Below are 68,589 nucleotides of genomic sequence, written 5' to 3'. Positions count from 1 at the left end.
AGAGAAACTCGGAAGGGAGGACAATTCCCAGACTTCCCAGATGGCTACAAAGGCCGGTCCTGTTCAGAGTGTGACTCCAGAAAGCCCAGGAGGTCACCTCTGTCAGCGAGATCCTCCAGTGTTGGTGCTGGCATCCTTTCGGTTCGTGTCAGAATTCATCCAAAAACTTCAAAAAGTAGCCAACACGCCGTAGAAACCAAGCTCCCCTCTCTCCTCCATCGACCTGGGGAACGGCTTCGAGCAGGCACACTCAGGATGGCATTGCTGCACTTGTGACAGGGACTGTACTCATGCTGGCTGATGTAGGAGAAGTGTTTTGCCTATTAAATTTGTGCCAGACAATATCCTCCACAGGAAACATCCTAGAGCACTGAGTGGAGCAAAAGTATTGTCTGAGGCATGTGAGTCTATCACGGTTATTTTTGTTGCTGCTCTTACAGTCTGTCTCTCTTGATGGAAAGCAGACTAGTTATTTAAAGTGATTTTTTTCATTTTTTTTAAACAAGAAATTGGCACCAGCTGCCTCTTTTATGCCAAATGTCAGTCTGAAGTGAATTAAAATAGGCAGCTTATAGCTCTTCCCATTAAACCAGGGGCTGATTAAGGAAATAATGACTGAGCCAAAGCGTCGGAAAGCACTGAGTGATGACTAATCCCCATCAAGGACAAATATCCTATCTTTGATTCATTTCTTACTGAAGTGAAAGGGATATTCATAACTTACAAACCCCGTTTCCTCCCTCCACAGGCACACACCTCCAAAATTTTGCTCCTGTTTCAAGTAATGTCAGAATGTGCCATCATGTGAGGAGAGGGGAAAAAAATCGTTTTGCTCAGCTCTTTTTATTCTGTGCATTTTCTGGCATGCGTCCAGTCAGCTCCCAAGTCCTTTGCCAGCAAAAGGGAAGAAGAGTTTACAAATTGCCTTTTCGATAAGCTTCAGACATTGTTAACTCACAGAAGCAGATGCAGAAGCCAAATCTGCTTTGAGTTTTTCTCCTGCTTTGGCCCGTCAGCCAGGTTTGGGATAATTTCCATCACTTTTACTGGACTTGTTAAGGTACCGATGGGTCCCTGCCCTCCACGCTGGGAAGGTGTGAAGGGCAAGGTCCTGCTGGTCTAAGCAGGGGAGGGAAATAGGTGCGTGTGCCTGCGGGTGCGGGTGGGCGAGAGTGCATGTGACTTCATGTGTATGTTATTTAGTGTCTCCTAGTAGAGAAGCTTTTATGAGACATAGATGTGCATGTTAAAATAGGAGAATTAGGCATAAATGACATAAAATGAGATTTTTAGCCAGTGTCGTGTTTGCTTTGTGTGTAAGTTTGACTAGTAGTAAGAGACGTAAAACTCTGCTAGGCTTCCAGTTACCCATAAGAGCACATGTATCAAACTGAACTGAACGTTCACCGATAGACACAAAACCAAAATGTTTACAGCATTCAGAGCAATAGCAAAGCATACCTCATGCCAGTCCTGGAGTGCCTCTCGCCCATCAGTGCAAGCTCTCCCCTCCCTGGGTGCCTCTCGCTTCTCCCTCCCAACCCCTCTCCTCCTCAGTCCTGTCCTCGGGGTCTTCCCTCCTCCTCCTCCTCCTTATGGTTTCCTCCCTGAAGCACTCCTCTCCATGCCAACCTTCCTCTCCACCAGCACTGTTTGTCCCCATGTATCTGAGCCTGGGTCTCACACAACCTCCTCCCATGCCCTCCTGTTTGCATACCCTCCATCCCAACTATTCCTCCTCTCTTCGTTGCCTTTTACTTCCCCAGACTCTCGCCTCTGGTCTTGCCGTCTCTCTCCTACGTACCTCCTACTGTCACTATAAACATCCTAGCAGCTATTCCTTGCCCATTATATAAGAAGAAAATGCTTCACATAATTTCTGCATTATCTTTCATTCCTGGGGCTGCTGCACTTTTCTTCCTTGGTACTGTGTTTTCTCCGGCATCAAAGCGTTATATCACAGGACTGGAATTAAAGTACATTTTGCTGCTAGACCAGAATGCTTTTCTCTACCACGCACCCCTTGGGCTTTGCAGAGGTTTGTCTTGTCCCCAGTATCGTGTCGTCTTCTTCCATCTACGCTCCACGTGCTGCGCTTGTGGCAAGGGCTGGCCAGCTGAGAGGGCGGCTGTGCTGCGCGGAGGCAGGGTCACAGCTCTGCTTCCTCTTGGCTTTCTGGTATAAAAAAGAAAAGAGCGTAAATAAAGGTGTGTGTGTTGTATTTGCTGAGTAAAGTCAGTCATTCTGCTCTGTGCCTCCTCTTGGTTTTACTGGAGGGATGTGTCTCTAATGTGAGACTGCAGTAAACTCAACTGGAGTTCAGGGAACGGGGGGCACGGGAGGGAGGTGGCAAAAGGAGGTGAGCTTATTACTGAAAAACCCCAACATTTCTGGCAAAAAGGCACAGAAGAAAAGGCAGTGCCTGCTTCTGGAGGCACCTGGTATACCAGGGAGGTATGGGGACCAGCCGCGGTGTGAATCGCTTGTCTCCAGTAGCCCCACAACTCCCAGTTTGCATCATGTGCCAGATGCCCCAGGCTGGATCTAAAACATGACGGATGAGGAGCTGCTTGGCTTTGCATTTACAGCGTAGATAACAGCGTTATCCGAAGAGAAATGTCTTCACGTTGCTCTGTCTATGCCTGCAGTCACCAGCTAAAAAGCAATGAGGAGAGGGAGGCATCTTATTTTGTGTTTGCTTATGCAGCCCTCTGCGGGATTATCGGTAATGAAGAGAGCAGGGTACAGGTACTCCCTGGGGTAGATCCTCCTTCCTTAAAAACCGTGATCGAAGTATCTCACTCTCCTATAACCTCTCTCCGCCCTCCTCTACAAGCGACCCAAATCAGACACGCAGAGTTCAGGTTTTTCTTTAAGCTCTCTGGCACCTCCACCTTTGGTGGGATGGCAGTGTCCCACCGGCAGGAAGGGGCCTTGAGGACCCGACTTCAAACCCAAGCACCAAGTAAGTCTGTCTTAAATAATAAAGATGTCTTGTTCCTTGGGAAACGTGCTTGTGGGTGGCTCAGAAGAGATTTAGGAGGGTGTTACTGTATGGAATGAAGTCAGAAGTGAGCCAACAGGTCACCTGGGTAGAAAGACCAGCTCTTTTAAGACCTTCCCTATGCCACGTTTTTATTTTAATTAGGTCCCAGTGCTGTAAGTGCCTCCGCAGTGTCTGGGTGCCGCTGGTGTTGGTAGGTAACTGCGGGGGCTCTTTGGGCAGGACACACTGGCTCTTCAGTCGGATTCCTTCCCATTCAGGGGAAGGCACGGGCTCGGGTTTGGTTTGACCTTCCCTCCACGTTAGCGGCTCGTTTGCTAGGCTCACCGTCTCCTGATGAGGCTGGAGCAGCTCCTCAGCCATACCAGATGTCCAGCTGGCAACGATATCCCCACTGAGTTGTGTCAGCACATTGTGAAGTGCTGCTCACCTGTACTGTATAGCGACCGTGAGGACGTAATACACCGCCTGGGACTACTTGCTCTCTGACCAGTGACTGAAAAGGCACGAGTCCGGAACATGGTTTAGCGGGCATGGTGGTGTTGGGTTGATGGTTGGACTTGATGATCTTAAAGGTCTTTTCCAACCATAATGATTCTGTGTGATTCTGAGTTGAGCATGTTTTTCTGCATGGAGAAAGAAAGTGGGAACTGCAAGCCTGGGGCTGGAGAGGTGTCTCCTAGCAGAATTGCTGAGGAGGAAAAGAACAGGAGAAGCTTGTGCCTTCTTGGGCCCTGCCATCACCCTTCTGCATGCTGGTTTCACTGGTGCAGATGTGCTGGATAGGGCAGCAAAGGGATGTGTTAACTCTAAGCAGTCAGTCTCCTCTGTTGAAGCAGTTTAGAACCAATCTCCCTGGAGGTACAGCCAGAGGAGATGAGTCAGAAATACTGTCAGTAGGATCTAGGAGACTACAAGGAAGGTAAATCTGAAGAGCTGCGGTTGGAGCCGAGCAGGAGTGCTGGCTTCAGCCCGGGGAGGCAGGCAGCAGGGAGAGCAGTGATGGCCGGTGCCGATGGGTGGCACGAGCAGCCCTTCATCGCTGACAAACCACCCGCTCCCCCGGACCGGGTACCTCGCAGAAACACATGTAAATCTGCAGGACCTTCCTGGAGGGGACGGGCTCGCCGCGCTTGCAGCCAGGGCAGCGGCAGCGGGTAACTGCTTGTTTGGGAGAACGGAGAACCGAGCACTCTGCCTGCCGGGAGTGTGGCAGGGGACACGGGGCTGCCCAGGCAGCCGGTCGTCTCTCTCCAGCCCGGCCACCTCCACACGCATCCTGCCGTCCCGCATGGAGAAGTGGTGATGGCTTCAGAGCAAATGCTCTTTATCAGCCCATTAAACCCACCGACACGCAGCCAGAAGTGGCCACGGCAGAAGTGGCACGGCGGAGGGCATCAGCTTTTCCCGTGCACCCGGTGCGGCTCCCGCCTGACCCTCTGGCAGCGTTCCCGTCACGCTGCCTTATTGCCAGGCGTGAAGGCACGCGCCGAGCCCGCTCCCCGTGCCGGGACCAGCGGTGGGGGATGCACACGCAAGGTCTCCCAGAAAAGCGAGCCGTGCGGATGGATCAAGCTTGATCAGGCCATGAAGAGCAAAGAAATGCTTTCTTCAGGCTATAAAAAGCGGCCCCGGGCTCCAGCAGGCAGCTCGCATCAAGGTCTCGGCTTGATCCATCCTTGGGGGATAAACTGGGGAGAGACAAGCAGGAACAGGCTGGTGAGTCACCGGCAAAGCCCGGGGCGAGGGCTGGCAGTGGGGATGGGGGCAAGCAAGTAAGGAATGGGAAAGGCAAGGGTCGGCTCGGCAGACAGGGAAAGCACGTCTGGAGACCAGGGTGTGCGTGAGCTAGAGATGGGCAGCAAGAGCCCCAGAAGTCAGAGCAACCTGGAGACCCAAGGGCCAGTTTAGGGAGTCTGGAAGAGGCTGGGCTTGCTGGGGAAGCACTGGGCAGCAGCTGAGGGCAATCGTGGATACAAAAGGGGGAAGGGGAGGTGTTAGTAGGGGCAGAGATCAGAGTGAGGGCAGTTTGGGAGGGGTTTTGATGTCAGCAGAAAATTGTGGGGTGGGAGATCTGCTGCTCAGTGGGGCTGGAGCAGCCCCGTGGGGGCTGGAGCTTGCCTGGAGAAAGGGCTTCAGTGGGGAAGGGCTGAGGCCAAGCAGAGCATCTCCTGAGCAGGTCTGGTAAGCGAGGGAGAGCAGTGACCTGGATGTGGCCTGGCCCTGGGTGCATCAAGGGCACTCCTCGCCCGGTGCACAGCCCGTCCTCCTGCTGAAAGGTGAGTGTTTGCTACGTGGTCTGCACAGGGTTGCTCTTGAAAACAAATGTTAAATGAGCTTGTTTTTCTCTGGGAATTGATGCAGGGGGATTTATCACTCCTCCTGTTTTCTTTCATTCCCTTTTTTTCCCCTAATTCCCTTCCCTTCTTTTATTGTTTTTCCTTTTCGTCTGCTGATTCTTCCCTCTAAGCCTGTCTCTGAGACACAACAATTTGCATGCATCCAAGGAAGGATCTGCCATTAGTGCTGCTCTGTCCCTCCTCTTATTTAGGATATATTTAGCCATTGCCTTTGGTTTTGTTTTGGTTTTTGGTGTGTTGTTTTTGGTTTTTTTTCCTTGCTGTTCAGTGTTGTTAAAGAGCAGGTGCCAGGAACAGAAAAAGAAGATTAAAAATACCTGCTGTCAGATACCTCTCCCTGCGCAGATGTGCTCCGGTGCCGTGCAAAGCGAGCACGTGAGCAGAGTGGGTAACAGCTGCCCCTTGAAAAGCTCATTTGTAATTCCAATTTTTGTTCTGTTTTGTTTTTTTCAATAATCTCTTTCTGCACTGCTACAGGCTCCTTGCGCTTCATGAGAACGCAGCGCGCGCTTTTGTCGGGAATCAATTAAACGCCCCGAGGGTTAGGGCGAGGGCCGGTTGTCGCACACAAGCCACAGAGGGACCCGCGCCGCTGCCTGTGCGGGCAGCTGCCCGTCCTGCAACGGGGTGGGGGTTTCCCTGGGTGGGAAGGCATGGATGGAGCCAGGCTCGCCTGCAACCAGACGTCCCACGGCAGCCCCCGCTGTCCCTGTCTCGGAAGCTGTGCCCGTGGCCGCGACCCAGCCGTGACGCGGCTCCTTGGGGACCCCTTGCAAGCGCCCTGCCGGGGGCTCAGCCTCGGTGGCTTCCCCGCTCCTCTCGGGCACCGTCGCCAGCCTCCGAACGATGCCGCGCTCCTGCCTGCGCGGCGGCAACCTCCCGACACGGGTGATGCCCTCCCAGCACGCCTTTCCCCGTCTCCTTCGCCTGCATCTGTCCTTCAATGCAACCAGAGCTTAACAGCAGCTCACTGGGGGAGGAAGGGGCTGTGCGACACCAGCAGAGCCTCTAAGTCTCTCCCTTCTACTCCTCTGCGCTCAGCGCCGGCCGGATTCCGTGCAGACAGCTCGGCGGGACTCGGCGGGCGTCCGGCAGCCTCTGCTGAAGCAACGCAGGGAGCGTGCGGTGCCGTCTTTGGGTTTTACTGCTCCTGATGGCCACCTCTGTGGTTCCCCATCAGCTTAGGAGAAACTGGCCTGCATCTTCCGCGATGCAGCGAGCCCCCAGCAGTGTGGCTCGCCCTGGTTCTTCCTCTCCTCCTCCTCCTCCCTGCCTCCCCTTCCCATCCATTTCTGTATCCTCCCCTTCTTATTCCACTCAAACCATACAAAAATACCTGGTACCAGAAACTCTCCTCAGAGCTTGGCTGTGCTGTGGGGCACACGTAACGAGGGCACTTCGGACCGAGTCAACAGTCCCTCCCTGCTACCTGCCTCATTTGTGTAGTTTCGGGGCCGAAAACTTTATTTTGCAAGGTCGCTGGCGCCTCACAAAAACTAACCCAGAAACAACAGCAGCAATACCTGGGGCTGAGAGGTTTTGCGTTTTGCTTCTGATGGGGAAGCCGGTAACTGTAACCCTGCAAACGCTGGATGCAGCTCTCCCACCGTGGTCCAGCCATCTCCCAGTCCGAGCATGCAGGGTGTCCCCGGTGGCCCCTGCCTGGGTTGCCAGGACCTCCCTGGTGGAAATGAAACCCCAAGAGGGCCGGTCCCCATGGATGGGAGGTGGGCTTCGTGCTGGCAAGGCTGCGGCACGGTTACGGGAAGGGAGCCCGGCCCCAGCCGTTGCGACACACATGAGTTTTTTTGTGTTCCAAAACAAGGACTGATAATACAGACAACCCACGGGAGGCTGCTAAGCTAAATGAGACAGGAAGCGCGTAATTAAATTAGATATAGAGCGGCATGAAGACATCTGAGTACACATACATCGCTGGGCTTGGAGGCTATTGCATAACCCTCCTGAAGAGCTCTGTATTATAAAATATTGCACCTACTGCATGGCAAGCTGCTTCTCCTTGAACAGCACCTCCCAGCCCGTCGAAGGGGAGAGTTAAAAAAGCTGCCCCAAGGGAGCAGAGCTGCCCGACGATGGCTTGTGGCGGTGGCTGCGGCAGAGCGGGCGGGGGGTCTGTCCTGGCCTTGGCGGGGAGGACGTCACCGGAACGGCCGAGCCCGTTCCTCTGCCTGGTACCGGCACCGCAGCGTGTCCTGGAGCCAAGCGCCGGTTTCAGACACCCACCCGTGGGACTCCGTCGTGAGTGTGGCGTTTCCTACGGCTCTGCGCATCTTCCGGCTGGGCGACAGTCGTGCCCAAGAAGATACAGCCTTTGACTGACTCTTTCCCTCCCACTGCGGTTTTATGAGGGTCCCTCCTTCCCATGGGGGCTTGCAGGGACCAAGCTCCCACCGCAGATGTTTCCTCATTCTGCCTCACCACCAGCCTTGCCTCAGCTGAGCCAAGCGCTTCAAAAGCTGCCTCGGAGGGGACAAGGCAAAACCACACATGCAGTCACCCAGCGCACATTATTTTGGTGGGGGGACAGGGGCTGAAGCAAAGTGAAGGTTTCAGCAGGCTGTCACACCAGGGCAAAGCTGGGCAGGGTTTCTCCGCTCCGGCTTGTGTCACCCATGCTCCTTTCCCATAGATGAAGTCCTGCTTAACGCTGGGCATGCCCCAAAATGATGAGACCAAACAACACCAGGGCATTGCTGAGCACCGCAGCTGTGCGGAAAACCGGTAAGGAGAGGGAGATGCAGGTAGTGGAGGAGAAGGGCCATAACCACCATGGCTGTCGTCGGCCAACTGCTACGGCTGGGAGGTGAGGGCAAAGGGTACGTGTGCGTGGCCAGTGCCGAAATACCCAGGTGCGATCCTCTTCTGGGGGTAGCAGGAGCCCGTACCCACGTCAGCACGGCACTGCTGCTGCGATACCAGTGCTCCCAGCATGGCAGCGAGCTGGGGTGGAGCACCATGCTGATGTGGCCAAACACCTCCAAAACCTGCCTTAGACTGAGTGCCCTTGTAACTGAGTGAGGTCTGTGCTCTTAGCACCTATACAGGAAAAAGGCAATCCTGTAGCCCTCTCACCCTTATTCTTCCCCTTCTTCCCTTAAACCCACAGCAAGGATCATGGCTCTAATCATGGTTTTGAGAAAGACAGGAGTCCCCACCACAGTTCAAGGGAGCCGAGGCGCCTAGCGCTCCTCCAAAAGCCCCGTCCTGAAATCCTCAGGCTTTGGCATCCCAGAGAAGCCTTTCTCCCTGCTCCGGCGCCCAGACGGCTGCGTGCCGCCACCTCCCCCGGCGCGGCTTGTCTCCCGCAGGCACAATGCTCCACACTGTCCCGCGTGTGGTCGATGCGGGCAGGGAGGGCAGGAGACAGCCTGAGCTCTGGAAAAACCTCTGTGTTGGCTGCGCGGCTGGGGATCGCAGGGACCGAGTGGGGAGGAAGGAAGAGCATGAGGAGAGAAGATGGCAGCTCTTGCATTTGCCCTGGGATGGCCGTGGGCCGGGGGGTTTAGGGTCGCTCCCCGCACCGTGGTGAGCTCTCGCCCAGAGCCACCGACCGGGGGATTGCGGGGGGGGCAGCTGCCCGGGACCCTGCGTGAGCCTGACCTCCGTATGGGGACCTCTTGGCTGTCGCGGACCCCTCTGCTCGTTGCACCAGACCTTGGGGTTCTCTGGTGCGCAGTGTCTGACGCTCCGTCTCTTGATCCTTCTCTTTCACCGGTTCAGTCCTTCCCCTCCAGTTCCCAACCTCTCCCCTGCTTTTAGTCTCTTCTTTCCATCTTGTGTTCTCATTAGGATCCACCTTTACCAGATGTTTTCCCATGCTTTGCTCAGCCTTTCTTTGATGTGCACCCCCTCCCCTTCCCCTCTCCCACCATAGACCCCGCAGAGGATTTGTGATGAAGTGCCCCTTCTGCCAGCACACAGGGTCAGACGTCAGTCCTTCTTCATCCTGGCTGTGGACCATGTAATGTGGGGGGATGTGGAAACGCTGCACCCTTCTGCTCTCTCTGCCATGTGAGGGGGCTGTGTTACACTGCCCTGGGGAGCGCAGACCCTTCCCCCAGGCTTTGCATCTGCCCCCGAGATGCTGCAAAACAGCCTGACTCTGCTGGGGACTGGCATCCCCCGCTTAAACCAGCCGGGGAAAAGCCCGTTGCAGCGATGCCGCCGCTCCAGCCCTGCAGCAGGGAGGATTGGAAGTCCTCGGGCAGCAGGACGGAGGTGACGAATGGCCGTGCGTTACGGCGTCGGTCCTGTCCCTCTTGCTCTCCCCATCTGCGTATGCACCCGCCGGCGGTTACTCCGCCGGCTCCACACGTCGGTGGAAACGAGCCTGTTTTTTCCTGTTATCGAGGAAGCAGTTATGACTGTGATGTTCAAGGACAAGCCTGGGCCTCCCACCCCGCCTCCCCTAACAGCACAAGAGAAACCTGCCTAAGCCGTTATCTCCGCCGGGCGATGCCAGAGCAGCTTTTGGTTGGCTGGAGGCTGGAGCGATGCCGGATCCCCCTCCCAGCCCTCCCGCCTCCCACCCGATATAAAGCACGGCTCTTTGCTGGTTTTCCAGCCGACGGCACGCAACCGTGGGCGCAGGTGGTGCCGCAGCTGCCTGTTGCACGCTCCTGCGGCCCCGTGCACGCTCCTGCGGCCCCGTGCACGCTCCTGCAGCCCCGTGCACACTCCTGCTGCCGCCGTAAGGACCCGATGAGTTGCTGGATGCCCGGGTGCCCAGCTCTCAGTGTGTGCTGGGGGTTAACCGCGCTCCCCATCACTTGCCTGGAAAGGTAAGGGGCTTCGCCACGCCGCAGTTCTGGGACGCAGAGGGGTAGCTGGAAAAGATGCACCTAACTTCAGAGCGGCCGGGCCGGCCTCTGCTGCTGCGGTCGTGATGGTTTGGTAGAAACCGGGGCGCAGACCGCAGGGAAACACGCAGCAAAGGATGGCCCGAGTGATTTGTTTTGGCTGCGTCCCCAGGAGGGGAGCACAGAGGTAAAACGTGCAGAGGGAGAGGAGGCTGGATAGGGCTGCCCTGCCTGTGTCCGGGTGGACACACACGCGAGAGTTGTTCCTCCGGCTCCGTCTGGGCAGAACTTCCTTCAGGTTGGCAGCAGCAGGACTATTTTTGTCGACACGGTTGAAATGTTCAGTGACATGTTGCTCCTCCTGCCAAACATGGCTACAGAGCCCCACGCTGCCAGCTTGACATTTGAACACTTATTTTTGTACGGGCGCCTTGGGATGCCTGAATGAGCTGCAGCACGCAAATAGCAGCGGGGCCGTGTGCTGCCTCGGGGAGACCCCGGGGAGAGGAGTCGATTTAGCAGCAGCTCCTGCCGTGTTGCCGCAGAGACCTCCCGGTAGGGAGGTGCCTCTGTGCCACCGCCGCAGAGCCGTGGTGACGGGCGGCCGCGTCCCAGGCTCTCGCAGAGCGGGCGCTGGCACGGGAGCATCGCACCGGCACCGGGCTCGCCGGGTCTCGAAGGCATGGGGTAGGTGGATGGTGCCATCCCGGAGCGCAGCCATCCCCGCGGCGTGGTGGCAGGTTCCTAGTGACTCAGGGGCACCCCCCAAAAAAAAAAAAAAGGGAGGGGAGCATCAGCTCTACTGCCGCAGCCTGACAGCAGGGAGATGCTCCCGCTCTGCCAAGCAGAAAGCAATCGCGGTGTTTTTCCAGTGTTTTGAGAGCAGTGTCGAGGGGGGCGGGGAAAGGAGCCAGGTTAGCTCCCGGCAGCTGCGGGGGCCGTGGGGGGTCCGGCTGGGCTGCCTGCCCCGGAGGAAACGCTGCCCGTGCTCTACCAACGCATGCCGCGCTCCCTGGAAAGTGAGCGGGAGGAAACGGTCCCCGGGCTTCATGCACTGCTGAGCACGGTTGCCAGGGAGCAGAAAAAGCAATTGGGGGAACATTTATTTCGTACACCAGAAGGCAGAGAAGCAGCCGAAACTGAGGAGCGAGGGCTGCCGCTGCGAGCTGTGCCGGCTCGGTGGGGTGCAGACCCTCTGAGGCGGGGCAGTGGCAGCAGCAGTCCGGCGGTCCCGCAATCCTACCTCTCCTTTCCAGAGCCAAGGATCTGAAGACCCGCTTAGGGATCCTGCTACATAAGCCAGAGCTGGGACACAGGATCGGGACCTCCAGCAAGTTGCAGCTGGGCTCCAGGTGGAGGTAAGCCAAGCAGTGCTGTGTCCCAGGCTCAGCCCGGGTCGGGTCCCAGTGGACCAGGCTAGCCTGGGGGATGCTCCTGTCCGTCTGCGCAGCAGAGAGGACAGAATGCAGCTTGCCCTCCCCACGGTCCCACCCCGGCAGGCAGGGAAGGCGGATCACTTCCCAGCTCCACCAGTTATAAAATCAGACGGGGGAACTGATGCTCTGGCATTAGGCACAAGAGAGCAGGTCGTTAGCCACAGGCAAGAAACCCAGAGGGCTCCCGCAGTTTCTGGTGTCTCAGACCAGTGCCTGGGACTCCTGGGGAATGCAGGCAGCATTAAAAACAAAATACCAAATATTGTTGCTGAAGGCAGGGTGTCTTCTTGCAGAGGAGGCTCTGCCAGGCTTGCATCAGCAGAAAAGGGCTCTTCTGAGTATCCTCTAGAGAAGCTACCTGGCCAAAGCTGCACGATGGAGCTGAGGTCTGGTGAGCCGTCGGGGACGGTAAAAGAAAGGGAGAAAGGAAAGAGAGCCCACAGGTAATGGATACTGGGGTCCCGCTTTGGTTTCCTACCGAGTGCCGCTGCCTCCCTTCTTGTCCCGTCTCCCATTAATGGGGCTGCTTGACTGAATCGCTGCCGTCCTTCGCCGCGGGGCAGGAGAAGTGTTGTCAGCGGGACAGCAGGTCTTACATCCTTTTGTCTTTTCCAGAGACTCCTCACGAGAGGTGCTCGAATGGAGGGAGTCCTTCGACCAGCTCTTGAAGAGTAAAAGTGAGTAGGATCTTGTTTTCTTCTCTTGGTGAGAGCGCGTAGGACAAGCGAGGGGGTGACTGTATGCCTGCAGCCAGTGCAGAAAGAAATCTTGTCTCCTCCTCAAATGAGACGCTTTAGGATTTAGAAAGAGGCCCCTTTCCTGCCCTGACAGAGCTGATGCACAGGGCTTATTGCCTGGCTTGTACCCTTTTCTTCTGGCTGGGTGCTTTTTGGGGGGCACAAGTGCGGTCTTGCCACACCTCGCTGCTGCCTCGGGACCCGAGCATCATTGTGGGCATCCCGTGTGCAGCAGTCGGTCAGCGGGAACATCACACCACGCCCTGACCGTCCTTTTCTCAGGAGAAGGCAGCATGTCTGCTCTTGGTGTCCTCCTTTGCACAGCAACGCAGCCACCTCCCCGCAGGCTTTTGCTGCCCAGAAAACTGCATTGCTGCCTTCTGTCTGTCCTGTGCCTCTGGGGATGGGTCTTCCACAGGGAGAAGGAATTCAGCTGCCTTACTGAGTTACACGTGGCCGTTTTCCCCCCCAATATTTGCTATACCCATGGTGATGCACAGGGCTCCCATAAGGTGCCATCTCCCTCTCCCCCATGCAGACAGTACCTCCAGACCCAGAGAGGGGACCTCTTTTAGAGTCCTACACATAATCCCTTCCTTACACTGGGCTTTACAGCAGGTACACAATGGTAGAAGTGCCAGATTTTAATACAAAAGTAATTTTCTACCTTAAAAGTTATTCCACAGCAAGAGAAAGTCCTTCCATAGCGCCAGTTTGGGGCTAAGCATATATTTTTTTCCAGCCTTCCTGACGTGCTGTGATGGCTAATAAGCATCTCCAGCTTTGTAACTTAATACATCCCCCCAAACTGGCTCTGAAATCCTTGCTGCAATTACTCTCCCATACTCCTCAGCATCTCGTTCCCCCTAGATTTCAGCTGAGAAATAAAAATAAAGCCATCGCTGTTCGGTTCCTGCAGGCGTACCGATACTTCGGTGGATTTCTCCTTAGGTAGAATTAGCTCTTTTCCGAAGCTGTAAAGAAAATACTCTGAAGCCTCATTACAGAAAGGTCAGATAAATAAAACAAGAGGATTACTTGTCTGTGGGAAAGGATTTTATTGGAGTCTAGAGGCCAATTAGTAGTGTCTCAGTGGATGGAATTTGCCTGGAGGGAAAGGAAATCTGCGGATGTCATGGTCTGAGCTCCCAGGGCAATGCTCGCAGGCAGCGCCGCGTCTGGCAGCCATCCTCCTCTTCCTCCCCCTCCTCTGCCTGTTAACTGCTCTTCTCTCCCCTCCCCAGGTGGGGTGACAGCCTTTCACACCTTCCTGAAGACAGAGTTCAGCGAGGAAAACCTCGACTTCTGGCTGGCCTGCGAGGACTTCAAAAAGACCCGGTCAAAAACTAAGCTGGCCTCCAAGGCCAACAGGATCTTTGAGGAGTTTGTCCAAAGTGAGGCGCCCAGGGAGGTGAGAGCATTTTTTGCCTCTGTCCTGTGGCATCAAATAGGGTAGGAAAAGAATAAAATACCCCAGTGGGATTTATGAAAGTGGGAAAATGTGCTCTTGTTCATGAGAGCTTTCATTTCAACCTTGCGTGGTCCGCCAACGCAAGGGGATATAAAGGCTTGCGAGCATCTTCACCCTCATTTGAAGATGGAGAAAAGAGTTTTCCTCCCCCCCGGAGGGGAGCTAATGCCGAGTTAATGTTTGTGGGTGCTTCTTCCTTGCAGGTGAATATCGACCACGAAACCAGGGAGATCACCCGGAAGAACCTCTCAGGTGCCACCTCCGCTTGCTTCAACGAAGCCCAAGCCAAGACTCGCACCTTGATGGAGAAGGACTCCTACCCCCGGTTCCTGAAGTCCGCCTCCTACCAGGACATGACCAAACAGGCCACCAGCCGCGGTGTCAGCAAGCGGTCGCATACCTGACCCGAGCCCGAATCCGCTGCGGGGGGACGAGCTGGGGGACCGGGCAGAGGCTGAGAGACAGTTTGCAAGGGCTGAGGTCTGCGCGGCGCGGTTTTGGCTGAAGTCCTGGCATTTTAGGAGGATCCCCAGGACCTCAAGCACCTCAGCTTCTCAACGAGCTGCTGGGAAGAGAGGTCCTCTCTCCCCGGAGGAGCGGAGCGTGTGGGAACCGCTCGCACGCCGGCGTGTGCCCGATGCCTCCCCTTGCGGCACGGCCAGAGACCTGCACCACCGCAGAGGCGGAAAGAAATCGGATTTGAGTTGCAAGCCGGGGCGAAGGAGACCGGATTCCCCGGAGCATCCGTAACAGGAGAGCTCCCACCTGCTCCCAGGGCCCTGCCTCTGACCTGCGGCATCAGGCAACTCCCGCCGTGCCCGGGGCGGCCGCCCCAGACCTGCCCGCAGGGCTTTTCCCGTGAGGGAACATCCAGAATAAAAGTCGAAAGACTGCGTGGCGTTTTCAGCCAGAGGGACCCCGCGCCTGCCTTCTCCTGACCCTGAGAGCCTTCTCCTGCCGTCTGCTGCGCACGCTCTGCACCAAAGCTTTGCACCTTCTTCCAGTACAGCGTATGCCTAGCAGCGACGCTCCTATCCCTCGCTTAAGCGACGTGACCTTCAGATTGCACGTAATCTTAGGTCACAGGCATCCCTTTTTATCACTATTATTTATTTTATCATTATTATAATATATATATTTATTAGAAGAGCACTGCTCAAAGCATACACACGTCCCTTGCTCCGAGGAGCTTGTAAATGAAATTATTTTAGATATTGTAGCACTTAGCATGCCTCCCACCTTTTCTGTATAATAACTTAAGAGAGGTGACCAGACAGATCTGTAACGTGACCGTGGAGCAAGGTACGCGAACAGCAGCAGCGAGAGCTGCGGTCTGGCAGGGCTGCAGGTTCCCGTGAGCTTGGCGGGCTGTTTATGGCAGTGAAAGGATGCTTTGCAGTCCATGCTGTTTGGACGTGGATGGCATCTCAGCAGGTAGACTAGCAGCTTGTCCCAGACAGAGAATAGCGATGTAAAACAGGCACCTTGGTGAGTGATCCTATTGAAAAGTTATTTTTTTACACATGGGAGAGAAAACCTGGGGCCCTGGTTTAAAACTGGGCTCGGTGTTCCCTTGGCTGGTGAAAACAGCCTGTAGCTGCAGCACTTTACCAGAAACCCGGGGAGCCAAGCGAAACAGCCGCGTGCGCTGTGAATTCAGCGTCTTGGGGGCGGCAGGACATTTCATCAGCTCAGACCTGTGGGGTAAGCTCTGCCGAAAGCCCTGCTGAGACGGGGTTTCTGGGTCCCGCAGCCGCCCCGGAAAGCCGTGGATCCCATCTGGCAGCAAAGGGTGCCAGCAGCTGCGTGGGTGGGTGATGGGGAGCCCACCAGCATCCTGTGCTGGGTCACGAGGAATGTGCCACCAGCATCGTTTCCTCCCGATACAGCCCGGGGCTGCCACATGTGCCTCCATTTATCCCTAAAGATAAGGAGGTCCTGGTCCTGCTGGTACTCACTCTTTGCTGAGGGAACCATCTTTTGCCCAGCCCAGCATTAGCCGGAGCACAGGGTTGCTCGGGCGTTTCACGACTGTTTGAGCAGAGCAAAGGCCTGAGGACCAGTTTGGGGACATTATTCTGAGTCCTCTTCCACTTTCCCCATCCCGGTTCTACCTCTGAGCCTCAGTGGGTCCCAGATGCGTTTACAGGGAGATTTTAGCTGTTTTCTTATTTATTATTTTTTTTACAACTGGAACCACCTTTGTTGTGTTACGGAAGTGAACGATTGCACAATGGTCCGTTTTCATTACTAACACAATACTGTCATTATAAAATAAAATGGAAAGAGAAAAATACTGTGACAACATGGGTTTTTTTTGGTTGTGGGCTTTCAGTTGACTTTTACATTCTAATTTTGGATGACTTGCAAAGCATACTAAAGAAAGCTGCTTGTGCTGGATGGCCCAAGGGGCATCTGCAGTCGCTCTAAAAGTTGCAATGCCAGGAGCAGAAAAGGAAGGGCAAGACTTACGAGGAATATAGCTTCATGGTATTTGGCTTGTTGAAGAGAACTGAACAGTTCACAGCAAGAATGAACGCAGAAGTTAAGTTTTTAATATATTAGTTGCCAGGGTGTTCACTACTCTTTGTGTTGCCCACCATTTTGTGGGCACTTTACAGGACCCAATACCTATTTAATATCAGTAAGGCACTGTTGTCTTAAAAGCACAGGAGGGGTCAAATTAGGGCTGCTGTTTGCAAAAGCTGCTTTTGAGTTGCTGTCATAAATAATACTTGATTGTTATCAGTAACTCAGCTGATGATTGAATTCCTTTACAAGGGGGGAGGTATCTGGCTGTAGGGGGGATATTAGAAAACATCCTACCTCTGTTGCAGCCCGTGCTGTCTCTGAGGTCGCAGCAGTCCCTGCGTCCCTGCGGGATGCTGCGGGAGGGCAGAGGCGGGGTGCGTGGTGGGCGCACCCCCAGGGACCGCGGGAGCGCCGGAGGGCTGCCGGCGGCACGAGCAAGGCGGGGAGGGGAGCTTCCACGTGTAGCGCAGAGCTGCTAACGCTCCGCGTGAAAACCAAACGAAGCGTGTCGTTACGTCGGAGTCTTTCTGTTTTGGAAGCCAACGTTAACTGGCCGGCGTCAGCGGGGGAGAGCGTGAGTGGGCTGCCAAGGAGGAGCTGGCATCACAGGCGACTAACTCCGCAGCACTTAGGTCCCAAGGTTTTACTATTAGCACGAGCCAGCCTCTGCCATTAAAAAGCCTTTCACAAGCAACTTTGTCGGCAACACCACCTTATGTCTCTTCCAACACCCCCGTGCGGGGTCCAAGGATCATCATTCTCTATAAAATACATCAACCCTTCTCCAACCCTCTTCCCTACAGTTGTCATCCACCTAACTGGCGGAAGGCAGTTGAAACTTCCCCTTACCTTTTATTCACTATTTCATTAAGTGTGGCCTTGGCTGACACGACGGGCGGTTCAGAATTGCAGCAATCTGCATGTCTACCCGGCCTTAGTGCATGTCAGAGGGAAGAAATGAGCTGAAGGGTGTCCAGGAAGTATTTAAATTATCTGCCATGAAAGACTTTGTGAGAGCAGCAAAACAGCCTAAAAGCAGATAGATGTAAAATAATGATATTTTTTTAACTGCAGTGTCTAACTTAAAAAAAAATGAATGTTTTGTCTTGCATACCTTGAAGTTAATTTAAAACTGATTCTCTGTTTAAAAAAAATATTTAAGTTGGCCAAAAAAAAAAGGGAAGAAAAATTTAGAATGAAAATGTTTTTGAGCTTTCTTCAGAAGGAAATTTGGGGCTGTGTCTACTCTTGATGTACCACAGATGGAAATGGACGGCCCAGGCTGAGCCTTAGCCTTGGTGGTAGTGCTTAGACTTCACAGCTGATACCGGAGCATCCCATTTGCAGCATAGTTTCATCCCTAATGAGGCTGAGGTACTTCCCAAAGAGAAAACTCGGCCAGTAAAACCACGCTTGCATCCAGCATGTCCTCCGTGATTGCTGGCAAAACCCAGTGGTAATATAACAAAACCTTTAAAGCCTTGGGAGGAAAAAAACCCAAAAACCGGCCCACAAAACCACGTTGAGAAAGAGAAGCTGAAGCTTCCGGGGACTGCCTGTGGACTCGGCCAGCTGTGGTTGCTTCCAATAAACCACGACCAAAGTTTCCCAGGGTGGAGGCTGTGAATTTGGAAGCAGCAGAGGAGATCTGAGCTCCGGGGAGCAAACGTAGGGGCTGGTGCTGGCTCCCCCCGGGCATGACACATACTTGCTCCAGGGCCAGGTTTCCATGAGCCGGGATGGGGGGTGGATTTATTTGGTGGAAAAAACCACCAGTTTCCCTCTGTCTTGGGACCCGGCATGTTCCCAGCAGCGGCTCGGTGGGGTGGCATCGCCGCGCAGCCGCCCCGTGTCCTCCCGCGCCGGGGGGGCCCCACTCCAGCAGGACCAAGCAGCCTTAGGGCACGTACGTACGTGCACGGGTGGCCCCACGAAGACACGTGTTTGGGCAGGTGGATGTGTGCGTATAGGTGTGTGGACGCTGAGCTTTCTGTTGCATGCACGGCAATGGGTACGCAAACATCGCACCACACGTACGCAGGCGAATACGGTATGTGTTTGCACTTACATGTGTGTACATCCGTGATTTTTTTTTTAAAGACAGTCCGCGAATAAATGCTATAAAATGTTGTTTAAATGTGTTTTTGAAGGAAGCTCACCAGCAGAGGGGATGCACTGAGCCGTTTCGAACACCGCAAACACCTTACCCAGTGTTTTGCAGCGCTCTGCCAGCCCCCGTGCCAGCCGACGGGGAGGGGGCAGCTGCCGCGCACCGCTCCCCACACCGCAGCGTTTGCCTTCCCAGCCTTGGCCCAAAGCGCCAGAAATCACGTCTGGTGTGTTTCCATACGGCTCGTGTCCCTCTCGCTGCGAGCGCAGCTAAATGCCAACGTTGCCAACCCGGCCCAGCCGCGCGCAACTATTCTTACCCGCGGGGTGCCTCAGGAACCGAGCAAAAATTAATGATAATATTCACGCCTTCTGACACTGCTGGGGTGCCGAGGGCAGCGCCGGGCTCTGCAGCCCCGCTGCCTGCCCGGGGTTGGGCTGCCTGCGCTGGAGGGCAGCTCTGACCCGGCGCAGCTGCACCTCAGCTCAGCCTGCGGGGAGAAGCCGGGGGTGAGAACCGGCTGGGAGAAGTGCTGCTGGGGAAATGCATTTAAGCTCAGGTCCTTGGCCCGGCTCCTTGTTTGACCTGTTTTGGCTGATCTGGCATTGCTTTCGATGGACCTGCTCTGCTCTCCTTGCCCAGGGGCTGGGACGCGGTGCTCTGCCTGGCGCGGTCCCTGCCTGCCTTGCTGTTGCCCTTGCCTCTCCTTCCCATCCCGCTCCTGCCGGCAGATGTGCTGGTTTTGCGGCTGTGAGTAGCGAGCAGCAGCCTTAAAGGCTAGCAAAAATGTAAAAATCCTTCACGGCAAAGCGGAATGGGGTCGCTGCTCCTGCGTGGATGGGCATCACCTGTCAGTGTTTCGGTCGCATCCTTCTGCGGACTGTTTTCCAGGGCTGAGTTCCAGCGCTGAAAGTCACATCAGCGTGGCCAAGCGTATAAACTCGTTTGGAAATATAATAAGGAAGCAAGTGCAGGGAACATGAAGAAAAAAGCCATCCTACTATTCATAGCTACTTTAAAAATTATTTTGACTTTGGCAGGCAGTTTTTGTTGCCGCGTTTTAGCTCATGTTTATTTGTAGCTGGTGGCCAGGGTGTGGATGCTCGGAGATGTTATCTCAGGGGAAGGGTTGCAAAATGGGTGTAGGTCCATCAGGATGGAGGAAAAGGAAGATTTGCTTAACTGTGCCCTTGATTTCCCTGCTGTGTCTCAGCAGCTCATCTCCTGAGTCCCTGGGGAGCTGGGGGGGGGGGGGGGGGGCAGGGATCAAATAAGAACTCTGCAGAATTGCAAATACAGCAGGAACTGCATAGCCCAGAGGCTACAGGAATGGTTGCGGAGAGGAGCTCTGTGACCCCCATGCTTTAAAAACCTTTGAGGCCCTTCTATTCCCCATAAACTGCCTGTCTCAGGGACTAAAAGTTTAAACTTATGACTCTATGGAGAGCAATTTGGATTGGGGATGAGAGATAGGGGAAAGCGTTACTGGAAAATCCTTCTTTGCTGGGGTATGGTCACAGGCTGCTTCTGCCACAGCCCTGCCGGCTGCAAACACCTCCTTCCTAGCACCCTAGGGTTTGGGTTCTTACCATCTTGCCACCATAAGATAATGAACTACTTTAATTAAATCAGCAAGCTGAGGAAGGCTTTTGTACGTGGGCGGCTGGGTGATGTGGTATTGTTGTGTATTGTAATGTTGTCTTCTTTTTGGACATCTTTGTTGTTGGTGCTGAGCCTGTGATGTGCCCCTGCACTGCTTGTTTGCCTCTTTTCCAGCCTGCAAATGGGTAGTTAAACACTGGCAGCTAGAGCCCCAGCTCTGGTCGAACTGGGAGAGATGCTGTCGAGTTCAGCAGATTTCCGTGAATTAAAATAGGATCTTGACAGCCTTGGGAGTGACTTGAGATTGTTCCCTGAGTTTTCACCGTCTTTGTCCCAAGGTCTCCCTGTGGCAGCACAAACTCTGTGAAACCGCGTCCAGAGACCGCGGGATGTTCCCAGACCTTGCGGATGCGCTGCGCGCCGGGGAAAGCAGGATGCTCAGTGCGATGGTTAGGTACAAAGATGCGACTCCTCCACAGATTTCGTGAAAGCTGGCATGCAGACGTGAGCAAGCAGCGCAGGTGTGCATACGGATTTGGATATGCATCCGCAGGACTGCATCCACGCACCCTTTCAGGGGGTGTTTCTCTGCATTCGTGCCCTTGTGTTTGCATCCAGCCACGTCTCTACGTACATGTGCAGATGCCCAGTTTCTGCACGTACCAACGTACCATGCAAAGCCAGGCATGAACTCACTGCTGCGGTTTCAGCCCCGTTTCAGGTGTGATCTGAATCTTGCCGCTGGAGGAGTTCGGTGGAGGTGGCTGGGGAAGCTGCACGGGCTCCGCACGCCGCTGAGCCCATCTTACGTTACAGAGCAGTGGGGAAACTGGGCGGCACGTCACAGCCTGGGCAACTCCACGTGTTTCCTGCACACGCTTTGCAGGCGGATGGGGTGGGCTGGAGGACGGGGCTCGCTCGGCCGGCGCCATGCTTTTCACACAGAGCTGCCGGCAAGGAGGCTGGTGCCGGGGCAGCAGGCAGCTGCCTGCTCGCCAGCGTGGGCGCGGGTAGGAACACGCCGGCTGTGGCGTAAACAGACCTGGAGCTCAGCGGTTCCCTGCGTGACATTGAGTAGCGTGGATCGTTTTCTTACGTGGATGGATTTGCCAAAAGGTGAGGAAAAGCTTAAAATAAAAAAAAACAAGAAACCCAACCCAAACTCCCCCCCTCCAAACCCCTGCCCCCCCCGCAAACCCCAGCACTGGTGCATTTAAAGTCTCTATGCCACGAGCTCCTGAACCACTGCTGAGCATATATTTGTAAACAGGGTCTTTGTGTGGGGGACTGTATGGGGAGAGCACTTTGCTGACAGCCTCTCTGCTGTGTGCTGAAAAGAAAGTCACAAAGCACTCCCCCAAAACCCCCCAAAACCCCAGCAAGTGGATAAAATGCTCCCAGGGCATTGCTGCTCCTTCCTGGGAGGGGCCAGCATGTGTTTTGCAGACTTCCCGGTGCAGCGAATGCTGTCTGGGGATACGTGCTGGGGAAGGAGCAGTGAAGAGCAGCTGCTGAGAAAAGCAGCTCCCTGGCTTTGAAGGCATTTTGAGCAGTGGCTGGGTTTCTGGCCGGGCAGAGGGGCCCCTTCCTCGCCTTCCCGTGCTGGGTGGTGGCAGGCGATGCCGAGCAGGGTTGCGTGACCGTTGCACGTCGGCTGGCGCCCGTGATGCGCAGGCGTGGCGCGGCTCCTGGCCGACAGCCAGTGGGGCAGGACAGAAACCTTTAAACATTTCCAAGGGTAGGTCACTTGTGGCTCTGCTGCTCGGCGGAGGAGGAGGAAGGTGCACAGCCCGTTCCTTCCCCCTCCCCGGGCTCCTGCCTTCCCGACAGGGGCGAGGAATTTGGTCCCCACCGTGCCCAGGGGATGCTGTGCTGCTTTTCCAGCCAGGAAAGTACCGTTTCATTTTTTTCTTTGTGGCAAAAGGCATAGAAGTTACTAGAAGGAAATGAAATGCATCTAGATCAATGAAACAGGTTATTAATTTCCTGCTGGATGGGGGGATAAGCCATCCATAAAACTGTCCTTGGCTTCCCTGAGGGTGAATTAATGTGAATTTATACTTCGGCTTTATACCTTAAGACCTCTCTGTCCCTTTTCTGATTTGCTTAGATAATTTATTTCTGGTTCAGCTTGTCAGACAGTGACTCCTGAAAGCACCGGTCACCTGAACCAGCCTTTGCAGTCTGGAGAATGGGTTCCAGTATTCCAGCTTTTCTAGATACTAGATAGATTTAGATAGATCAGATACCTGATTAACCTCTTAATGTCATGCAAGGCTTAGGAAAGGCTTCTGGTCAGGCAGGGTTTCCTAATCGCCTATGGAAGCAGGAGGGATTAAGGTTGGCTTTCTTGTCTCATTCCAGGTATCGGATCAGGTGTAATGAGTCTGAGATAACATTTATAGCAAGAACACCCTGGGTTCTGCCCCATCCCCTCACCCAGACACTCCGGGGACACCTGCCTGGGGTGCGATTAGAGCTGAGACCAGGCAAGCGAACACGATGGGTCTGGGTAAGTGCTAAGGTCGCCCTTTTTGCCAGGCCCTGGCTCTCTCGGCTGGCACTGGCATTGCTGTCCTTAGTTGCCCCTCACGTAGACCTTCAGTACATCAAATGTCAGTCTAATAAAAGAAGATTTTCTGTTTATTAATTAGGTAAAGACCACGAAGCCCTTAAAATAGCAGCCTATCCTACCTTTCGTCAGCCAAACCCAGAGCATCCCCCACAACGACGGCACTGAGCACTGCACCTCTCCCATCCTTCAGTGGGATCCCTGGGCTCAGGTGCGGAAGCTCAGCGGTACGGAGCCCTCCATCTGACCATCATGGAGCCCACAGCTCAGAGCCAACAGGAGGCATCGACCCCTTCCAGCATGGAGAGAGCAGAAGACCTTGCCTTCAAGTTAAATGCTGCTCTGAGGGACAGTAATATGAAAGATGTGCTGGAGCTGCTGGAGAAAGGGGCAGATGTGAACTCCAAAGCAGGAAGCGGCTGGACACCACTGCAGACTGCCGTGCAAGCTGATGATGAGGACCTGGTCCGGCTTCTGCTGGACAAGGGTGCTTGTCCACATGCCAGGAAGGACAACGGCGGCACTGCATTTACTGAGGCAGCCATAGCGGGAAATGTCAATATACTGGAGCTCCTCCTTGATCGTGGATTAAATATTGATGACCATGACGACAACGGCTTCACAGCTTTCATGGAGGCTGCATGTTATGGGAAGGAGGAAGCTTTAAAATTCCTGTATAGCAAAGGAGCAAATGTGAATTTGAGGAGGGCAGTGAGTGAGGAGAATGCGAAACTGCATAAGGGAGGTGCGACAGCGCTGATGGATGCTTGTAAGGAGGGCCACTTCTCAGCTGTAAAAACTCTTGTCCAAGAGATGGGGGCCGACGTGAACATTCGTGACAACAAAGATAGGAATGCCTTGATCCATGCCCTCAAGGAGGGTTGTGCCAAGGAAAGACACGAGTCAGCTGTCTCCATAGGCCTTTTCCTGCTGGGCTGCGGTATCGATGTGCACAGCAAAGATGAATGTGGGAAAACTGCCCTCATCCTAGCTGTTGAAATGCGGAGCCCAGATTTGGTGAAAGCTTTATTGGAAAAGGGTGAAATAGATATCAATGATGCAGATGAGGAGGGCAACACAGCACTGATGGTGGCTGTAGAGAAAAATGATTACAACATAGCAAAGTTGTTGTGTGAAAAAGGAGCAAGGACTGATGTTGGGGAACTTATTGCTGTTGCGAACAGGAACCGTGCTCATAACATGGCACGTCTTCTTCGCCAGTATAATGCCAAGTTTGTTCTAGAAACCTTCGAAGACTGGGAGCCAAACAGCAAATGCTGGAGGGAGCAGCTGAAAAAACTTTATAAAATATATCGCCCTATGATTGGCAAACTGAAGACATTTCAGTACATCCAGCAGAGAATTCAGAACACTTCCCAGGGTGGCATCTACCTGGGTCTGCATGGTGGGACGGAGGTAGCAGTAAGAATGAGCCGCAGTACAGAGGGTGACAAAGAGAAAAGGTTCTTCGAACAATGTGGTAACTGTGAACATCTACTGAAGCTCTTCCAGTTTGAGAAGGCAGGAGGCTACATGTACCTGTGCTTCCCCCTCTGGGAGAAAAACCTTGAAGAATGTCTGCAGGAACCCGGAGACCAAATGGATTACAAAGATGCTCTGAGGATGATCTTCCAGGCAGTGAGAGAGCTGCACTCCCTCGGATTTGCTCACCAGGATCTGCATCCCAGCAACTTCTTCATAGGTTACCTTTTGCTTTCTCGATATTTTCATTTTTCTCTCCTGTTGCCTGTAGTTTAGAGAAGATGATGCTTCACAGCTGTCTGTAAAAAAAAAAAAAAACAAAAAGAGATGAAACACCAGTGCAGATTCCTTTATGCAGAATGAGGTGTCTGTGGCATTAGCTGTCCTCTTTGAATAAGTAGAAGGATGTTCACAGGCAGCCACAGAGGAGTGGACAGAACAACTTTACATGTCTCATTAGATCTGCCCTCCTTTCCAGGGCTCTGCAGACAGATCAACCCACAGCAGTTGTCTTCAGAGAATTGTTTTCTAGAGAAGGGGCCATCCAGAAGCCACTGACAGACTGTATCAAGGTTTTCCACCATTATTTGTTAACAATTTCTCTTATTTCCTCAGATACAGACTGTATCAAGGTTTTCCACCATTATTTGTTAACAATTTCTCTTATTTCCTCAGATTTAGGTGGCAAAATTTACCTGGCAGACTTTGATAATAGAAGAAAGTTGATTGAAGGCAAAAAAGAACTTGTAAACTCAGATTTAGAGGTAACTTCCCTGCAAATCAATGTATGGTTTAACATTTCAGGCACTGTCTGATATTTTCTGTTGCTGTGAATCCTAGGGGAAGCTTCTCTGCATCCTCAACTAGAGAACACCTTGATTTTTGGGAAAGCCCATATAGCAACAGACGCTACGTAAGAACGATAGCGATTAGGATGCAAGGCTGTGGCTGGTGCTGGGATATCCACAGATAGGCTGTGAGCACGATTATGGTCTCCTCTGTCTTTGCGCACAGAGCTTCACAGTTCATGTTTTGTGTGTATTTGTATACCTCTGCACACCTATAGGTGCGTGTGTGTGTTCACACAGGCAGTCTGCTCATTTAGGAACACTAGTCCTCTCCCATTTGGTGAGAGGTTTCATGCATCTGGCATGTGAGCAGCGACGTGTTTCTTTGCAGGCCCTCAGCAGGCTCGTGCTGTATGTTTTAACGGGGGGTAGGAAACCCCTTCAGCAAGTCAGTATTGAGGACTTGGCTGCTGATTCCCCAGATTACAAGGAGGCTCTGGACCTTGTAAGTAGCCTGGACTCTCATGATGAACGAGGCTTGGAGGGTTTGAGCAAACATCCCTATTTCTGGAGCAAACAGACGTAAGTTCCTGGGAGTACAAAGGAAAAAGCTTTCGGTACGAGATTTGCCTGTGGTGCTGGGAACAGCAATGTCCTGTTGCAGCTAATGAAGCTCCTTGTTCCACAGCAGGTTCAAGTTCCTGAAGAGTATATGGAATAAAATCAAAGATCTCCGCAACCGAAGAGCTGTCTTTCAAGCTCGTAATGCTACTGAAAGTTTTCCGTATCCATGGTGGACCAAGGAGGTAATCCTCTTCCCTTTGGATCGATAGGAGGTTTGAGCTAGACATTTAGGCAGAAGCTTTTCCTGAGTGTTTCAGAGGCCCTGTTTAAAACCATAACTGGAGAAAGTAGCGCCACATAAATACAGATAACTGGGGGAAACAATTGAATCGAAGCCACATAGTCGAAATACACCAGTCTCAAGACGTTTTTGCTAAAGGGAGCTCTGTTGACTGGGGTGGTAGTAGGGGATGGTTGTTACAGAATTAGCTGGCAAACCTTCAAGGGTGTTTGTTGGTGACCCTTTAAGACAAGGACCTCTGGCCCTTCTTGCCAGCAACATTTCTGGCAAAAATGTTTTGTTAGATTGGCTCAAAAGCAGTGAGACCAGGCCTGCTTCTGCAGGTAGCATCCTGAAATGACGAGCTGCATCGTTCGAGGTCTTACAGTCTCGGTTCAGTATGGCAGCCCATGTGGTCATCTCAGCAGTGGCACAGTTGGAGCAAGACTCCCGAGTCCCCCCTGCCCTCTAGGCATGCATGGAAGTATCCTGTGCCACGTTGACAGCCCCAGTATGAACGCCACACCTCGGCAAGGCAGGAGAGGAAACACTTAGCAGAATCAGGGGGTCTGTATGGCGCATGGCCTGCAGAGTGAACTCCTCTGCTCTTGCTGGGACATATGCTCTTTAGGGGTCACAAGATTTACCCATGCAAGATGATGTCCCTGCAGAAAGGCAGTGGCTGTGGTGAGTGGAGGTAGATGTGCTGCTTTCGTGGTGTGTGAAAGGCAGAGAATAACCTGCGAGCTTTTTTTCAGATTGACAAAGATGTTCTGAATGTCATGGAAAATCCTAGGAATGGAAAACCATTCCAATATAGCAATGACATCACTGACCTACTGAGGTTCATCAGAAACCTGGATGAACACCCAGATGCCAGGTACATGTTCGCCTCTTTGCCCCTGCCACAGGGGAGCATCTGGGTATCTGCAAGTGCCAGTGAGTTTGAGAGCAAAATCTTCTTCAGACGGTTTTCCAGAAGGGCAAACACAACTGGGATGTGGGAGAAAGTCCGTTAAAGCTCATCTCGTTAGAGGGGCTATCTCCTCTGGCAGTGCAATAGAGCATGAAAGATTGTGCGTCATGGCAGCAAGCAGTCTGGAGTCAGCTCTCAAAATCACCTTCCTGAGGGTAATAAAAGTAAGTTAGCCCACAGGATTAGACCTCGGAATTTGAAGCAAAATCTGACTCCCAGATCATCTCCTACACATGAACATCCTCAACCGGAGCCTTCCACTCCAGAGGGATAGCAGCAGCTTCAGAGAATTGGTGGCAGCTTCCTCTGCACCTTTGCCTTTGCAGAGCAGCCTGTGGGGTGGAGGTGTCCATGACAGCTAGGGCAGGTCATGGCTCTACAGCAGAGGACACCATGAACGTGTCCTTCCGGGCTGTTATTTTTGCTGCAGGCTGGTGTTTCTTGCCATAACTCCAGGAAGGTTTTTAGATCATTCTTAAATACTTGTATCATCCTTTATACCTTTGAAAAACCTCCTTATCTTCCTTGCTATTATTTCCAAAGTGCTGATGTTTATCATGCTGAAGTGCTTTGAGATACCGATCAGGAAGCACCGATCCTGTCAGAAGGTCCTGTTAGGAGGTCTTGACTCCTAAAGAGCTGCCAGAGTCTCCAACCCTTCATGGTCATGGGCACTTACATGTGAGGTTAGAGGTGGCATTAACTCCTAGCGATGGTTTCGCTGATGCTGGTGGCCAGCACTGCTCTTCAGTGAAGACGCAGGTAGGATTAAGCAGATGGAGGTGCTGGAGGAATAGCGAAAAAATAGATTGAGGAGCTTAGGGAAGGTATAGAAAAGTTACAGCTCAAGGATTTCTAGGAAACCTTCCTGTATTATCAGAAAGCCTCTAGAATGGGTTTTTTCTCTGCAAGGGGGGAACCAGGGCATCCTGGACACTTTGACTTCTTGGGCAAGCTTTAAAAATCCATTTTGTTTTTCTTCTCTTTCAGGATCAGTAACAGAATAGGAGACCATGCTGAGTATTTCTTGAAGCTTTTTCCAGCACTTACCATTTATGTCTACAATAGCTTACGCCAGAATCCCAAATACAGTCACTTTGCAGACATTCAAGACTCTTCTCTGTAGGATGTCATTGCCTCATGTCCCGTGTCTGAACCCACCATCACTGCCTCTTTTTATTCCCTATTTTTTCATCTGCAAAAGACTTGAAGAAGGTGGGTAAGGAGATGGGAGAGAGCAGATGCAGGGACAGAGCATGGAGGACTTTTAGTCTAAGAAATGAAAGTTGCTTCAGAAGTGTTTGGTGTAACAACCACAGGCTTTGGAGAGGAACCAAGCCGAGAGCCAGCCAAGGTCCCTCTTGACTACCTCTGTCCCTCTGGGCTTATCTGTCTCTGTGAGGTGGAGATCAAGGCCCTGATCCTTTTGGAGAGCAGGGAGATGTGGGACAGCCCCCATACACCCAACACGTCTGGGAGGCAGGAGAAGAGCTCGGGCATTGCCAGACAACATGGGACCCTCTGATAAAGGAAAAGGAGTCTGAGCTCCTTGCTAGGGCCAATGTTCCCCACAGCTTGCACTGATGAGCTGCTCATCTACTCCTAGAAAGAGAGGGATTCTCTCTTTTCAGTCTTTTTGAAACACAGCAGCCAGCAAATAAGATGCCTAGGCAATGGTCTGGCTGCAGAGTTGCCCTCGGCCCATTATCCCGCTGATCTGGTAGAGGCACGGTCAGCCCAGCCTGCTGGGACCTGAATGACTTCTGCGGGGGGACGCAGGAGATGCTTCCACGAGAAACAGATGTAAGGAGCACCATCCCACAAAATTCCGCTACTGTGCGTAGTCCTGACTCACCTGAAAAAGGCCACTGACATCAAAGGGAATGCAGGGACCCGTTCCTCCTTCTCTGCCACGGCAGGCTGTGTCTGCAAGGCAGGGCTACGCGCAAGCATGCCCTGCCTAGGAGCAGCGCTGCTGGGGGTCCATCACTCTCCTCCTGCCAGGCTCTCCTCCCTTGCACAGAGCTGGTGCCCATCGAGCAGCCAGCTCAGAGCTTTGGTGTCGGAGGCTGGGTGGCACAAACCCATTTCTGAAATCCTATGGCACGCAACATGTGTCTGTTTGTCCAAGGGCTCTCTTGTTTCTTGGCTAACGCTCTGATTTGCACGATGATTATACATTGCTTACGGAAATATTTTTCAGCCATTGAAAAGATTTTTAATTTTGGTCAAACTGAGATTGTTACTCTTTTGATTAGCCGGTGGAGAACAAAACTTGGAATAAACTTGCCTGGAAAACTAACTCTACACTCATTTATGGATGAGGTTTCTCCATCCCCTGTGCACAGAAGGAGGTAGTCTGCAGCACTATAAAGCACCAAAAAGATGCATTTTTTGCCTCCCTGTGGAGGTGCCTCTTGGTTGTTTAGGTAAGGTGGTGGACACTTTTGTCACTGCTCAGATGAATTGCTTCTGGCCCATATGGGTATCTGATGGGAAAAGATATTGGGAAGTACTGAAGGCTTCCTGTCCTTGAAAGCAAGCTGTCTCTTCTGAAATAATGGGCTGAACGGTGGGGGTTTTTGCACTGTTTTTGTGGAGTGAGGGTGAGGATTTTGTGGATGAGTTGAGGTGTGAAGATGGGCATCAATGCTTGCATGTGCATGTTTGTGTACCTGTAATACTCTGGGAGCGGCTGCGTTTGACCCACCTCCTCTGTAAGCGGGTGGCTGCCAGAACGCATCATTGGGGCATCTGGTTTGGCTGTGTGTGCTTATAGATGTATGTACCTGCAGACCAGCACTGCTGTGCAGGAGTTTTATTGCAGACTGCCACACACGTGCTCATGGCTCGTGAGGTCCAACTGCCAACCTGCATCAGTGGTCCTGGCTCACAGCAAAGGGCCTTCTGACGGTCTTGGGAACCTTTTCAAATACATAAATGTGACAACAAGAAAGCTTGACCATGCAGCTGTTGGTGAGGTGCCAATAGAGGAAATGCATCCAGGATAATGTCGACTCCTCTTGTGTCAACATTTGTATTTTCTTCTTTCCTCCTTGCTTGTTTTTTCTTGCTCACTCTGTCTTTCTCATGCCCAGAAAGCAGGAGGACACCCAGAGATGCGTGTCCAGGTCTCAGCAGCGCGGGGAGCCTGGGTGCTATGGGGAGCACGGTGGCTGCATGCTGCAGCAGCACATTTCTGCTCTTGCACAAGGAGAGGTGAGGCCATGGGCTGGGTTCCTTCAGCCGTTTGAAAAATGTGGCTTGCTTTGACCTTTGTGTCTTCTTGCATCACTCCGCTGTTTTCCTAAAGGGCTGTGACTTGGCAGCCTTAACAGGCTGTGGAAAGGACTTCCTGAAAGCAGAGAGCACTCAAGGATGTCCAAACCAGAGCAATGATTAAACCCGTGGAGGCTGTGACTTGTCTCTCTGGGGCAATCGGGCTGCTGGGAAGCATTTCCAGGGAAGGTTCGTGTGGTCTGCAGGGCCGTGTCCTGCTTCCCGAGAAGCCAGAGGTGCCGGCAGGCTGGTGTCGGAGGAGAAACTGGATCCATGCACGGCATTTGCAAAGCTTCTTGCTGACAGAGCATCAGGCCATGGGAAGAGGTGGGGCTGCAGGACTGGGACCAACGCTGGGGAACACAGCAGGCTGCCTGTCCTCCTCACAGGAACGGAGAGGATAGGCGAGGGCTCAGCAACAGGCCAGGCAGGACGGAAAACCAGCAGCAAGGACAGATGGGCAGTATTGCAACCGGGTGGTATGGCAGTGCCTGGCAAGGATGTCCTAGGGAGCCAGGAGCAGGGCTGAGGTCAGAGCCAGCTGCCAGAGTTAGTGCTGCCTGATGTGCTGACGGCTCCCAGCATCACCGCCCGTCTGGGAGGTGCTGCCTGCTTTTGCCTCGGACAGGCAGGCTTGCAGACCATGCATGGTGCCCAAGGGCATGCTGATTTGGCCCTAAACAACTTCATTCTCCCGCTGTCATGCCTGTACATTGTGTGTTCGCTGTGCCTTTTTCCCCTGCTCCTGCTGGGGACCCCCAGGGCAGCGCTCCCAGCCTGGGAGCATCCCTGGCATGGGATCAGGTGCTCCCCATCCCGCCACTGCTGTGCTCAGCACAGGCTGCTGAGCACAGGGGTGGCCCCAGGTCAATGCGTCTCATCTGCTGCACTGCGCGCGGGGAAAGAGTCCACAGAAGCAGTGGAGTGAAGATTGCTCTTCGCTGCGGTTTTGCCGTGATGAGCTCCAGGCACATCCACGAGCCTTCTAGGGACCGGGCTCAGCTGGGCTCAGACTGCGGAGCCTGAAGTCTTGTGCAAAGCTCAGACAAAGGCAGCTAGCTTTTGCGGATGAAGGCTTTTGGGGCAAAATCAAGTTACAGCACAAGGGCAGTTTTGAGGATCTGGTCACAGGCCAGGCCGCAGGAAGCTGATGCTGCTCCTATGTGCCTCATGTCTTATGAGGAGCGGCTGAGGGAACTGGGGTTGTTTAGTCTGAAGAAGAGGAGGCTGAGGAGACCTGAAAGGGGGTTGTGGCGACGAGGGTGTTGGTCTCTTCTCCCAAGTAACTAGTGATAGGACGAGAGGAAATGGCCTCAAGTTGCGCCAGGGGAGGTTTAGATTGGATATTAGGAAAAATTTCTTCACTGAGAGGGTGGTCAAGCATTGGAACAGGCTGCCCAGGGAGGTGGTGGAGTCACCATCTCTGGAAGTGTTCAAAAAACGTGTGGATGTGGCGCTTCAGAACATGGTTTAGGGGACATGGTGGCACTGGATTAATGGTTGGACTTGATGATCTTGAAGGTCCTTTCCAACCTTAGTGATTCTGTGATTCTATGATTTATAGAAATGTGGTTGGACTTTGGGTTGGTTTGGTTTTTTGATCCCCCAGAAGCAAAGCGTTGATAATCATAACTGACAAATACGAAACACGTTGTCATCTGCCTTAAATGTTATTCCCAGGACGCAGTCTTCGGGGATTTGAGGGTTAAAAAGTAGCTAAAAATAGCCCCGAAGTTACAAAGCTGAGAGCTTGCAAGGCCGCTGTCAGAGGCAAGGCGTGATAAAGGCGGTGGTCTTTTCTTCATGAGGTCCAAAGAAGGCCTGGGATTTCTGCCACTTCCTCGGGACTTGGCAAAGCCACTCTGACTCAGTTTCACCCGGGGAAAACGAAGGTCTGTCTTTGATATGAATTGCTCAGTGCTTTGTAAACACAGGTCTACCGGCTTTTAAAAAAAAAAAAAACCCGTGGCAAGGCCCCGAGCCAGGCATGAGCTGATTGGAAAATCAGAACGGCCCTGGCCAGAGAGGCACCACCTCCCCACCCAGGGGCAGCTGAGTAGTAGACCAGGTGGGGTCTCAGCCTTGCCACCCACAGCAGGTATTTAATTTGTGTGGAAAGCATGGAGGGCTGAGGAGCTGAGGTGAGGTTGTAAATGGCGCTGAGCAGAGGAAAGCAATCCCAGCCCTCGGCTCCCTGCGCAGCAGGGCTCTGGGGACCGGTGGTCTTTGAGGGCCCCTGTCCCCAGGTAAATAAAGTATTTACTGTAACTGCTTCCTGGCTTTAAGCATCTTCCAAATGTTTTGGGAAAGACCTCAAAGGTGGTGTGCTGTGCACCCCGTGTGATTTACTTAGGCCGTTACTGGGCCCTTGCTATGGGCAATGCAGTCTTCTACAGATACATGTGAGAAAAGAGACTACCACGTGGACAAGGGCATCTCCTTGGGTGGAAGTATGTCATGGCGTGTCTCTGCCATGGTCGCAGAGGTGCAAGCTGCTGCGCTGTGTTACCGGGCAGGCTGGAGGACGCTGTGAGTTGCTTTATTTTTAGGTCATATTGCTGATTAAGTGCAAACTATTCAGTGTGTCCAGGCTGCTCAGCTTTCTTGGAGCACACCCCTGTCCTGCTCAGTGTGGACAGCAGGTTGAGAGGTCTGTTTTTCCTTGGAAATCTGTCCTTCCCTTGGTGCCTGTAGGGAGGGGAGACATGTTGCATCAACAGAGGCAGGGCATGGGTGATGGGGGACGAACAAGCAGAGCTCTGTGCTCCCGGGGGGTGTTCAGGGCGTGCGGAGGGGCGGCAACCGGGGATTTCCTGCGAATGTTACTGGAGGTAGTGGGATCACCAGCACCCTGCACAGACCCCCCCAGCTGGCCTTTGGGTTTTAAGGTTTTGAGGACCCCTGTCCCCAGGTAAAGTATTTACTGTAACTGCTTTCTGGCTTTAAGCACCTTCTAAATGTTTGGGGAAAGGCCTCAGAAGTGTTGTGCTGTGCACCCAGTGTGATTTATTTACACTGTCTGCTGCCCCATGTGCTTGAGCTGGTGTGGTTTGGGGGAGGTAGACTGCCTCTGCGACTGCCTACCTGCTCTGCAGAACGGGAGGCAGACTTGCTGAATGAGAGCCTTTTCTCAAGACTTTTATCTGCATCTGAGAAAAACAACATGCACAAACCTCCCGTCACGGACCGACCGATGCAGGGAGCCCTAAAGCCCAGCTCCCATCCCAGCAGCTGGAGCAGGAAGGTTCCTTTCCGCACTGGCTCACCTTTTTGCTTCTGCAATGGCTCCATTTTCTTCTGGGGCTGTGGCAGCAGGATCTGGATCCCTTTCAGAAGCGTGAAGACAATGATGGTGTGACTGTCTGGTGAGGGAGAAGAGATGAAGCGGTACTGTGTGGCAAGCGCTCTGATGGTGAATGAGAGAGGACAGCAGGATGTGTTGTCCCCTTTGAATCCCATGGGGCTTGTACAGAGGTCAATGAACGGTGGTTGAGCAAGGGCATGAGTTACCCTTGACTGCAAGGCTGTTAGGGGGCTGCAGGGCAGGGGTGGCATGTCCCACCCTGGCTTTGCTGCAGGGTTGAGGTGTCCTGGGTGGCAGCCCGGAGGCTGGCGAGGAAATGGCATTTGGAGAGACGGGGACAGGCACGGGCGCAGCTGCACAGTGCTCTCAGCTTTGTGCCCGCGTGGGTGGCCTCTCCCGGGAGGAGCACCGTGTTCGCGCCCGTGAGGTGGGGTGCAGGCAGTATGGCCGGTCTCAGCAGGGACTGTGTAAAGGCGCAGAGAGTGCCACGGTGACTCCTGGAGATGGGAGAGGGACTCATGCCTGGCACCCTCCCCGCCGTGCGCGCCCCGCACCTGCGCAAAACAGCAACCCTCAAAATAAGCGAAAAGCAAGACGTGGGCGATAGGAGGTTTTCTCTGCAATTACAGGTATTTTCCCTAGCAACAGTAGTGCCTTTTAAAGACGACATAACTGATTTTTCCCAGCTGAAAAGCAGGCTGTTTATCTAAAGGTCAGAAAAGCAAGATCCTTAGATAAATGTCATCAGTGCACGTGTGATAAGGTGCATAAAGGTCTCCCGAGCAAAAGGTGGCAGGCACATTAGCGCAGTCACAAACAGCCACTGTTTTTGGGTTGCAGGCTGATTCGGTTTGCTCCTCTCTGACAGGGTGCTGCAGGCAGGGCTGCCCGCGGGCTGGCAGGCAACGCAGAGCAGCAGCCAGCCTACGCTGCACCCCGTGGGTCCAGCTCTGCCCCACCAAGGCATGACCTCCCTACTCAACCAGGCTGAACGTGCCAGCCGTGCAGGGCAGGAGAAACGAGACGGGTCTGCTAGATCACACGTCTGTCCCATGGCACGCCACCAGAGCTGAGGGGTTTTATCTGCCTGGCTCTGGTTATGCATCCCTGCGAGGTGCTACAAGGAACTGTGGCTTGGGGACAAGAGTTGTCCCAGGGACTTTCACTGCAGGATGAATGTCCACATGAAGAAGATCACAGTCTCTTCTGCACGTTCCCCGGGCTGTCTCTCCAGAGCAGTGTCTCAGCGCACTCGCTCTCTGAGGCTCTGTGTAGTTAAATGTGGGCTGTGAGGCTTGGGCAGCGGCGGGACTGCCTTAACCCTTGCAACAGTTGGCACTCATTGAACGTGTCCCTCTGCCCACCAGCTTCCTGCAGACCTCGGCAAACCCATGGCTTTGTCCCAGATAGCACAGCAGGTAACTCCTGTGCAACACGACGCTTCGGGCTTGTCACGAGCTGGGAATAGGCGTGTGATGGGTTAGATTTGGCCTGTTTTTTTCTGCTGGCAATAGGCTTTTGCGTTAAAATGGCTATTTTTGATGTGGCCCTAGAAGGGCAGTGAGGCTCTGTAGCAAGGTGGAGACTCGAGCTGAACATTGCATCTTATCCAGGGGAAAACGCAAGGTGTGGGGTGATTTGAGCTAATAGACATGGCTCGGCAGTCTTGGAGCACCCCAGCACGGGGGTCTGTTACCCCAGCTCAGCTGCGGAGCCGTAGCTGAAGCACCTGCCTGTAGGTATCAAAATCCTACAACTCTGCTGATTTTTAACAGGAACTTGACAGTGATAAATGACAGGGAGCAGAACTTCAGCTTGCTGACACCCACTCGACCGTCAAAGCAAGATTAGTATGTGCCTATTTTGGTTTCCTCTTTAATCAAAAATCAATTAGACAATTACCAAATGAATATTCAGCCAGGGAGCCAGGTTGTCAGGCAAACTGACAGCACTTAGCACCATTTTCTTTGTGTTTTTCCATTTAGAGTTATCCCGTGTACTGAAACTAAACAAGTGGATGAGGAAGGGGGAAAAAAACCCTCTTCCTCTTTCCCTGGAGATGTCCTAGTGAGTGTCACATCAAATCCTGATGAAACTTTTTCTCCATTCCAGATGTTCAAAGTGTCCTTCATGTAATGCCACTGAGCCTGGTGTTTGGCTGCATGGTTCTTCTTTTCCTGCTCCCATCTGATTTGCAACCCAAAAGATTAGCTGCTTTATTTCTGCTTTAGGGTGTGTGCACGAGAGTATTTTTAACTTGGTTTTTGAAGTAAACAGGAGTTACGCAACAGCTCTTTGCTCATGAAGTCTCTGCACCCACTTCCCTATTCCCCAAAGAAATTTCTAAAATCCCCACCAGGCAATTTTGACTGAATTTGAGGGGAAGGAACGGTTTCAAAGATGCTTCACTTTCTAGTAGGCCTGCACCATGTATGTCCTCAAAGCTATGTGAAGCAACTGTGTGAAGGAAGGGGCTTGGCTCTTTTAAGAGGAACACTGTGGGACACCAAAATCTGGACATCTCTGCATTGGAAGAACAAGCCTGAGGACAATTGTGGACAGGCACTCAGCTTACTTGGACTGTAGATGTCAGATGACTCGGAGGAGCTTTGTGTACCGGGCCAAGAGATTGGCACCCTGTCCTTTGTGTGGATCCGAAAGCTCCTCATCACCTTCCAGGTGCAGAACCTGTATGAGAAATACTGAAGGCGGCAAACCTCCAAGCAGACATCTACAGCTCATCTCCTGGGGAGTGTCTCCTCTGCATTTTCATCATGTCAGAGGAACAGGTGGCTGGAGAACAAGGCTGACATCCACAGAGCCTCCCCCACCTTGAGAGAGAGGGGATAGGTACCTTCTCCAGAAGTGCATCAGGATGGGGAAGATGATGACCTTGGCCCTGTGGTAGAGGATGCGGTTCAGTAGCCCCTTGGAAGATAAACTCCAGATTAAATCTCTCTCTTCTTCAGAGATGTTTACCTGGCCAATGAAGAGACTTTGATTAACCAAAGCAGTTTGGCACTCCTGGTGGACCCTAGAGGCATGTTTCTCTCCCTGACCCCACCTTGCATTTCATCAGTCTCTAAGAAGAGATACTAGTTATGTCCTGGCCAACTGTCCCAGGTACAAGGGTGGGATGACTCCTGGATTTCTCTGGAGGGCACTGTGCTGTGCTTTCCAAAGGGAAGGTAGGCAGAGCCATGGCTACTGTAGGGGAAAGAGGTGGGTGCAGTGGGGAGGGGATGATGGTGACATTGATCTCTGGAGACTGAGAGGACTGAATTGGTGGAGTCCAGTCCATTCTGGTGCTTCAGCCCTAGCATTTCTCCAGCAGGTAAAGGATTTCACCATCTCTTTGCCCACCCACTTATTCTCAGTCTGTCTGGGTCAAGTGCTAGCACGGGTCTGGTGGTGGATCAGTTCCCATCCCATGGAACCCAAGTGGAGGTCCCAAGTTCCAGACTATGCTCTGAAGCTTCATAGCATGTTTGGCTGGAGTGGGTCCAAACCTCTGCCTGGTTCCCCTTTCTCCACAACTGCTCACAGCTGCGATGCAATGGTCTTGAGCAATGAGCAGACAGCAGCCTTCAGCCTTCCTGGGCGGATCCCAGCATCTTACCCGCAATTTGGGGGGAATATCGGAGTTCAAGAAGAGTTTGCTGATGATGGCAATTTTCCTTTTGAGAAAGGCAATTTGCTTTTCTGACTGCATGTTGCGGGCTGCCAGAGCTTCAACTGAATCAGCCAGCCTGGAAAACCTGCAAAGGCATGTGAGGTCTTGCTCTGAGACAAGTGCTCTGACTGCTAGGCTGGACAATCATGTCCCATCTTAGCTCCATATTTACTGGGTCAGAAAAAGCAATCTACAAGGTGTGGAACAGTGAAACAGGTGGGATGAAAAGCCACTTCCCTCTTTGATCACCCTTGTGGTCATGGCATTCACCTGGAGGACGTGATATTTGCCCTTCTTCAGGAAAAGAGGGGAATCGAAACCTGCTCTTGCACATGTGGGGATGTGCTGACTGCAGGGCTGTTGTGCATCAGCCATGGCTTGTTCTCATGGGTAGGTCAGGGAACTGGACAAAGTCAATGGAGAAATGCCACAGCTGGCACATCAACAAAGGTATAAGCAACATGTTAGATTGCTTGGGACTATCAAACGAAATATACTTCTAGGATACTCAAACAGAATCCCTGAGCCAGGGGACTTTTTCTGGTTGAAATGGAAGGGTTTGAGGGCTCCAGAGAAGGGTAACCATGAGCAGATTAGATGTAGACAGCTACGGGGTGAGACTTTGGTTGTCTTTTGCTAGAATGTGATGTCCAGCCTTGCACAGAGGTGCTGATGGGAGTTTAGGGGTGGCAGCACAGTGTGTGCTAAGAACTCCGTGGACCAGGCTTTATCCCCTGTGGAGAGATGGGCACCATCTGCGGGTGAGTTTGGGCCAGAGCCAAGGGAGACTGGTGGTACCTGAGCGCCGGGTGGAAAGGGAACTTACTTGTCGATCTCCAGGTAAAAGCGGAGGTCGTCAACGAGGAAGTTGATGGTAATGAGCTGGCTGTTAAAGAGGCGGCGTTTTACTGATAGCACCTCCTTGTCCGGTGGAGTGCCGGCAGAGGCCGTGTGGGAGCGGGAAGTGCTCACGGTGCTGCTGCTCTGCGCCGAATTGATGGGCAAGTCTGAGAGAGGGGAAGAGCTGTTGTGTCCTGCTTCTCCCAGCACTGGGTTTGAGGCCAGCTGGGCATCTGATGCTGAGCTATACCCTGCTCCTTCACCTCACCTGTGCTTGCTTTTCCTGCATGCAAGAAATTTGCTGAGGGTCTTTCTACCTAGGTGGACTACACCCTTCCTGTAGCCGGGCTCTCCGCGGAATTCAGAGCCATCCAGTGTGCAGCCTTCCTCCTAGCTTAGTAACCTCCTCCATTCATCCTCCTCTTTCCAGCATCCCCCATGGAGTGCTCATGTTCACTGTTTTCATAGGGGATGGCCACAGTACGTTAAATCAAAAGTCTGCCTGTCTGCCTCACCACTATCCTGTCTCCGACAGAGGCCAGAAGCAGATAACTAGTGAGAAGGAAAGGTAAAACATCTGTGTTACTTCTCCCATATAAAATGTTCTTCAGCTTCCAAACATTTTCATTTCCAGGGACTTCTTGATCTAGATGGGATTTCTGTGTATTTAGCAATTTCAGTGGGTTTCTTTTCTAACAGCTTTTCCAGCCTGCTATCAAACCTGCATGTAAACTTTAAGGAGCTACATGCTTTGGCAAAGCGCTCTGTAGTTCATCTCCCTGTTGCATAGAAAACCATCTCTGTTTGCTTATTTTTGGCCTGTGTCACCTTAGCTTCACTTAGTGCCTCCTGTTTTTTGTGGAAGGCATGCAAACCTGCATATACAATTATCCCTTGAGAGAAATGCAACAGCATCGTGGGGCACCCGCATCAGAAAACCAGCTATTGCATGAGTGTGTATGTGTGCATGTTGCCTGTGCAAAATTCTGGACCTCATCTCCTGGCTCCAGCGCCTACACGTGCAGATTTCTGCATGGCTGTGTCTGGCATCCTGAGACTCTTGTGGCTCTTTATACGCCTCCAGCAGAGAAAACTAAGTCAGCATATGGGGATGGGAGATGAGCCACAGGTTTCCTCTGTTTACTACTCTGTCTAAACCCAGGACTGTCTTGGGGAGGGAGGTGAGGGGGTGGCAGGAGTCCAGACATACTTTCCTCCTCATTTTCTAGTTCTTGCCGGAGAAAGGCCTCAAACTCCACACGGCGTTTGTCATCGTCCATCTCCCGCCGGAACTTGCAGATGCTCTTGACGATGTCCTTAATGGCACGCCAGGCCCACCACTGCAGACACACGGCACAGCCCTGGGAGCCATCCCTTGGCTACAGCTACAGGGCTTGCTCCCAGACACAGCCCTCCCGTTTGCACCCATCACCGTAAGCTGGAGCACCAGAGTGACCTATGAAATACCAGACCGGTATTTCTGGGTGTCCCTGGTGGCTATAGGTGGTAGTGTGAATCACTTGGCCAGTCCTAACCAAATCTGGTGGAGTCTGTGTGGAGTCGGACTCTGGAGCCTGTAGGAATGAGGCTTTACCTATCAGCTGCCTTTGTGCAACCCTCCAAGTCTGACCCCCTCACCCTATTCATGTGGCAGAGCTTGACCCACAGCATCTCCTCTCTTTCTTGCCTGGACAACATCCTCAGCCTGCCAGCAGAGAGGGTCTGTCCTTACCATCTTGTTTGTCTTGAAGTTCCCAGTCCCATGCCGCAAATGATGGTTAGACTTATGCGTGTCGCTCGGGGGGAACAGGTCCTGGTACTCCTTAAACCTGCCGGCGGGAACATCAGAGAAGGAGCATCAAGGGCGGCCAGATGCAGGAGGAGGAGGGTGGCTGAGTAGGGGGAGCAGCTGACAGGGGCTGAGGGTCCCATGGGATTTCTGTTCCTTGAGGACGTTGGAGAAAGGGATGCGGGGCTGGATCCCCTCCCCTGGGCTTGGTTCGTACACGTAGCAGGCTTGGGAGTGTCCACCCTGCTTATCTGCAATGTGTTTCCTCCTCCAGTCCAGCACTCTACAAGCCCAACAGTGATTTGGTCCCCATGGGACAAGCCCTGCCAGCTTTGCACGGGTATATGTACCATCAGCTGCAACGGCAGTTTTGCTGGGGTGAGGGCCTGGCTGGGATTTTGATGCACCAGCTGATAGTTCACAGGGAAACATGTTTGTAGCAGTTGCTGTCTGTCACCTTGGGGTTCGCATGGGAAGGATGTGTTTGTGTAACTACTGGGCTTAGGAACCAGCTTGACCCAGGTCCTCACCATTGTTTCTCCATTGCTTTCTGGACGAAGATCTGTGCTGTCATCAACATGAAGGGGCTGACTACTTTGGCCTCATTTATTTCTCTGATGATAGAAGAGTGGCAGTCCAGCTGCTCCTCTGGAAGAGAAGTGTGGTTACTGCCTGCCCCTGCCAGCCATCCCCAAACCACTGTGACACCTCTTCCTACCCTCACATCGGCAAGTGGCACCCTGTCCCACCGCTGCCTGCCCTCTCTGCTCTTTGCCAAATTTGGTTGTCTCATCTCTTTTCCTTTCTATACTGTGCTAATTGCACATACTTTGGGAGTGAAGCTGTGACATCTAACGGAGACAAGATAGGGAAGAGCTATTTCTGCCACTGCAGGAATAGCATGTTACAGGTATTGGTCAGTAGATCCTGCCAAAGAAGTAGACCACCTTCCTAAAAATATCAATGGTGGTGGAAGGCCTCAGCAAATAAATGCTCCACTGGATGGGAAAGGAGAATTGGCAGGTGTGTGCAAGAGGATATAAAATCTGCAACCAGCATCCAGCTCAGGGAAAAGAGGCTTTCATCATGAATGGAGTAAAGTGCAGAGTGGGAGGGTGCCTACCAGCTGGGATTTCACCATGGAAATAATTTCTGACAATGCTGTTAACGAGGAAGCTCTTCGTCTTGGGGTTGGTCTCTGTGACTAGCTTCTCCACGGCTATCCAGAAACACAGTGGTTTATCTGCATTGCGCTCCTCGAGGAACTGCTTGAAGAACTGCAGGTGGGCAGGGTTGTGTAGCACTTTCACAAAGTGCCTGCAGAGGAGGAGACACCAGGAGATGTGATCTCTCTGCTACCAGTGACCTGGAAAATACCCAGGACTTCTGTGCTTGCTTTTCTTCAGGTGTCTCTTTTGTTGGAAGAGCTAGAAACATGGGTGACGGGCACACGGGATCTGTGGAGCAGATGGGCCAGTAAAGGTCCTGGTGGGGCACAGCCTCCCTTGTCTGTCTTGCCCATAGAATCGTTTAGGTTGGAAAAGACCTTTAAGATCATCATTCACCAAGCTGTTGGGAATCCATGGGGGGATTCTCCTGACAAGCTGTTTCTTTTCTGTCATAGGTGCACCTGCCCAACAGCTTTGCTGCCACGTATCCGAAGGAACTGGTCTCAGCCTGAAAAGGAGGCTTCATCTAGGGAGTCAAGGAGAAGGCAGGACTCTGGGTTTGTGATGGAGACCTCCGAACCTGCAAATGGACTGGGCAGCCCCGCAGAGGCCATGGGATGGGACACCTGGAGGGACTAGTGGGAGGAGGAGGTTGTGATCACCTCTGGCACTTGCTGAGAATAAACAATAATTGGCCACTGGATGGCAGAGAGCGTTATGCCTTTGGCTGTGGAGAGGGTGTCCTGGAGTGGAAAACCCTTGCCACTTGCAGGGATATCGATGGATGTAAAGCCGGAGGACAGCTATGTTGACAAGATTCAGCAGAGCTTTGGAAAACTAAGGGAGTGGATTGGGATTTTTGGGTCATTTATGAGGTTAGCAAGCCTTTATTTGAAAATCACTGGACTGGGTCACATATTTTCTTTGTTTAAGTGTGGCTCCCAAGACTGACTTTCACAATAAACGACGAGAGCTGCTCCTACTCAGGACTTGTGTCCTGGTTACCATTTACATCCCAAGGTGAAGCTGTGAGGACTCATGTCTGGAGTATTCCCAGGAGGTGAGACATGAGCCACAGGGACATTCATGTGGTCAGCAAGTACAGAGGTTTAAGTGTGGTCACAGGGTGATTTTAAGTGATTTTTCTGGGAATCTGAGGGCTGCCCAGCTGTAGTATTAGGTGGCATGCCAGGGAGTGATTGAGGATGAAGTGCATGAGACTTGCACGAGAGGCATAAATCTGAACTAGGGGATTGGGGGTGTGTCAAAACATTCTTCTCCTTTCCCTGGTAACTCTACAGCTTGGACCCACAGTCCACCCGTGACTACATCTAAGAGGGCCCAACGGTGAAGCAGGGAGCAGTGGCACTACAGGAAGGCACTGGGAAAAATCTACTTTCTGAAAGAGTGGAAGTAGCAAAAGCCAGCAAAGCCCTGTGCTGCAAAGTACCAGACCTGGGTCTTCCAGATGGCTTCTCTACTGCAACAGTGGTGGACTTCGACATGTTTGATTTGCTTTTTCTCATGGGAACAGACGATTTCTTTCTGTTCTCGGGTTCAACAGCTGTGGGGACAGAACAATGTTGGTCCCTTCCTCAGGTGACATCCAGAGCCTGCTTACAGATGTCCACAGGGCAAAGGACCCCAGAGCCACGGACCCCAGAGCCACCATGCTGATGTCTGCATGGTGAGCCTGGCTCAGGAGACACTGGGTGCTGTGGGAACTCTTCACGTCCGCATGGTTTGATATTCTCGGCATCAGCTTCAGAGAAGCCCTCCCACTACCACCCTCTCTGGCTGGATTAACATCCCAAAAACACACCTTTCAAGGGTGGCTAGGCCTCTCCCTCCTTCTGGAGATGTTCTACCAGATGATGGGATGCAAGCAGGTAAGACCCCTGCTTGTCCAGTCCCCTAAGTGTATGCTGGAGCACCTGAAAGGGCATGGTGGTTGGGAGCCCACTCTGCTTCTAACCTGCTCAGAATGGACTCACCAAGTGGTGGGCTTTTGGGAGACAGCTCATTTTCCTTGCTTGGGCTACCCACAGCCAGCGAGGGTTTCTGAACAGCCAGCTCATTTGACATCATCTTCTGGGAGTCTGCATCAGACAGAGAAGAGGGGACAGATCCCATGTTCATTCCTTCTGGCTACAACAGCCCTTCAGCACTTGCTCCGAGTGCCGTGTTGTGATCATTACTCACCTTTCCTTTCCCTTTGTGTGTCCTGTTCCCATGGGCTACGCGTGACACTGCATTTCTCGGGTATGACTGAGGCCCCACAAACTACCAAGGGTTGCTACAGGTGACTACTGTCACTCTCAGTGCACCAGCAGGTGCCCAGAAACCTGATGTTGTTCTCAAAAGATTACATGAGAAGAACAAGCTGACGTGTTACACCAGCATGGCCAGTCCCAGCGTTCACAGAGGAAGTTCAAGATGTGGAATTGGGATGACAGTGGCTGGCGCAGGGTTTCAGTCACTTTGCTGCATCCTCCATTTGATCTGGTGACCCAGGCCAGTGCAGGGATGTGGCATTTGGTGCCTCTGGTACTGGCAGGAGGGAATTTGGCCCATAGGTCACTGCCAAAGCTTGGATTACAGCTCCCAGACAGCCTGTCCCAACCCACTCCGTGATGTCCATGCCCTGTCAGCAATACAGCAAGGCATCTGTGCGGCAGGGGCATTCGTCACTACGGGTGCACAAAATATGCTTCGTTAGCCTGAGCCAACATGAGGCACAGCAGAAATTCAGAGCCGCCTCTTACCGGTGCTGCACGGGAGAGGTTCCACCTCTACCTGGATGGAGCCCCCCTTCTGGAGGTCCTGAGAGGCAATTAATCGCCAGTGCTTGGAGGAGAGACCTTCCAAGTTCCTCGTGCCCTGCAAGGCCTGGCTCAGCTTCAAGGACTGGATTATCCGCTGGGACAGGAGGAAACGTTCACCTTTCCCGACAGCGTGGCCTTGCATCTCGGGCATTGGGACATCGCTCTGTGGAGACTACAGCGAGAAGAGCAGAGGGTGATTGCACAGAGCACGTACCCACCCGAGGAGCTGCTCCTGCACTCCAGCGTGCTAGCTGCATGTTTTGCTGCACCTTGGAGTACAAACCGACCCAAGTTGGATCTCCGCTTTAGCTTTAAACTGTCTGGAACAAATCTACATGAGCACGAAGCTCAGCATAGACCTTAAGCCTACCCCTGCAGCTGCTTAAATCTGGCTCACATCTGCCTGCAGCTGGGATGTACCGGGAACATGCAGCAGGTCCCCCAGGCAGCAGCTTTCCTGGAGAGATCGAAATCCACCCAGGAGGGCTGAAAGCAGCCCTGAAGGTGTCCCCGGCAGACAGGTAACCTCGTGTGCCTTTTTGGTTGGCTGCTATCCCTGGGACCGGCTCTGCCCGATGCCCTGGGAGTGCCTCCCTCGCCCCCCGCTGAGACCCTCCTGCGGATTTTGGCCCTTGCCTGGCCTGCCAAGCAGCAGGGTCAGAGCGGCTGGAAGCCGACCAAGATACAAGCTGCTGGGAGCGAGCACCAGAAATAACCCTGCTAAGCCCCCAAGCAGTTCCCCTGACATCAGTGCAGTGAGACCTGGGAGGAGTTTGGCTTAGGGGATGCTGCCCGCAGAGAGCATGGCCCCAACACCTGCTGAAGTGCTAATTGCACTCCCAGACCAGGTCCGTGCTCTGAGGGGTAATTTCCTTGACAAGAGATGCTTAAAAGCCCGGGCAGCTAATTAGCTTATAGCCAAGACCATTTAATGAATCAGGGTCAGGAGCTGCCAGCTGACTTTTCCAAAATGCTCAGCTCTCGCTGACTTGAGATGCTGGTGTGTCTGTGAGCCAGGTCTTTGGGGCCAGTAGCCCTGACAGCCTCTCCTTACCCTCTCCAGGATCGTCTGCTGATTTTATATTGCGGTTTGGGGAAAAACCTGAAGGCTGGTTTGAAAAACACCGTTTGCAGGGAGGAAAACTGCCTGCATAGGTTGTGCAGGGATGCAGGTGGGATGCTCAGGGGTTTCGGTCTGCAAGGAGGTTTCCTGGTGTAAGGTTAGCATTTAGGGCATTGATAAACACGAGGTGTTAGTGCGATGTCTGCTGCCAGGAGGGATAACAGTCCAGGAAGATGAGTGCTTGTGTGACTCTGCTTTCTTAAGTCATCCCTTTACACAGTGGAAAAGATATATGGAAAACTTGAGCACGGTTGAATCATAGGCTAAGAGGCTGCATGCCCTTTTCTCCCAGTGTGTTGGCCAGGCACTCGTGCAGGGACATATGCGTGTGTGTCTGCACATGACTCACATTAATAGCAGTATTTGCTGTGGGCAAGGAAAAAATGGGGAGAGTTAGTTCCCAGAAGTGGGCAACCATGAGGCAGTTGCCCAGCACGCTGCCTGCTGCTGGTCTCACCCCTGCCTACCCTGAAAGACTGCGTTTAAGTTTCTCCCTGCTTTTGGGCCGGGTCATGGCCCGTCTCAGGGGAGCTCGTGCAGGATGTGCCTGCAGCACTGCTGACTTAGGGGATGCTGTGGTGGAAGAGCTGAGGATTGGGTCGTTGCTCCAGGCAGCTGGAGCAGAGCAGGCTCTGCCGTATCACCCTGTGGCAGCACTGGCTGAGGGACACCATGGGATGCTGGACCACTGCACCTAATGCTGGGCTTCTCCTCCCTCCCTCCCTCTCTCCAACTTTTTGCATCCCACTGGTGCCTGCATACCCCGCGAGGATGCCTGTGTCCCCTGTGCATCCCCGTTACCATAAACCGGAGGAACATCCTGTCATCATCAGCCAGAAATTCCTCGTAGAAGCAGCAGAGCACCTGAGGAAGAGCAAAGGTGGGTTGTCCTCAGTCAGTGCTCCAGGAGCAACCGCCGCTCCCCAGCCCCACCACACCCTGAGGGTGCAGTGGAGATGCCGTGGGCAGGTTACACCTCGCTGAGATGCCCAGGACAGCTCTGCCAGGAGCAGCACACCCAGCCTGGTCTGTTGGGCTGCTCAGAGGCTGCCCAGAAGGGCTTGGGTTGTAAATGTGTTTTACTCGTGTTGCACTGGAACCAGCGACTGGGATGCGAAAGGGTGGCCACTGCCCTGCTGTCCCTTGGCATGTCCATCTAACAGCCAAGGTCACCAGCTGCTAAATGGCTGCTCACCTCTGCCCCCTGCCCGGCAAACCAGTGAGGATGCTCCTCTCCACTGGCCTGCCCCATCTTTGTCACTGGTTCCAGTGCAAGGTGGCTTGCAACTGTAAGTTTTTTCCCTTCCTAATCTCTCTTCATTGTCATTTTCCAAATACCTCTCTTAAACATGCCCACAGCCCTCACACCGACCCAGGGGTGCCAATGCCAGCTGTACCTCCCAGCCTGACCGCTGCCAGCACCACTCTGTACCTTGCAAATCTCCTCCTGGGCTCTGAATATCCAGGGGGAGAATTCTCCAGACATCAGATGGTTCCGCAAGCTCCTGAGGGTCCTGGTCTCCAAGGGAAGCAGCTCAACGGTGCCCTCCTCCAGGTAGGTCTTGCATATCTTCTCCCCGATCAAATGACACAGGAAGAAACTGTTTTCTCTGCTGGGGTCCAGCACCACGGGCAGAAATTCCTCCAGGTCATGCCACAGGTCCAGGAGACGAGTCTCCACAGACCGGTCCTGGCTCTTCAAGAAGTCCCTGAAGGGCCGCCCTGCACAGGTCTCAGCGCTAAGGGCCCAGGGAAGGAAACTCATGGTCTTGACCATCTTTTTCAGGGATGGCAGCTGGACAAGGCGTGCAGAGGAACGCAGGTTAGAAAGGACTTTCTCTTCACAGAGGTCTTCCAGATGAAGGACCTGTTCTGCATTGGGTCTGGGTCTTGGTCTTTTGGGAGAGTTTGCTCCTCCTTTGCCTCCAAGGTCATCTGACTTATGAGGAGCTGATCCCAAAGCATCCTTATCTAGACATGATTCCTTTGTGCTCCCAGATGGCTTTGTCTGCCTTTCTGGTCGCACCTGAAAACTGGGCACCTTCATTTCTTGGGTGTCTCTTCCCTCCTTGACCACAGTCCAGATCTCTGCTTTGGCCTTCCTGCTGCAGTAGGTCCCTGACAAACCCTGGCTCCTTTTAATATGCATGGTGAGGAGATTCTCTGAAAAGCCTGAGGGCTCCTGCGAATTGGCCTGTAATAAACGCTCCCGATATTCCTGCAGCAGAGGCCAGCATGATTTCTCTTCCTCCATGCCCATCTTGCAGTGGATGAAGAATTTAGGGAGCCAGTAACTCTGAATCATAAAAAGGGTCCGTTCCTGCATCTTGCTTAGGGTCTCCTTCCTGGTGCTGATGGGCTGAATGTGCCTGGCTTTCAGCTGTGACCCTGAAATGGATGCAGGGGATTACAACGGGGAGGCTGGCTCCATCCAGACCTGCTTGTGCCAGGCGAGTTCCCCAGCCAAGCAAAGCTGGTGATGGTAACCCATCTCCCTGGGAGCATCCAGGAAAGTCCACCTCACTGGAAGGGCACTGCTCATCCCTGGCTCCCACGTTTCTTACCAATGATGGTCCTACAGAGAGTGATGACGCTGGAGCCTTCGCGCAGGTGAGTGGCTTTCAGCCTGTGGAACAAGGACAGGTAGAGGTCCCTCTGCCTGGCATCTGACTCGTCAAGCCCCAGGAGCCTTTCGGTGGTGAGCCAGAAGTTGATCAGTTCTTCCCCTATGGATCAGACAGGGATGGAAGTTGGAGGGAGTCCCTGAAAGCCCTGCTGATGAGCGAAGCAGACAGTAATTTTTAAAAAAGAAAGAAGGAAAGATCTCCTGGATGAACCGAGGTAAGAGACAAGGCTGTGCATCTCCCCAGAGTGCAGCGCCCACGTTGAGGCTCTGCTGCTGGCTCATCTTCCAAAACCATGTCTGGGATCACAGTGTCTCTTCTCCCACCAGTGCTCACCCGTGCCCTCAGGTCTGTGCCAGTGTCCCGCTGGGCAGGTGGCCCACGGCTGGCTGAGAAGGGGCTGTGGAATGCCCCGTGCCCACCTGCTGTTCCTTGGACGAAGGCCCGAAAGCGCCACATGCCCTGGCTCCCGCTGATGCACTTCTCCAGCAGCCACCGGTCAGCGCTTTGCAAGTTCAGCAGTCTTGCTGTCAGAGAGATCGCAGAGCACGGCATTGGGGGGTGCGTGCAGGAGCAGCACCCAAGAAAGCCCTCCAGACCCCCCCAGCATCCCCCCCAGCCTCCCTGATACAGGCTGCCGGAGGGCAGCAGCGCTGTGAGCCGGGAGACCAGCAAATCACACTGAAATGGGAGTTTTGGGCAGGATTGTGGGATGCACGTGTGGTGTTTGCAAGGATGCAGTACAACCCACTCATGTCGTTGACATTCTGCCCAGCTATCGTGCCTCTTCCCCTTACAAACATCCATCTTTTTTGCCTGAATTTGGATCTTGCCTCAACCTCTTTTAGCCCGAGGTTAAACCCGAGTGGAGAAGCAGCAGCAGCGCATTCAGCAACGGCACTGGAGCAAGCCTCGATGAATTGCTTATTTTTCTGAAACAAAAACCTGCATCCCCACTGCTATAGCTTTCTTTCCAGTGGCCTCCCCTTGCACTGACAAAGCAGTTGGCTGGGCTGAGATGGCTCGTTTTATGGGCAAGTGGAGCACAGTTCAAACTTCCTGCTGGTAGGACAGACCACGGCATAGACCTGTTCGCCCAGCGTAGGACTCATCAGACAAGGACCTTATCGCAATACAGCGCAAGAGCTCTGGGCACCCTGCATAGCAGCAAATCTGAAATGCCAGGACCCCCGTTTCCCGTGCCCGAGGATGCTTTCCAGCCCCACTCCACCCATGAGCTGCACAGTAAACCCTGCTAAGCAGCTATTTCAGCTCAACTCCACGGAGGCAGTGAGCCTGTACTAACAGGGCTGTGGGGTAAAGCCTCGCTCATCCCATAGAAACCCTGGGGTCTGCCACATCCCTAAAAATGGGACGTGCAATGCCTTTTTAACCTGGAGCGGAGGCACGACCCGCTGGGCAGGCACCGGGCTGTGACAGCCCCGGTGAGAGGAAGCCCCGCTGCGGTGGCGAAGCCGCTCCGATTTCCTCCGTGCCGCGATGACTCACCTGCTTCCCCCGAGCGAATGAAACCCAGGAGCTTCTGGCAGAGGACGAGGTGGAGGCACAGGCTGGATTTGCAGAAGTGAGGCAGCCGGTGCTTTTCCAGCCAAGCCAGTAAAGCCGGGGGGCTGAGATCCTGCGTTGCACCCCCCGCGCCCAAGGAGAGGATTAGGCTGTGAGCAAGGAGCCATCTCTTGCGTGGGGATTAGGGTAAGTAACGGGCCCCTGCTATGGGGGAAGGAGGCAGGGAAGGTGCTGTGTTGCTGGACGGCGATGCAAGCCATCCCCATGCTGAGAAAGAAGGGGGTTACTTGAGCTATCGCCCCTGCCTGCAGCCCCACGAGCTCTGTCTGCAAACCTGGGAGACCCGGTGCTGCGTGGCTGCCTGCAAGGCTGCCTCTCCTCGCAGCCGGCCTGCTTTCCCGAGCCCGGGCAGGAAGGCACAGCAGCTTCCTGGCAGCGCTGAGGGGAGCAGGTTCCCTTTTGCTCTGGGATCTGAGCACCGCAAATGGCGCTTGTGGCTGTGGGGAGGGCTAAGCCAGTTTGAGGATCAACAGGACCCTGGCTCCTGGTGAATTCAGGAGGAATACAGGACACAAGGGGCTGATATTCATGTCCTCCTTCCCTGCCACCACACATGCTCTCCTTAACTCCAGCTATCGATGTTTACTGAGGGTTGGATGGACCTCGTAAGCTGTCCATGCACCAGGACTTTAAATGGCTTGTGCTCCTCCCAGGGCTTAAAAGCAAAGTGATATCTGGGTTTGAAATGGTTTGAAACAGGAGAGCCAGAGTGTGGCCTTGGCAATGAGAAACCGACTCCTTCCCTCCCCTGCCCTGTGCTCTTCCTCCCGCCTCCTCACCCTCCTTGCAAGGGGCATTTTCTCACCAGGCAGCTTGGCAGCTCTGGCCAGAGGTCCCACTGGCCTGTGCTGCTGATGTAAACGGGTGTCTGGCCAAAAACCTGTATCAAAAGGAAAGGGGAGAGCTGAAAGAGATGGAGGGGGGCAGGGGAGCCCAGAGCCCAGCTGTTCTAGTTAGTCCTCACTACAGAGAAGGGCACCGCCTTTCCTTTCAGACCTCTATCTCCAAGCTGAGGTCCACAGGTTTCCCTCATTTTCCAGCCTGAGTGTGGTGTATTCCCAATTTTCCTTGGGCCTCTAACACCGCAGAAGCTGAAAGTTTGCCTGAGAAGAGCTCAGGAAGGTCCTGAGCTTTATGGTGCAGAACGGACTTACGGGGAGATTCAGAAATGTGTTGAAAAAGTCGACAAAAACATCATCTCTCAGCAGAAGCCCCATGTCCGTGGAGGCTATGGTTGCTACAAGGGGGAGAAGAGAAAGTTACCTGGGCTTTGTGTTGTGTGATATAAATGTGAACCAAAGGATGAGTTTTGAGAGGGACAGCTCTAGGGAATGTGCAGTATGGGCTTGTCCCGTGCATGCACAGGGGGATTTGGAACTGCGACAGTCCGTGAAATCTGGGTCCCAGTGCACCTGCGTGCTCTGGGTGGGTGGCACAGGGTGTTTGGAAAGCACAGAGTTCAGCTGCACGCAGGAGCTGGAAAGTTTGTGCTGTGCTCCGGTGCTGCTGCTCCAGCCCCACCGCCCTGATGCCCCCTGAGTCCTCTTGCTGAGGTTCTGGTAGCAGATTCCCCCAAATTAGCAGGCACCATCAGGCTGGGCACAGCTTGTGGCTTTGGTAGAGTGACAGTTGTTGCAGACCCCCACCCCATCCACCCAGGACATCAAGGCAGTGTGTCTGTTGTGCCACCCCCATGTGAGGGGGTGGACTGGCATCAGCCTACTTGCACGAAGGCACAGCTGTGTCACAGGGAGGACTGTTTCGGAAGCCTAACGCTGTTTTTTCCCCCACTGTCCCCTTCGGGGTATGCTTAGAGGGGCTTTAGCCTCCAGCAAAGGTAACGCACCGGTGGCCATCATGCTGCCGTATCCCAGGGATGTGTTCTGGAGTGCCGCGCTGCTTGTGACACACTTGTTCTGGCAGGTCCTCGGGGGAACCATGGGGCTTTCAGCACCTCCCTCTTTGCTGTCCTTCAGGGAAACGTCACTTTTTTAATCACCAGCCCTGCAAACACAGTTGGGCAGGCCTGAAAGGAAACCCTTCCCCTCTGCCCTCTTCGGCAAACTTCTCGCCTTCAAACCAGGCTCTTGGTAGCACCTCGGCACCGTGCGTGGTTGCTGTCAGCATGTCTGCTCAGATGGTGACAGAAATGTCACGGGAGACCCTGCTATGTCTGCCCCAGACAGAGCAACCCCAGATTCCTTCCTAGCTGTCCTGCTTCATCAGATTTGGGGCTGAGACCCAACCTTGGAGACCTTCCAGTGGGAAGAGGAGAAAGAAAGAAGGAACCACATCCCTCTTGCAGTAGCAGTGACCTGTTTCCCTGGCAGGAGGAGGAATCAGCTCCCCTGGTGGGTATTTGATTCCCCCCAGTCTGTAATGCTGTGGTGTCAGACGTGGCAGGGCTGCTAGTGCCCTCCAGGTTTTGGGCACCATCGTGCCTGGGGTCTCTGATGTGCCTTGCAGTAGGGAAGTGGGTCTGCTTGTCTGTGCTGTCGGTGGGAGCGGGAAGGGTTTCGTGGCCTGTGGAGAGTGTGGAGCAGAGGTTTTGTGGCCTCTCCTGCACTGGACGTCTCTTCTGTGCTTGCCTAAGCAGGGGCTGCAGGACAGGTTCTGCCAACCTTGTGTTTCTAAGAAGCCCTGAGCTTTCTCCTTCAGGCCATTAACAAAACGCAGTTGCGTTATGTTGAGTGTCGTGTCCCCTTCTGTCGCTGCGGCTGCAGTCCCTGTGACTGTAAAGTCACCTGCGTGGGCACGGGCAGGTTACAACACGCGTATCGGTGTGCGGCCTCCCCGCAGGCAGCGGCGGGGCAGGAGGGCTGGCTGCGCCCCACGGGGCGCCCGGGAGCGGGGCGCCCCACGAGGTGGCGCTGCCAAACCAGGGATGTGGCGCGGTCCCCACCGCAGCCGCGCTCTGCCCCGTGGCAAGGGGCTTGCGACTCGGCAGCCGCAATTAGCCCAGGGACGGCTCTCCAAGTTAATTGTGGGGCTAGTGCTGGGCACCCCAGGGTGACGGTCCTGGGCTACTGGCACCGGCTTGCTCCGTCACCCTGAGCAAGTGAGTTCATTTCTTAGCACGTCACTGTGTTGCCCTGTGCAAGGATAGCTGGTGCTGTACCGGGCCAGGAGGGACACGACAGAGACTTGGGAAAGCATGTTAGAGATCACGCCTGAACTGTCTGTGCACACGTGTGTGCCCTGGGGAGGTCACGTCCTGCCATGACGCAAGGCACCGGCTACGCTGCGTTACTTCAAATGGCTGAAGCTGTTGGGTTTAACAGCAGCGGGTGGTGTGCACGTGGGATGCGCGTCCTCGTGGTGACCGCAAAGAGATGTTGCCCTTTGGGTGATGCTTTGCTTTTGGGAGGCAGGGGCGAGGACTGGCTTGTGCCCTGCTGCAGGATGGTTTGGCAGTGCCTGCCCTGTGTCAGCTGCTGTGGGGACAGCTCTGGGATGGGGACAAGCACAGCCCCTCCGGGGATGCACATTCACCCTCCCTCTGTCACAGCCTGGGCACATGGGCAGGTCACTATGCCAAAACCCAAACTGACATGGGGAAGGGGCAGCCATGAGCCGCAAAACATCGGCTTGTCCTAGCAGTGCCAGGCAGAGCTGCGGGAAGGAGTGATGGGAGACCCTGGGAGGAGTATCTTCAATCACAAATTCACAAGGATTTGTGCTGCTAAGCCCAAGAGATGAGAGGAGGGGTTAGGGATGAGATGGTGTGGTGGCTGTCTTGCACATGAAAGACTCAAAAGTCCTCAGGGAAAGATTGAAACTGTCAAAAAAAAGTATTTTCCACTTGGCAACTGAGCAGATGCCCAGTGAGATCTTCAGAGGCTGGTGTAGCTCTGCTGGTGCCCGTCTGGCTCCAGACTGACCTCAGCGGGACTGTGCCAGCTTCTGCCAGGAAAGGACCAAGGTTGTGAGCAAGAACAGGCCAACACAGTTACTGTGGGAATGCAAGGGGCCGTTTTCATGGAGCTTCTCCCCAGGAGGAGACGCCAAGTGATCTGGCAGGATGGAGCCCTGGTGCAGCTTCCCGGAGTTTGCTCGGTGCGTGCATGGGTACATATTTGCCCTGTTCATCACACTGCAACAGCTCCTTGCGAAAGGAGCTCACGTGAGCTGTGTGGTTATTAAACAAACAAACAAAACTTAAAAAAAAAAGAGGCTTAAAAAAAGAGGTGGATGCGTGAGCACAGCCCCAATTTAGACAGGGGCTCGGAGAGGAGCATGGAGCGGCCGGACTCTTTGTTCAAAGATAAGGGCAGCGTTGCAACACCAAACACGTCAGAAGGGCTTCAGTCCCTCTCTGTCCAAGCCTAAATTACCCACGTTCTCCATCCACCCCAGCGTGGGGAGCAGCCCACCCTCGGCAGACCTGAGGTCACCTCCTCCAGCGGCAGAGCCTTGCGCTCTCGGGGTGGCAGAAGGGACAGGGTTGGCTTTCTTATCCTCGCCCAACATTAACTGGCACGGCTCGCCGCAGCGGCGAAGTCCAAGGCTGCCCGACCGCAGGGTCAGCTTCGCCGCCTGCGGTCACTGGCCACTTGCAGCCTCCCCAGGCAGCCCAACCCGCCCCTTTCAGTGCCGCGGGGAGGGTGAGTGTTGTTTCTGCCCCAGCTGCAGTCAGTACCCACCGACCCACAGCAGCCCCAAACACCTCTGCATTGCTTTTGGCCTCATCTGATGGTCTACAGCCCCTGCAAGCTGGGAAACTCCAGCAGGAGGGAGCGGTGCAAGCACCTTGTTGCACAAACCTGCTCTCCCTCCAGCACAAGGATCATATGCCCAGAGTGAGCTTTAGAGGCAGGACTGGGTTTTTTCCCCCTGTGCAGCCCTGGTCTGTTTTCAGATAAATAGTTTAGGACACCTCAAAGACTGTAAGCAGTGGGTTTGATCTTTTTGGGCCCATAGCACCTTAAAACTGGAATTGTCTGAGGTCTCAGGTATGGCAGTTCAGCTTTAAATATTAATTCCTTTCTTGAATATATTAGGATTTTTTTTTTTTAACATGATTTTCATCCTTGGTCTCCTAGGTGCATAAAGACTTGTTTTCTCAGCGAGGACATCTCTAGTATTTCCTTACGTGAATTAGAAGTCTTTTTGAGCCTATTGCCATCCATCTGTAATTTTCTTGCTTGGGATTTACGGTGAAGCTGATGTAAAGCTTCACCTTGCAGCAAGCTCTGCGTTTGCTGGCCTCTTCTCCAGCTCAAGTGGAATCGCTTGTGTAATCTTATACGTGTGGCCGGCTCTGTTGGCTCCACCAGTCCAGGTTAAGCACATGCTGTGGCAGGATGGGGACCTAATTCAGCCATAGGAAGGGACACGGACAACAGGACTTTGCCAGTTATCTTTTATAATTTACAATGTCAGGCCTGGATCCTCCCATTGAATCCCCCTGGGCAGCACTTTGAGGATTTCTGCACTCTCACTTGCAGAGATGCACAGTGTATTAGGCTGAAATTAATCTACCAGCCACAGCTAACATGGCCCTGACCTAGCTGGGAGTGCATTTAGCAGCGTGAACAGCGCTAATAAAAAAAAAATTAAAAAAAAAAAAAAAAAGGACAAAAAACCCCAACCCTGCCAATGCACACTGTGACCAATTTCCAACTGCAGGGGAAGGCATGCGCCGAGCGCTCTCCGGGATATTCTCCACCCTTGTACAGAGCGAGCCGAGCCAAGCAATTTCTAGGTCTCAAATCCCGCCTACCCCTGACGTTCTCATCTTCCAGCTTCCCCTGGTCGCTTTTGAAGGCGAGCACGTGCTTCTCGGCGGCGGCCCCTGCTCGCGGAAGACGCTTGGCCTCTGCGCAAGGTCCGCAGGCGCGCGGGGCAGAGCCGGCGAGAGGTAGGTGCTGCCCGCCGGGGCCGCTGCCCGACCGGCCCGGAGCTGGCAGCGGCGATGCCCCTTCTGCAAAGAGCCCTCCCCGGGGGGAGCCGGGGAAGGGGGCTGCTGGGGGACGGAGCAATGCCACTGTTTCCGGCGAGGGGTGGCGAGGCGGGCGCCGGGCACGACGACTGGCACCAGGATGGCTGAGAAAGGGGTGCAGAGGCAGGTGCAAGCAACCGGGGGGGCTTTGCACTTTTCCTGGCTGCTGTGTTCCCAAGGCCCCTCTTTCCCTGAATGCGTCACGGGTGGGTATTGCAGCCCAGCTGCATGGGGAGGGAGCTTTTTTTTTTTTCCCTTCACCTGTGCCTCTGCACGTTTTTATTAATTTGCTTTCCTAAATTGCCCTTCTGTGCAGCCCGGGTAATCTGCTCTGCCTCCGAAAGCCCTCTGGTCACCAGCCCTCGGCTACCCTTGACCCTGGCAGCATCTTCAAAGGGAACATGGGCCTGCTGCGGAGCGTGCAATGTTTGCTCACTTATCGGGCGAGCAGCTACCGCCTCCCTGCCTTGGGGGGTTTCGTCAGCCTCCCGCAGCGCTCCAGGGGAGACCGGCCAGCCACCGCTGCTTGCACAAGGTCAGTCCCCCCGGGCGCAGAGGTTTCCCCCGCCCCAGGGCCAGCTGCCTGTCCTCAGTCGGTGCCCGCTGTTGGAGTCTTAGCGGGGCTACTTGTTCATTAAGCGCTCGCTCGCCTCGCTCAGGCGTTAGGTTTACTTTCCAGCCCTTGCTAATCACGGGTATGAGGGGCTGCATCTCCAGTTCTTCCAGCCACGTGAGTCCCTTCCAGAGCCCAGGTCCCAGCAGTGGTGGGCACGCTGTGGTGGGTCCCAGCAGATGTAGCTGTGCCCAGGGGTGGGCAGAGGTGAGGGCAATGCACCGTCAGGACATCCAGCCCATGTCTGGTCTCACTTGGGTGTGTTTCAGTTCCTTATGCAGGACCTCGCTGCCCAAAGCGCTTTCCTATAAAGGAAATACATTTTTCCTGAAAATGGTACATCTGAATCTGGGAATGTCTTGGCTGTTGGGCACAGGGAGAGGAGAGATGCTGAAGATGTCCCTGCTCATTGCAGGGGGATTGGACTAGGTAGACTTTAAAGGTCCCTTCCAACCCAAACTATTCTGATTCTATGCTCATCCCTCCTCTTTCCCAGCTGGAGGAGGGATAGAGACATACAGCATAGAGGCTGGGGCATTTTGGGTGCGTCAGGCCTCATCCTAGAATCTAACCAGCCATAACAAAATGGACCATTCCTTTTCTCTGTGTGACATCCCTGTTTAAAAAAGAAACCATTAATTTCTATTTAAGAATTTTTTTTTTTAGTGCTGGTGAAAGGGAAATGTGTAGCTGGGCTTAGCGGACCAGGTCTGCAATCTGTTGGGGCTGAGACCCCTGGCCAGCTCTCCAGCTGCAGGGTCTGCAGTGAGGGGCCACCCCTTTGAGATGGCCCCAAGGTGCTGGGAAAGAGCCCAGCACTGCAAAGCCAGTGGCCACCTCACCCAGGGCCTGAGCCACAGGGAAGTTTCATATCTTGCCTTTTTAACCCTTGTATTGGCCCCCGTCCCCTTTTTCTCCCACCTGTGGTGAGACATTTCTGCTTTTTGAGGCATTCCCAAATTTATGCGGCTGCACTTTCAGGCCGGGGGTGCAAGGCCCCCATACTCAGAGCAAGCTGCCCAGGGCAGCTAAGGGGGACGTGAGGACAGGGATGGGGGGAGATACGTGGACAGGGATGGGTCACGGCAGCGCCAGCAAGGCACGGTGGGGAAGGAAGCCATGGCCCCTTGTTGCTGCCTGGTTCTTGGCTGGGGTCGGAAAAAAGAGGTGCCAGGGTGGTAGCAGACTGGGCGCACATGATAGCGGGCATGTCTCATGCCAACTGTGAGAGACTTGACCGTCCTTGCTCCCCAGAGCTCCCCCGGAGGGGCCGGGGACCTTGCTGTGTGCTGTCCCTGCCCGGTTTGCATTGCTGCCTTGGAGGCAGAAGGCTGCGAAGTCCGGCTCTGACTGACCCTCCCAGCTCACCAGGCGCGTTCTGACCCTGGCAATTCTCACAGGATATAAACTGTGCTGGAGGGAAGTGCCGGGGCAGGAGAATAAAGGTGTTCCCACGAATTAATAGGAGGAAAAAAGAAAAACATGTGCCAGTTGGGACTCGCCCCTGGAGCGGCATATTGTCTCTGGCCGGACTCGCTGTGCATTTAGAGCGGGGCCCTTTGAAGGCCGATTTAAATCCCCTCCTGGGAGGTGTCACCTGTTGGCATCGTGCCTTCCCCAGCTCCCCGATGAGGTTTTTGTCTCGTTGAACGCTGGCGACAATAAGGGTCACCGGAGCACGCAGCTGGGCGAAGGCACAGGCTGAGCCCTGTTTCCCAAAAAAAACCCGTCAGCCTGCAAGGGGAGGAGGGGAAGGCGGGCGGTAAACAAGCTGCCGTGGGCCCTGCGAGACGGCAAAGGGACGCTTCGCCCCCCGCCGACCCCACGCCGGCTTCCCGGGAGGGGGCGCTGGCCTCGCGGCTGCAGCGCCCGGCGCTTCTCCGCTGGCTCGTAAACATGTTGTGCAGGGAGAGGGCATGAGCGTGGGACTGCCACCAAACCTCCCCCCGGGGCAGGCAGCGACATCCTCCCGCCCCAGCATGAAAGCCTTGCCCACGCTGGGGGGCTTTGCCAGGCAGGGGCTGGCTAGCCGGCATTCATTTACCGGATGGAGAGGAGCTGTTTACATTGGAAGCTGCCTTTGCTCCCCGCTTCCCTTCGGGGTTGCTTGGAGCTTAGCGGGTAAAAAGAGGAGCTGCTCGGCCCCGAGGGTTGGATGACATGAGGGTCACCCCATGCCGCTGGGACTTCCACCCGTAAACACCCTGCGCTTGTTTGCAGCCACCTCTGGTGGCCAAAGTTTCTGGGAAATTTGCAGGTAACAAGCACATTTCCAAGAATTTGGAGCTGACAGTGGCCTGATAAACAAACCCTCTCTGCAAACCTAGGGAAAAGGGATGAGCATGGCTTTGCCTGGCCTGTGGCTTGACAGCTCCCCTTTATGGGAGCTATTTTGGGTCTCTCCTGGCCTGACTGGGTCTTGGTACCAGTTCCTGCCTCCTTTTGCTTCAGCTGAGCCATTGACCACAACTGAATTTGGTCTCAATATGAGATCCTGAGCTAATTTCTATGGGTAAAACACAGCATTCGCTTCTGTGTTGAAATCTTTGCTCTATACACAGGGTGCAGGAATTGGGGTAGTGGGGGAAGACAGTTTCTGTTGTAATGCTTGGTGGCTTTGCCTTGCCCAAGCAATTTGAGGAGCTGAAAAGCACCTGAATTTCACCTTATCCTGGTCAGCCTCGGGGGATTAACACACACTTGTGGCTGCTGCAAGGTGGTGGTAAAGAATGAGCTGGGTTTTCCCTGGAGGGAAGGTGGGGACCAGGCTCTAGAGATGGACAATAAATCAAGGCAGGGCCTTAGCTGGCACTTCCACCTCCTCCTGGCTGAGGATCTCTCTCTCCCTGGCCACATTCCCCCCAGACTCAGGCTGTAGAGAGGCTGTTGTCTTCTGCAGGGTGGCTGTGAAGGGCTGGAGGGTCCAGCTTCTGGAAGGATAACGATTTTGGTGCCATCCCCCGCCCCGAGGCTGGCATGGGGCAGCCCAGGATCTTGTCAGCCCCGAGGCAGGCGTGTGCGTGGCGTGTGCTTGGCTTGATACCTGCGTGTGTGTGCAGGCGTGTGCGTGCAGGCGTGTGCGTGCAGGCGACAGCTCTTTCTGCTAGTGCCAGCATCACTCTCCCGCCCCTTGGGTCTGGGCTGGGAGGTCCGGAGGGCCCAGCAGTAACAGGGACGGGACAGCAAGCGAGCTGCTGCGGTGGAAAAATACTGGGCAGTGCCTGCAGTTTGCTGGGTGCCCTTTGCCACCCAGCTGCCTCTGAAGTGGGTGCTCCAGCACCCATGGCAGGGCTGGGGGATTTCTCCTCCTTCGTGTGATAGTGTCTGATCCTGTGCCTTGGAGCGAGGAATCTCGGCTGCAAATCCAGCTGCTGGAGCCTGTTACCTGTTCCGAGGGGCAAAGCGGAGCATTGCAGAGGCACTGCTGGTGCCCCCACCCTCAAACATGTGCACCAAGCCAGAGGCTGGGCCCAGGCCTTGGGGAGAGGAGGCCTCCCTGTCCTCCCTCTCTTTCCTGCTGCCCTGTTTACCCAGGGCGGCTGATTTCCATCCCTGTGAGTTATGCAAAGGCAACCACTAATGTAAACGCTGCGGAAAGCCCTGGATCTGCTCCCGCCGCCGCCTTCCCAGAACTATGCCAGATGAGCGGTTATTTTTTTCGAGCTGGGGGGGTTGCAAAATGGACCCCAAACCCACCCCCACCCGCTCTTCCCTACGCTTTCTGCCCCCTCCCTCCCCGCCCCCCCCCTTCCCGGGGGAAGGGGCAGCCCGGCCGCCGAGCCGCCACTCGCAGCCGGAGGAGGAGGAGGAGGAGGAGGAGGAGGAGGAGGAGGAGGAGGAGGAGGAGGAGGGCGGCCCTTGTGCCTCCGGCCCCGGCCTGCCCCCGGCCCGGCCGTCGCTGCCCAATCAGTGCGGCGGGGCCGGCGCTGCGGAGCCATAAAGCGGCGGCGGGCGCGGCCCCGGGAGCCGAGTGTGGGAGCTTTGCGTGGGAGCCCCGCTGCCGCCGCCGAGCCCAGGTAACGGCCCCGGGGCTGGGGGGTGCGCACCCCGGCGGCTGTTTGGCTGCCGGCGGACAGACCTTCTAGGGGAAATTTCCTCTTTTTTTTTTTTTTGCAGGGGGGGAGGCGGAGAGGCAGCTCGAGGGTTTTTTTCTTCAAAACAGATGCTCTTTGCCGTTTTTGCTTCGTGAGGCTCTTCAGCTGCTTGCTTAAATACGGGTGCCTTCCTCCCTGCCAGGAGATGTACGCGTGGGTGACGCTTCTCGCAGTGGAGGAGCGTGGGGAACGCTCCCTCCCGGCCCCGGTCGGGAGCCTTGCCACAGCAGGGTGGGCTGGGGAAGGGTGGTCCGGCAGCCCGAGCCGCCCTGCAGAGGGGTAGGGTGTTGGAGTGACTTTCCAAGTCACTTCACGTTTCCAAACTATTTTGCACTTCCAAGATCCTGCAAGCGCGTGGGCTGGGTGTCCCTAGGAGCTCGGCCCCAGGCCGTGCTGGGCTTGCGGGGATGCTTTGCAGCTCTCACCCTCAGGGACCGGGAGCCCCTTCAGCCTCCCCATCGCTGCCTGCCGCTCTCCTGTGCGCTCCCTCCTGCGCTAGCCAAGGCTTGTGTAACCTCAGAGCAGCTGATCAGAAAAGGCAGCTGGGGCTGGCGAGCCCTCCTCGCTGAAGCAAATATATTAAAAAAGCCTCAGGTAAACTTTCCTTGTGCCGCCTTAGCCTTGCTCCGGAGCGGCGGTGACTGTGGAGGTGAAAAGTTCACGCAGGGCTGAGGAGAACTTTTGAAAAGGCTGTTGCTTGGTGGTTAAGACCTAGTTTATCAGCACGATGCGAGCAGGAGTTTTGGGTATTAATGGGACGCTTTGAAGGCATCGCTTCTGGAGCAGGGCTTTTGTAGCTGCCTGCATCTGCCTGAGCTGCTAGCAGAATTGCATGGGACTGCTGGAGGCAGTAGCCAGCCCAGTGGCCGAGCTGTCTCTTGCTTCTCCCAGCGAAAAATCTGGGAGTACAGGGAAGGGCTTATGGTTGGGGTGGGTTTTTGGGTCCTCCCTGCAGGAACCCCCTTGTCCGGTCTGCAGCCATGGCCACCTCGGCGAGCTCCCACTTGAGCAAAGCCATCAAGCACATGTACATGAAGCTGCCGCAGGGGGAGAAGGTCCAAGCCATGTACATCTGGATCGATGGGACCGGCGAGCACCTCCGCTGCAAAACCCGCACGCTGGACCATGAGCCCAAGAGCCTTGAAGGTAAGAGGGCAGGTGCAGGACTTGCAGCCCCTCGCCAGGTAAAAGCAGCCGTGCTCGGCTGCTCCAGCGAAAGGATGCCATTTCTCCCTTTTCATGGCAGAAGGATGGTATTTGGGGCAGACACCACTCCTGACCCCCTCCCAGTTACTTCCTTCCCCAGATACCCGGGGGAAAATGTTCCCAGCTCTCCAGATGTGGAGTTTCAATGAGATGCCTGGGGTTGGGAGCCTGGCCCTGGCACTGCCCCCGCTGCGGAGGGGGCTGTTGGCAGGGGCTGGGGGCTGTTGGCCGGGGCTGGGCGGCCCATTGACTCTCAAGTACTCGTTTTGGCCGGAAGTAGTTTGGCAGAAGAAAGTGGAGGGAAAGAATGGAGCTATCCGGTGTAATTAAGAGCTTGTGTCCCTCAGAACAAACAGTCCCAGCTTACACAATAATAGCATTAGGATTTTCCCCAGGTTGCCATGGTGCTGGCTGGAGACAGTTATGAAATGAAAATACTGTGTGTGACTGAGCAGAATTATCTTTTTTTTTTTTTTTTTTCCATCTCCTTTCCCCTTTTCCCTCTAAGGGAGTGGTTGGCACAGCTCCTTTGAAATCTTTGTGCTTCCCATCCTCCCACTTTCCCCCCCGGATACAGAGGAGATAACTTTCCCCGGGTGGAGTTCACTGCTGTTCCCCTGTGCTTTGACCTGGAGGGCAGTGCACAGCCAGGAGGGGTGGGCAGGGGGGCCAAGCTGGCCATACTCCTCCTCCTTCATCTCCATGTGAGATGCCAGCTATATGTGATTTGCTCTCCCACCTTCTCCAGGCCATGCAACGTGGATAATGGTATTTTATGGCTCCCCTCTTTCCTACAGCTTCAAGATGTCTCATGCTCTGCCCTCTCCTAGCTTGCCCAGACACCTCTGCAAGGAGACCGGGTGTCCTGCTCATCCTCGGGGTTCTTGCGACATGGGACATGGCCTCAGTGCTGCTGTGTTCGCTTGGGCTTGGCCAGCAGCCCAGTTCCTTGTGTTTCCCAGGGTGGCTGGGGAGTTGTGTTCCCCTGTTTTTTTTTCCTTGTTTTGTGTTTTGGTTTTTATTGGCTTCTCCTATTTGGAACAAAGTCAGCTGAGCTGGGATTAAAACCATTGCAGGCCTGTTCTCTATAAGCATCTTCACCTCTGTAATACTGGAGGGCGGCAAGGAGCCCATCCTCCTGGTGACCGGGGACCCTGGGTCACTGTGGCTCGCTCCTCTCTCTGCTCAGATCTCCCCGAGTGGAATTTCGATGGCTCCAGCACCTTCCAGGCTGAAGGCTCCAACAGTGACATGTACCTGCGACCTGCTGCCATGTTTCGGGACCCTTTTCGCAAGGACCCAAATAAACTAGTTCTCTGCGAGGTCTTCAAATACAACCGCCAGTCTGCAGGTGAGTGGACCCTCTCCCTTCTCCTGGTGGAGGTGGTGTTTCTGGGGAGGGGAAGGGGATGCCTATCCAAATGCTGTTCGTGCCCTTGGCATTGTGCACGACACAGAAATGGTCCCTGCCCTGAAAGTAAGAGGCAAACAAAGTGCTGGTGGTGGAGAAAGGGCTGGCCCTGGGATTCTTCACTCAGTGCTGCTGGGACTCACACAATAAAGTGGGAATGGGGAATGGAGGTGGAGACATTAATAAGCCTTGTGTTGCTTTTCTGTTCTAGAGACAAATCTCCGACACACCTGCAGGCGGATTATGGATATGGTGTCCAACCAGCACCCCTGGTTTGGGATGGAGCAAGAGTACACTCTTCTGGGGACAGATGGACATCCATTTGGCTGGCCTTCCAACGGCTTCCCTGGACCCCAAGGTAACATCTCGGGAGTCTGCGCTGGAACAAGGCAGGAGTCATTAATGTCACATTTAAGCTGTAATCCGTGTGACGCAGCTTTGGCGCTTTGGGCGAGCCAAAAGATTGGAGGCGTTTCTAGAACGGAAGGTGGACAATAGGAAGCAGGATACTGGCAAAAACTAAGCCATGAAATTAAGATTGTTACAGAAAGGCTAAGATAGTGATTAGCTGCACCCAGATTTGCTCTTCACATTGTCAGTCTGCAGGTGATTTAAACTCATGCCCAGCAGGACAGAGCACAAGCTCAGACTGTCAGAGGCACTTGCTGTCCATCAGTGCTCTGCTAGTGCTTCCATGAAAAACAGATTTTGGGGCTTTTCCGCACATCCTGAACCTTTGAGAGTTCTTTGCTGCGTGTGCTCTGTCTTCACTGAATTTGAGCCTTTTTCCTTCTGGAAACTCATGTTTCCCTTGCTTTTCACCCATGCCGTTGCAGGTCCGTACTACTGTGGTGTAGGGGCGGACAAAGCCTATGGCAGAGACATTGTGGAGGCCCACTACCGAGCGTGCCTTTATGCTGGTGTGAAAATTGGAGGAACCAATGCAGAAGTGATGCCAGCCCAGGTAAATTGTTTTAGGTGCCTCATGGAATGAGATAGTATAGAAAAATCCCAGGCAGCGGGGTTCTTGCTGCTTGCTCGGAGTCGTGTAGTGTTATCAACAATCAGAGCATAAGGGGGTGGGAAGTGCCTCACAATGAGTGTCTCTGCACCACTGAGCCAGTGACTCCTCCTCCTTGCAGTGGGAGTTCCAGGTGGGACCATGCGAAGGGATAGAGATGGGGGATCACCTCTGGATTGCACGCTTCATCCTCCATCGGGTGTGCGAAGACTTTGGCGTCATTGTGTCCTTTGATCCCAAACCCATCCCTGGTAACTGGAACGGTGCTGGCTGTCACACCAACTTCAGCACCAAGAACATGAGGGAAGACGGAGGTCTCAAGTAAGTTGTTTGAGATGGGCCAGCAGTATCAGTTTGCTAGGCAGAAAGGTGGGCTTGGTAGCAGTGAGCTTTTTGCAGAGCTTTTGCCCGCATGGAAGACGTCACTCTGGCGCTTGGCATGAATGTTTGAGCCTTTCTTCTGGATTTTTTTTTTTATTTATTTTTGTTTGTTTGGAGTTTTTTGTTTGTTTCTTTTATTCTGTATAATGCTATACTCCCATCTTGGTGTTGGGTGGGAAATTCAGTCAGCAGTACAGCTCCGTCGGGGTCAACGGAAGCATGTGTGTCCAAGATGAAGCTATTCCTAACAGGCTGTCCAGCTCTTGATCTGACAGTGCTGCAAACAAATAAATAAACTCAGCATAGGCTGTTCTTTGTATAACCATGATGAAAGAGAAAGACCATTTGCTTCTATCTAGGCCAGGCTGTGGAAGCTAATGCCATGTTTTCTTAAACAGCAAGATCCTGGAAATGTAAAACACTAGTTCCCTTACAGGACTGATTGCTGAGTGCAGGCAGGGACCTTACAGCACTGGGTTGCAGTGGAGCTCTCTGAAGGGATTCCTCGTGGCAGCGGTGTTTTCTTGCCTTAATCTTAGTGATGCCGTGAGATAATGAGCCAACCGGTGACCATGTGAGCTTCCCAAATAGAAACTTCTGTGTTGAGAAATCTCCCCTCCAAGAGCAGGTTCCCCAGTGGCAATGCACCTGTGGGATTTGGCCGTTGGTTGAACTAGTGGTGTCCCACACTCAGCACTCCTGAGGGATTTGGCCATGGGGATCCTTTTCCAAGAAACAGCCTAGGTCAGCAGTAGGAGCGGAGAGAAGCCCTGTGTTGAGATGATCAGAAAAGTGGGTTGTAGGGCATAAGGCTTCATCATGAAGTGGCTTGAGGACAGCGATGAATCTGCTGTCACTTGGATGCAACAGTCAAGAGTGGCTTCCATCAGACACTCACTGTGCCTTCCCCTCTTCCTTGCTCCCTTTGCAGGCACATTGAAGATGCCATCGAGAAACTGAGCAAGCGTCACCAGTATCACATCCGTGCCTATGACCCCAAAGGGGGGCTGGACAATGCCAGGCGCCTGACAGGTTTCCACGAGACATCTAACATCCACGAGTTCTCCGCTGGTGTGGCCAACCGTGGCGCCAGCATCCGCATCCCCAGGAATGTGGGCCACGAGAAGAAGGGCTACTTTGAGGACCGCCGGCCCTCTGCCAACTGTGATCCTTATGCTGTGACAGAGGCCCTCGTCCGCACGTGTCTCCTCAACGAAACTGGAGATGAGCCTTTTGAGTACAAGAACTAAGCGGACTGCACTCAGAAACACCGCCTTCCCCCCACACTTCCTGTGCCCCTAAACTTCCCTTCTAGATGTAATCCTGAGGGTACAAGATAACACATTTTGTGTCTCAGTAACTCTTGTTGTCTTGAGGTGGGGAGGAGGGCAAATTTAGTTTTATCGATGTCTGTTTGTCATTGACTCTTCAGAAGACAAGAGGAGGAGAGGGTGTTAGAGAACTTTTAACCACTGTTTTATTTTTTTTTTCTAATTCATGTGTACATCCGATGGATCCAGTGGCTTCCAGGGACAGACTGCACACACAAAAGCGAGTAGGCGAGTGGAAGGCTTCAAACTGTAGCTGACTCTTGCAAGAGTCAGATTTGGGGTGTTGGCCCCACTGCTGGTTCTCTGCAGGCTAATGGTTCTCAAAGGTTGGTGTCCTTCTGCCAAGAAGGGATGACAAGAGCTGTGATGGAGCCCCACATGCTCCTGCCTGTATGGTGTGATGGGGAGATCTTCACCCTCTGGCCACTCTGAGGCTTCTGGGAATCTTCTGGCATTGAGCTCAGCGTAGGATCATTGAGAAGAACTCCTGGTTCTGTCACTGGAAGTCAACTGGTCTCTGGCTCATAACGCAGAGTGAAGTAGTATTTTTCTATTTAAATATAAAAATGACAAAAAAAATCATATATGAAAGTGTTTTTTTTTTTTTTTAAAAAAACCAACAAAAAAAGTTCCAATGCCTCGCCTGGCTAGAGCAGGCAGAGCTCCTGAGGATGCTGTTGGAGGGCCTCCAGGTGGGACTGAGGGTGTGCTTGGAGGGCTCGGTGGAGGAGACTTGGATGGGATTTGTTTCAGTGTGGAGTGGAGTTTGCAGGAGGCAGTTGCCAGACCCTGGAAGCCTGTGACGCATTTATCAGCGATGCGCTCACGAGCATGTAGATCAACAGGAAGAAGGTGTCCTGAACTAGGAGTTGACTGGTCAACTTAACTGTGTTCTGGACAGGGCTGTGGGTATCTTACCTTTACAGCAGGGCTAGCATGTCACTAAAGCAGGGCTTTTGATAAAGGAAAGAAAAGTTTTAGATTTTTTTTTTGTTTTCATAATGTTCCTAGTTTCTAAAACCGAATGGTTTTACCGAGACCGTTGATGTCACTGTTGAGTCCTGGCTCTTGGGCTGCCTGCCATCCAGCTGGGATGGCAGCTAGGAGAAGGGAGAGGCCATGCATCCCACCTGGCCAGCCCTGGCACGTCCCAGCTCATGGCTAGGAGGTTCAAACATTCCGGGATTTTACACTTGGGTATCTTAGATGATGCCAGTTATAGTCCGTTGCATTTGGACGACTTCCGAATAGGGTGGTTGGTGGGGTTCTTTTTTTTTTTTTTTAATATAATAAAAAAACCAAAAGAACAAACCCTTAATTCTGACTTCTGCCTCCTTTCTGTGACTTATCCTGGCAGTTTCTTTTGTGTGTGTGTGTTGCCCTTTGGTATGGGAAAGGGACTGGGCTTGTGCCTGTCCCTGGGGAGGGTTATGGGGTAAGCACAGGTGTTTGCGCATCTCCCCAGTGTCCTCCACAGAAATGCTACAGGATGTGGAAATCCCACAGAAAATAAAATTCCAGGACACTTAATGAAAAAGGGGGCTTTGTGGAAGAGGACCCTTTCCCACCCTCCCTATGGAGAAAATGCTGCTCATCCACCTTTGGTATAAAATCAGGCATTTAGAAAAGTAAACAGGGTAGTAGAAAAGTGTCATGTTGCTCCCACACTCCTTTATTTAGCTTGTGCTACTACTTCCCAGCTCCTTGAGAGGCAATTTCTTCAGGAATGGATGCTTTAAATACTCCTGCCTTTAAATATGGATTAACCACACATGAGCATCCTCCTGGGCTGACGAGACTGTTCCTGATGTCACATTTTTGTGGACCAAGTGGTCTTTTGCGTCTCCATGCTGGTGAATGTCCAAGGCAGCACCTTCCTCACCATTTTTGTCCCAAAATTACTGTATCTCTTTGTGCCTGTGTGGGGTGGAGTGTGACCGGAGCAGAAGCAAAGCGGACACCGTGTCCTTTCCTACAGCTGTGACATAACCGTGAGGACTTGGGCCGCTGTCTGGGCTGGAGCAGCAATACCGCAGCCCGAAGGAAGCCATGCTGCTCTGGAATAACTAATGAGCCCAGAAAAGTTGGGGTTTTCTGCTGATTTGGGTGCAGGGGGGGGCAGCTACTGTTCTTTCTGCCTACCAAGAAAATGTTACAGTGTAAAAATGGATTACACCTAAATTAAGGAAACTTTTGTAAAGGCATTTGCACAGAAGGAGGGATGAGACATGGTAACGCTTTTTTTGAGATTCCTGTACCTCCGAACACCGTGCAACCTCAAGGCTGGAGCCCTGTCCCTCCAGACACCCTTTTCTCTGGGGGCACGGATTAGTTTTGGCCACCAAGCATCACCAGCAGCCAAGGCAGCAGCTAGTACATGGCTAAACACCATCTCCCTGTGCCTTGCAGAGCCGCATCGAGGCGTTGACGTGGACTACCATTTGTGTCCCCCTGCAGAAGATGCCAAGAGGATGCCATCTCCAGCCATCAGGGTGACAAGGGGAGCAGGCTCGGGTCCTTTGCTTCTCCAGCTGCCTTGAACATAAATCTAGGACAGGAGTTTGATGCTTAATGGTTCCTCTTGTTCTCAGCTGAGAAAGCATTTATCCACTCACTTCACAATTACCCAACTGAAAACAAGGTTGGAACAACAAACATTGTGCTGCAAAATGGCATTTCAGATGGTTATTAAAAATATATGTTAAAAAAAGTTCATAATGAATTAGAAAGGGAAAAAAAAAATCCCTCCTGTCCTCTGGACATTGTTTTCTTTTTGCCTAAAGCCTCCTTGCTGAGTCTGCTTTGCAGTTACCAAAAGACTATGTAGGGTAGAAAGGCCACCTCTTAAGGCTTTGGAGCTCTTGCAAATTAAGCCTGAAACCTTCAGAAGCTGAATTTACTGCCTATGTATTTATATAAAACACTTTGACTTCAAATCTTAGCCTCTCAGGAGGAAGTGAATCCCTTTTCTCTGTTTACTCACCCAGCCTTAAAACGTGAGCAACGATATAGAAACGTTCACTGAATACAAGAAAACACAAGTTTCAGTCCCAAAGGGTTTGCTAGGCACATTGGAGCATGAGGAAACACTCCAAATGAGGCAGTCAAAAATAGCACCAGCTTTTTGAAGTGCCTGTTGGTTGCACTCCCTTTTAATCAAACATCAGCTTAGGAGACAAGGCTGCTTCAAAACGATTATTGTATCTGCTCACACGCCAGGCTTTTCCCCATAACTGAATTTTAAGGCAATCAAAATAAGATTAGCCACAGCTCCCTTCAAATATAGCCTGCAGCAGATGAACTAATCAAGATCACACTTGGAGCATCTTTTAACATGGGGCTGTGGCAGCCCAATTACAGAGAAGATGTGAGGGCTTTTCTCCTCCTTAAGAGTCTGATGAATCAGGTGTGTCTGGTTGGGTTTCTTCTACCCTTTCACAATTTCATAGTGCCCTGATGCTGCTCCAGTATCCACATACCACTTCCCCCTCCTCCCCTTTTTTTGGTGCTATTTGATCTTTCTAGGGTACTTTTTTTTTCGTAGATCAGCCGTTGCATCCTTATGCAGCCTCCAGCCCTGGTTATGACCAACTCTCCCTTCCTGAATGCAGCTTCTGGAGGAGAAATCAGCCAGTCTTAGGTGG

The 68,589-nt window shown here is 53.4% G+C and overlaps 4 protein-coding genes across 4 annotated transcripts; 3 read left to right on the top strand and 1 right to left on the bottom strand.

Annotated features, from left to right (window-relative positions):
• Window positions 1-9,894: 9,894 nt before the first annotated feature.
• Window positions 9,895-14,232, top strand: RGS16 (regulator of G protein signaling 16; the record flags this gene model as incomplete). The annotated part of the gene is made up of 5 exons (XM_082003299.1): window positions 9,895-10,166; window positions 11,441-11,542; window positions 12,236-12,297; window positions 13,602-13,768; window positions 14,032-14,232. The coding sequence occupies exons 1-5, from the start codon at window positions 10,087-10,089 to the stop codon at window positions 14,230-14,232; spliced, it is 612 nt and encodes a 203-aa protein (XP_081859425.1). The 5' UTR covers window positions 9,895-10,086.
• An 8,664-nt stretch (window positions 14,233-22,896) lies between these two features.
• Window positions 22,897-27,865, top strand: RNASEL (ribonuclease L; the record flags this gene model as incomplete). Its single annotated transcript, XM_082002770.1, has 6 exons — window positions 22,897-24,346; window positions 24,802-24,890; window positions 25,306-25,496; window positions 25,603-25,720; window positions 26,517-26,638; window positions 27,725-27,865. The coding sequence occupies 6 exons, from the start codon at window positions 22,897-22,899 to the stop codon at window positions 27,858-27,860; spliced, it is 2,106 nt and encodes a 701-aa protein (XP_081858896.1). The 3' UTR covers window positions 27,861-27,865.
• Window positions 27,866-31,068: 3,203 nt separating this feature from the next.
• Window positions 31,069-50,887, bottom strand: RGSL1 (regulator of G protein signaling like 1; the record flags this gene model as incomplete). The annotated part of the gene is made up of 20 exons (XM_082002732.1): window positions 31,069-31,088; window positions 33,280-33,375; window positions 36,149-36,296; window positions 36,937-37,075; window positions 37,817-37,997; window positions 39,041-39,170; window positions 39,563-39,659; window positions 40,150-40,267; window positions 40,743-40,936; window positions 42,244-42,352; window positions 42,783-42,887; window positions 43,554-43,785; window positions 45,538-45,600; window positions 46,169-47,124; window positions 47,301-47,462; window positions 47,783-47,887; window positions 48,870-48,999; window positions 49,753-49,827; window positions 50,102-50,184; window positions 50,794-50,887. The coding sequence occupies 20 exons, from the start codon at window positions 50,885-50,887 to the stop codon at window positions 31,069-31,071; spliced, it is 3,237 nt and encodes a 1,078-aa protein (XP_081858858.1).
• Window positions 50,888-60,560: 9,673 nt separating this feature from the next.
• GLUL (glutamate-ammonia ligase) lies at window positions 60,561-66,417 on the top strand. Its single transcript, XM_082002979.1, has 6 exons — window positions 60,561-60,741; window positions 61,991-62,152; window positions 62,424-62,570; window positions 63,049-63,176; window positions 63,355-63,554; window positions 64,546-66,417. Exons 1-6 carry the CDS (start codon window positions 60,576-60,578, stop codon window positions 64,862-64,864), a joined length of 1,122 nt encoding a protein of 373 aa, XP_081859105.1. The 5' UTR covers window positions 60,561-60,575; the 3' UTR covers window positions 64,865-66,417.
• The last annotated feature ends 2,172 nt before the right edge of the window (window positions 66,418-68,589 follow it).

Source organism: Phaethon aethereus (genome assembly GCF_964289735.1).
Source record: "Phaethon aethereus genome assembly, chromosome: 8".
NCBI lineage: Eukaryota > Metazoa > Chordata > Aves > Phaethontiformes > Phaethontidae > Phaethon > Phaethon aethereus.
The sequence above is the reverse complement of the archived record's forward strand: the minus strand, read 5'-3'. Positions and strand labels throughout refer to the sequence as shown.

Bases quoted from the DNA above. Each gene is read 5' to 3' on its own strand.
- GLUL (XM_082002979.1), top strand. From the start codon at position 60,576: ATGGCCACCTCGGCGAGCTCCCACTTGAGCAAAGCCATCAAGCACATG. The intron at 62,153-62,423 runs GTGAGTGGACCC...TTTCTGTTCTAG, and splicing joins ATACAACCGCCAGTCTGCAG to AGACAAATCTCCGACACACC. The intron at 63,177-63,354 runs GTAAATTGTTTT...TCCTCCTTGCAG, and splicing joins CAGAAGTGATGCCAGCCCAG to TGGGAGTTCCAGGTGGGACC.